This window comes from Magallana gigas, chromosome 1, assembly GCF_963853765.1.
Source record: "Magallana gigas chromosome 1, xbMagGiga1.1, whole genome shotgun sequence".
Taxonomy (NCBI): Eukaryota; Metazoa; Mollusca; class Bivalvia; order Ostreida; family Ostreidae; genus Magallana; species Magallana gigas.
In genome coordinates, this window is record NC_088853.1 from 18,047,824 (window position 1) to 18,119,912 (window position 72,089).

The following is a 72,089-nucleotide window of genomic DNA, read 5'->3' on the forward strand; positions in this document are numbered from 1 at the left end:
GTTATCGTAAATATTTATTGATAAATCGGTTCATAATCGTTTTATTAATGTTAGATATTATTCACTTTTAATATAAAGCTAAATTGCCAATAAATGATTTATAAGATTCACTTTAAAATTTGATAGATTTGTTCCAAAAAATCGTACCATAATATCTTTGTACAAAGTCCTGCTTTTAAAGAAAATCCATCAATCAATATTGTGTAAAATTGCGAAGGCCATCCAGTACTCTAATATTTGAACGGAATACTAGGTAAACATACCCAGTTCATTGGGTTTTTCTTTTAGTTGCAAATCGCTCATAAAAGTTTACAGATTACAAAACTTATTTTTGATTTCAGGTGACAGTATGATCAACACTGGCTACTCTAGCGCCAATCTGTACGGTACGTCATTCAGTACCGTGGACCGAGACAACAATCAGTGGAAAGATGTTCACTGCGTCGCTTTGTTTAATGGAGGATGGTGGTTCAATGACTGTCTTAACGTCTTCCTTAACGGACCCTGGCCCCCGGAAAATTGGATGGTATCCAACCATAAGAAATGCCAGCAACATAGCGGAAGTCAGAATTATGATTAAACCGACATAGATAAATGCTGAAATGAAATACTGTAAACTAACTCCTACGATTCATTTCTAACATAAGTGAAAACTGAAGTTTTTGCTCATGTTTACAAAAATTCCAATGAGATTCTTACATGTTAATTTCAGTAACTTCACGATAGCACACACTTTCTCGTGAATATTCCAAAACTGTAAAAATCATCAAGTGAAGTAAACTATTCAAGACAACAACAAAATTTAACGTTTTAAGCCAAACTATACATGTACCTTTATTTTGTATTATTTAGCAGTCATTGTCAGAAAGATACACAAATAATTTCTCAAAAAAATTGACAGCAAATTTGTTCTCTTAGATTTTCCTTCATCACATCAACCACACATTGTAGTTGGGACGTCATGTTTTTGATTTCTACTACACCACATTGATTATATAATTATTAGTGTAATCACTATGTAACAGTTAATTCTTTATATTTTCAGTTTTCTGTCCTGTGTAAGAGAATTTTTGTGTTTTTCATATGTTTTTCCTCTTAGAATTATTAAGTCAATCGAGATCATCGCTAAGGAAAGGAAAGCTCGTAAGTGAAATGTAAAGTGAAACCAGCTGCGGATGCGTTCGTGAAAAGCACTAACAATTTCTCATGAGATTCTTAATTTAAAGTTTTACGTAAAATTTCATGACTTTTTTCCAAAAAAGGCTGTGAAATAAAGTCGTCGTTTACAGAACATTATAAAAAAATTTCTATGTAATTTTAGTTTAGGTTATAGTCTAACAATTCATAGTTAACTGAATTCTTGAATACCACCCTCACGTAAAGTATGTCCCAAGTTATTGTTTCTATTACTTTTTGGTGATTTTTGATAAAAATACACATACCCGTGAAAGAAGTAAAGTTGAAATAAATGAAACGAAAATTATCCAAGATATCTTCATTGACAAATAATCCCTCTTTACTCATAAAAGTTTACAAGAACAAAAACATATTTCGATTTATAATGGGAAATGTTTTCATCTTCTTTCTCTTCAGAAGTTCTCGGGACACCTCGCACAATTTTTCAACTTTATTTTCAAGGTTTATAATGGCTGATGAAATGCAACATCACCGTAGACTTCCTATTTTGAGATGTGTATTGGAACCTGAAGCGGTAGAAGGGGCGTTTCAAAACAGATAATCTGGACTTTATTTATATAAGTGTATTTATTCATATTCGCTATTTGAGCACAAAGGTATTTTTTATAATCGAAATATCAAGCGTAAAGTGGTGGAAGCAAAAACTCGGGACAGAGTATAGTCACTATTATAAAGCACTAGGCTAATCACTTAATAGTCGTGTAAACAACATCTTATACAGATTTTACCGCGCTTGTATTTTGTATTGTTGTATTTTCAATTTTAAATACTTTTATTAGAATCCTTCGAGAAAAGAATGTTTGATAATGGAGTTATAAAATGTAAAGTACAAACTATTATTTATGGAAGAAAAATAACATCAAGATTAGCTTAATTTTGAGAGTTTTTCCTTTATCTTCGTACCGAGTTCAACCTAAGTAACACGGATCAATTTTATGCTAATTCATCGTTTTTGTTTTGTTTTTGTTGTTTTGTTTGTAAATCAAATTAACAAATCTTGAAATGAGAGATACCATGGAGTTTGAGTTATCTGTTTTATATTTAGATAAATAACTGAAAAAGATATTAATGGTAACTTTACAACAAATCTTTATGAAAAACGCGACGATTTCAATGATTCTAACATCAGCTCTTCTTACTTCTATAGCCATATATCTACAGCACCTGCATTTGGAGTTTTGTCTCACGGTTGATTCGATACGCAAGGACATGATCTACGTTTGATCAATTTCTAAAACGAGGCAAGCTACCTCAAAAGCAAATTAATTAACCAAGACCATAAACAGTCTCGATTACACTCATCAGTTCTTAGGTTATGTGGTCGATACATCGGTAATCTCAGCAAATACAATCGTTTGCTTGGTCAATGCTAACTGACATTTTTCATACTTTTTGTTAGAGTATTATTATTCACCTATTCGTCCGTTTTTTACCGATTACGACAAAGATCGCACGGTTGGTGTGTCAGGTCAGCAGATGCTGTTCACTTCTCCGTGGCACCGGATCTTCTGTATTTTTATAGAGGTCCGTGTTTGCTCTGCCCCTCTTTTGTTTTTGTTTATTTGTTTTGTTTTGTTTTTTTTTGGTTTTTTTTTTCTTTGTACTTTTTATTTTGAACACTGTTTATTAAAAAAGTGTGAGAGTTGTCTTTAATATTTTCCCCTTAATACCCCCCTTCCCATTCTCATTGTTTAATGCCAAGATGTATTAATTGTATGTTACTGATTTAGTACTGCTGTAAATAAAATTTTGAGATGACTACATGTATTGAGGTTTTTTAGGATAAATTTGCCGTGCAAGATACAACTGTATACATTTTAGTAAGTCTTGTAAACCTACTTGTATTCCTATGAAATTGCAATATACGTGTATTATGCTACAAGTACGACCTTTCCTTTGAAGTGTCTTCAAGGCAACATGTATCGTACTGAGTATCATTGAGGCAGGCACGTACATGTAGTGACGTTTTTAAAAGTACGAAGCCTAAGGGAATGTGACAGACTAATCTCCGAAATCTTGAAAAGTAGAGCGGAGGGTGGAGTGCACAAGTACCTAAATTTAAAAAAAAAATAATCTATTGTCAATTTAGTTCATTTCCGTAATCTAAGTTTACCTTTTTACATTGGTCCAAAAATAGGGAGGAAGCACCTCTTTAACAATAAGTTTCAATATATGCAAGGAAATTTAGAGACAATGTAGATACAGCAACCAAACTAACGCACCAAAGGGTGTTCATTTGTTTTCTCCAACATAACCTTTTTTTCGGTCAGTACTATAAATATAATGTTATTTATACCCTTGTGTCATTTGCAACAAAGCTGCAATTAGAAAGGAATAGCAACAGTTGTTAACTTATTTCTAAAGTTTAAAAGCTATTTGGTTATCACTGTTTTAACGATCCAAACTACATGTAGTTGTAAATTATAACACATTTCTTACTTTATATTGTGTTTCAATGGATTCTATCAATTATTTGCTGTCCTGCATCCGGCCACGAACGACCTCACATATACAAAAACAAAGTCTAGGAAATGCAAAATCCTTTACAAGACGATGGGGAAATAGGATGGTGCAATTACCTATTTGGATTAGTCGTAAAATACAATTTCAAAATTAACATTTTTCATTAAATATATTTGATATGTTATAATACAAGTTTACAAAATGGTAATTTCTAACTATACCCAGACCAATTAACCTCCCTTCTGAGCTGCATGGTACATGCTCTTCGTATTGATAGATTCTAAGGCGATGCAAGCTATTGACAAACGAGTTGATAAAACAGGACTATCAACAGTCTCGTTTGAAGTCATTTTTCGTAAGCTCTATGGTCGATACAACGACCTTGTCAGCAAATACAATCTTCCATATAGTTGCATGCTGATTGACGTTTTTACTTATTGTTAGACCATAATCATTCATCTAATTGTCTATGGAAATGTCCGTTTTCCCCCGATTAAGACAAAGAGCACACGGCGGGTGTGACCGGTCAGCAGAGGATGCTAACACTTCCAAGGCACCTGATCCTATCTAAATTGGAACCTCTACTAGTCAGTTTTTTGTACATGTAATACTCGATCAAAGATGGGTAGAAATTTAAAATTTGATTGAGGAAATTCGGACTAAACTATGAACTTGAAACGATTCATTAAAATATCGAAAATGAAAGCTGTCTGTATTTGTTTATTTTCCAACCACCAAATTGTGTAATGATTTCTGATCATTTTTAAAAAACCTTGGTATGAAACAATTTTGACAATTTTTGAGTAAACATTTAGAGGTTACTAGCATAAAAAGTAGGTCGTTGACCTAGTTATTTGAAAGTAAAAAAAACCAGCATCACTTACACTTAACCAGGGCTCCATTGCATAATAAAAAGTGTTTGCTACTATTAGTGGAATTGTTTTGCAACCGAGTACTAAGAACCATTCTGATTTTAAAGAAAGACTAATCGAAGTGTCAAGGAGTAGCTGATATGTTATATGCTGGGCTACATTTGGGAACAATTAAGAACTCCAAGGCCTTTTGTAGAAATGACGCTTTGGATATTCATTGTTGTATTTGTGTATCAAATAAATCTTTCCACAAGACTTAGTACAGCTAGGTGATTTATAATCATATACAATTATAATATTTCTAACACACCCTCATTCTCTACATTCACTCATCAAATTTATCTGTAATTAAATGATATTTAAATTACATATATTCAATTAAAATGACTTACTAAGTATAACAGCAAAATGAACTAATATGATAGTCGGGTTGAAAAGCTTTTACATGTAGATATTAAATCCAAATTCGTGCTAAAATTATATTACACAAGCGGAAATGCGCACTGACTCACTCAAACCCGAAAAATACACCCATTCATTCACTGATCAACCCGCCAAACAAAACCACGTGACCTCTCGTTCTACTTTCATACTATGAATGATTGTATGAATGAATGAAGCGGCGTGAATGTAAAAAAATGAACTATGGAAATGAAAACATGAAATGTTGAAATAAATGAACGCAAATATTACTAATTAACTAAAATAATTAATCCTGTGACAGAAGTCATAATCATGCATTTTCAATTTTTTAATAAAAAAAAATTTTTTTAATAAACAATCCCCATCTCTCTCTCTCTCTCTCTCTCTCTCTCTCTCTCTCTCTCTCTCTCTTTTATCATATATCATTAAAATATATACTGTAAAACTTAAACGAATAATAAGGAAACAATGAGCAACGTTTCGAATCCTTTACGTTTTTACGTTAACACTTAATGTATGTAATTATACTCAGTTCATACAATCATGTTTGTACTCAATTTTCAATTAATTTCATCTACCTTTAGATTTGGCATAGTAAGGATTTTGATCATTTTTATTCTCTATTTTTTATTTTTTTTTACAATGCTTCAGGAAAGCATTCCAAATGATCAAATGAAATTTGAGAGTCAGTCATGGTTATAAGCGAGATATATAGTTTACATTTCTTAATCATGGTTCATGCTTAGTTTTTTTTTCCATAGGTTCTCTATACCAGTAACGAATTGATTTCAAGCTAATTTTTCTATCTTCCTATTATTTTTAAGGCTATAGTAAGTAAACAGTTCTTAACGTTTGAACCATTCATTTTAGGTCTAAAACTGGAATTTACACTAACAGATTTTAAATGTCAACAAGGGATTTGTTTACATTGCAAAGAATTGTAGACTATGGAACTCGCATATAATTCAAAGAAAGACTCTCAAACTTTGATTGCCTATTAAAAATGCCTTGTTAACATTGAATTCGGAAATTATATATTTTAAGCAAAAATCATTATATTTTAGGAGATACATAGCGTTCATTGCTTTGGTGTTTAAATGGTCCCGATAGGTATAAAATCTTTATTTCTGAAAGATAAACACTCTTTTAAAAGTGTTAGTAATTGCCTTTCAGCGACCATCCGTTGTATATCGATTCTTATCTATCGTTTTATATGTCATTAACGTTTCCTTAAAAAACAAAATTAAATGTGAGTTTCATTTTAGAGGATTGTTTACTTTTATTTCCCTTTGATGAGGCTGAGGTTCAAAAAACTAACCGTTACATTTTTCTAAAATTCTAATTTATGATTGGTTTACCCATAAACTATCGAAACTTCTTAAGACTATAAAAAAACAGCTTAAATATAAATGAAAATAGTTTGGCATTGCATGCTACAAGCAAGCAGCGTTCCGACTTTTCGTGCTCTTGTTGATTGCATTTTAAACTAAAACAGCAACTGGTTTCAACATATTTTTTTATTTAAAATAGACAAGTCTAAACTGCAAAGACTTTCAGTAAAAATTATTGTTACTGTAACCAAAACACTTTTTTGAAACGCTTTACCTACGCTGTAGAAATGTTTGTCTACTTTGTCGTTTTTGCCCTTCTTTGGATGCCAGTAACTCTACAATTGGTTACGATGCGGTCTTTCTTAGCGACGCCAAGCTGTGACGATAGAATTTCCAACATACAGTTTGTAGCAGAACATCAGGCTCGATCGCACCGTTCATGCGCTGCTATGTGAAACATTAACTGTGGATGTTTTGGGTTCAACTCACTAGTGAATAAATGTCGGATCCATCGGTCATGTGACCTCGTGAACATGACCTCAACTGAAGATGGCTGGAAATATTACCAAATTAACCGTAAGTACTTCTTCAATTAAAGGTCAAACTTAAAACAATCTTTAGCTTGGAGATTGAAAGCTGATTTTGTTTTAAATAAATGCGTCCGAAAACCGTACCTTTGGCGGCCTAAAATTAGATTGATAAAATGAAATCAAACATGTATGTCCTGGCACAGATTGAAATTTTTAAACAGTATACTAGATCAGAGAGAAGGAAATCTATTTGATGATAGATTTAGAACTGGAACAACAACACCTTTCTCACTTTACTCTAAAATTGGTCTATTTCGTAAGGTAACCGGTAACTGTCGCCTTAAATAAAACAGTAATGTAAAGCATATAAATTTAGATACTGTATAACTTAGATAAAGAAGTCGATTGATGGAAAACTTTTGATTTACACGCAATTTCACTTTAAAGATGTAACAGATATTTCTGGTTACTAGAACTTATTTTCTTAAGTAATCCCACACCTCAATGATTTTAATTAAGAATTTTTTGAGAAGTATATCGTTGCAATATTCAGACAAAACATACTAAAATTGAGGGGGGGGGGGGGTTCATTCCTCTGATCATGAGTGATGGTTAATTTAATTTGAACTTTCAGCACTTCTTTATCAAAGTTATACAGTATCTGAATCATATGCTGTACATTAATGTTACATTTAAGGCGACAGTTGCCGTTTACCTTACAAAATAACATAATTTTAGAGTACATTGAGAAAAGTGTTTTGTTACAGTACTAAATCTATCATCACCTTCCAGCACCTAAAATGCAATTTCAGCCTGAATAGGATATGTTTTCAGCAATTTTGACTAAGCAAACTTTTTTCTTGCTTTAAAGTATGCACAATGGTCATGAATTTTATCAGATTAACCCAGTTTGCCTAAATATGTATTTAGTTTTTCTTTGACATAAGTAAACATAAGGGGGTTAAGAATATCAAATTTTATATGTTTGGCTTGAAAGACAAAAATTCTAACAATATTTAGCTATACAAAATTAAACAATTTCTATGCATGATTTTATGATTTATGTCTTTAACTCTCTCAAGATTTGGTTATGTACATGTCACACAGAAACTATATAATATGTTACAAACCTATCAAATTAAAAAAACATGAACAATGAATAAAGTATAATAAAAAGAAAAGTACATTGAAAATTCATAAAATGTCTTGTTCCTGTCATTTTTATGTTGTCCAAAAAACTTTCCGTATGAAAATATAGGTATTCCAAAAAATCTTTTTTGTTCGATAGTTTCTTAATTCAAAAGAATTTCCAATATGAATGTTGTGTGGTAATGAAATAATCTTTTTGAGATGATAAAATAAATAAAATCATATTCATTTAAATATAATGATCATCTGCGCAAAGAAATCAGCACGTCAGTATTGATATACCTTGAGAAAATGGTATAGGTAAGAATAAAATGTAAATATTCATTTTGTTGAAACCGAGGAAGTTAAAATACGTTTTTTATTTAATTTTATGATTTGTTTTTCATTAATTTCTTGTTTATTATTTCTTATGACATGAAGAGATATTGAATTCATTTCTATTATAATAATTCAAAAATTAAAGCGCCACCAGACTGTCAGGGTATCATGGAGTCCGGAGAGACCACTTCAGGATTATACGTCATTGATCCTTTTGGAGGTCGACAGCGGCTGGTAACTGTCTACTGTGATATGGAAATAGACAATGGGGGCTTGACGGTAAAATCTATCTATCTATCTATATATCTATCTATCTATCTATCTATCTATCTATCTATCTATCTATCTATCTATCTATCTATCTATCTATCTATCTATCTATCTATGTCGACTTTTTTTTATCATTTTCAAACCTGTAATCTCTTGCTGATACTTTGAAAAGAAAATCGATAAAATTATTGCTTTTACTGCTCATTGCAGATAAAGAAGAGTCATTGTTAAAACAAATTAAATTCAATGAATAAAGAGTTACCATTCAGAGCAAACATAATATTGATTCAGTTGTGTATTATGATATCTGTATTTCCTACAGGCCATTCAGCGCCGCTTGAGTGGTACCATGAACTTTAACAAAACTTGGACGGAATTCAAGAACGGCTTTGGAGTTCCTCAGACCGCTTACTGGATTGGTCAGTGATATTATCATTTTATTTCTTCTCAGTGAATAAAAAATCCAATTATTTTATTACTTCATTAATCACATATTCATATTTAAAAAGTTGTTTGATTATACATAAGGACACGCTCGGAAGCACGGTGACACTCAAAGTCTCGCATACAATACATGTATCTTACTTTCATCCAACATAACTTTCGTCACCTCCATGAACATTCATCATTCTTAATTTTCAAACAAAAAAAGACACACTAAGAAAAAGACAGAAATTATGCGCTAGTGTTAATCCAACTAAACAGATTTCTTAAGAAAAAGTGTGAAAAACCCAATTTGATGCTTCGTGATATAACCATGGGAACTATTCAAAGTTAACTAGTTAATGTCAACCCCAAACGTACAGTAATCGATTGGTTCAGATGGCTAGATACAATTTTCAGATAACTGTAAATACATGGCGGATTAGATAAGTGAAAATTAAGGGCGAAATAATATGGTTCACTTATATGAGAATTCAAGGTAGCTTGTACTTAATTCATTATGAAGTAAACTTTGCTTTTCAAACCTAAATAGATATGTAAAATGTATAAGATATAGATAAGCGATATCCTTATACACCAATTCTATCTTTACATTAAAAACTTGTGAGTTATTCATAGTTTTGATATTTTTATTTTTTAAAAAGAGACAAAAATGAACATGATATAAAAAAGACAACATTAATATTGAGTTTGTAGAGTATTTTTTTTTTTCATAATGACCGTGTCAAAAACTGATATTTTGTTGTTTCTTCTTTTTTTTAACAAATAGGGAATGACGTCATTCATCATCTAACAAACCGACAGCCGCATTCCATGTATGTGATTTTCAAATTGAACAATGGGAACATATTATACCAGAAATACGAAGGATTTTTCATTGGTGACGAATTTACTAGCTACCAGCTCAATTTGGCTGGGTCAAACACCGGAAACCTAGGTACATTTTTAAAATTGCTCATCCAAACCCCTTATTTCGCATCAAATTCAAATCAAAATTGTAAATTGTAAGGAGATCTGCTGAGTTCCCACACGTTGAAAACCGCGGGCAATAGATTTTTGTTTGCATAGAACATTTTAATCAATGTATATTGTTATCATACTCTTAAATTTGGACTGCATACATTAAGAAAATGAAGCAAGTTTGCGTCAATGTAAACATTTCTTGATGAATCGGTTTATAATCGTTAATACACATTCTATATTTGTGAAAGAATACTTACTGAAGGAGACCCGAAAGCCAATAAATGACTCGTTATATTTACTTTAAAAATTCTAAGACGATTTTATTGTCATACATTCATCGCATAAAAGTATAAAAAAGTGAAAAATAATTCATTAATTATTTTTTTTAAGGAAATCAATAATTTTATATTGCCTAAAGTGGCCATGATCACCTAGTCCCTTTATATTTGAATTATAAATAAAGTCAAAGTTACCAAATTGATTGCTTTTTAATTCTAACTTTAATTGTAAGAGTTGGAATACAGCTCATTTTCCCGTAGGTTACATTTTTATTTTAAAAATGGTTACGTTTTTCCATTTGTATCAAAATTGCGACGACTGAAACCTAACCGTTATTCATTTTGAGTTTTTATATTTATGTACAATTGTATGACATGTTCATGGCATGCAACACATGTGTCTGTCAATTATTACACAGGGAGAGTGCTATAAAGGTATAGATAGTGTGGCCTATCTCATTGAAATTAATAATACAATAAAACCAACAAAACCAGGAGAGTATATGCATATATAGTAAATGCATATTATTTATAATTTCAGGAGACAGTATGATCAACGCGGGGTACTATGGCGCCAATCTGAACGGTATGCCATTCAGTACTGTAGACCGAGACAACGATCAGTGGAAAGGTGGTCACTGTGCCGCTGATTATAAAGGAGGATGGTGGTTCAACAACTGTCATGACGCCTTCCTTAACGGACCGTGGCCCCCGGAGTATTGGCACGACCCTTGGGAACCGACCATATCAAGTGTCAGCAACATTGCGGAAGTCAGAATGATGATTAAACCCACATAGATGCATGTTGAATTCATGTGCTGTAAAACTGAATTTTATTTACGTACGAGATATATTTTCGCGAGAATTGCCAGAGCCTCGTCGGCGAGAAATAAGATATAAAATGATGGCGAAAAAAGTTGTTTTACCGTATATCATAGACTGTACGTGATAGCAATTTTAGTTTTAGTTTTAGTCCTAAGATTGATATTAAATGAAATTATCTGGATGAAGCTACCTACCTTGTCTTTGTTGCTCCCGGAGGCAAATAAAGTTAGGACAAGGGATTTCCATTCTTCTTTGTTCTTGGATATATTTTCCGTTTCTCCCCACGTAAAGTTTATGTCAACTTCTTTTTTGGACAGTTCGCCTCCATTTTGTTCTTTGTTGGCCTCTCATTTTCCTTCTAGTGTCCATCTTAGCGCCATTCTTGTGATGTCGTTTGTTGCCTTTTTTAATACACGACCTATCAATCTCCATATATATTTTTTAAGTACTGTCCTAACATCTGTTGTTTTGTTATTTTGTGTAGACTTTTGTTGGAAACTTTTGCTCGCCAAAATATCAAGGTCTTTCTGAGGCAGCCATTATAGAAATTTGATAGTGTGCTTATGTCCATGTTGTCACCATCCAGCAATCAGCACAATACATAAGGACAGATAGTAAACAGCTTTTATATATCTTTACCATAGTCTGTCTGCTTATGTTATTCTTCTATACTATTACGTATGCGTATTTACTATAAAAAAAAAGCACATGCAGAGCTCGTGACAAGCCAAAGAACCTTATAGACGGACTAGTTATCAAATGTTTTGGACGATGCATACACATTTTAAACCATAACACATTTCTTACTTTATATTTTATTTCAAGTGATTCTGACATCTGCTTGCTGTCCTGCATCCAGCCATTAACAACCTCATAATTACAAACAAAGAGTCTAGAAAAAAACAAAATAGTTATCAGTGCTTAACAACTTTGTTTGAATCAATACTGTTTTTGCTGAACCTGTAATGTAATCAATGCATACCAATTAGAGAATTATCGCATGCACAGAAAAAAACGTTATGTATTTTTTTTTAACCGTGCAAGCACGTTTTGTCTTGTTTGAATGATGGTGGCGGTAACACATTTATGGGTAAATGAAAATTACCTTTGTTCCACTAGAGACGCTTCATAGACAGCAACTAGAATATTAAGTTAATTGATTTTGAAGCTGACGCCACATGAACTGAGGCTTCTACCCTTTTTGTATTAATATCTAATATTTATCTGGACGTCATTATTTCACATGGGATAAGTTATTCCTGATGTTGCGACATTATTTTTTGCTGAAAGTCAACAGTATGACTTGTTTCTCTTAACTTTGTCATGTATTTTATCTTTGCCGAACACAGACAGAAGTGCGTGAGTTATATATATTGTACTTTAGACAATCATAGTCTGTCATTAAATTTTATCATATGTTTGAGTTTTTTATTTACCTGAGACAGTCCAATTTAAGACAGGTGAATTGTTGCTTCTCGCGCCGATCGGGAAGAGCTTGAAAATAAAACGAGTTGTCAAAATAAAGTTAAAGCATACATCTTCGGGCAAAGAAAGTGTACAACTTGTGAGTCTGAATTATTTACTATTTTGACAAACGAGGTTTCTCTACATTAAACTAATTTCAACGATGTAGTATGAAAGAACCCCTTGTGTAACGTACATAGAAAGCTTGATTTGAACATATTCCATAGCATTATGTTAAACAATGGGATTAGGCTCAAGTCAAAAAAAAATAATTTTCCCTCTCTCTACATGTTAAAAAACAAATACAATATTATTGAAAATATAGAAAGCTCATTTTAATTACCCTTTTCTTTGGTTCAAATTTGACAAGTCAATCGACTTTAAGTAATTGGTTACACAAGGTAGTATTTAAAACGACTCTCTCGTGTTTATTCCAATACAACCTGGCATGGTTATCTTTCTTCAACTTCATACACATCGTCCTATTGACCTTGATTTTTTAAACTGACTAATTTACAACCATTTGTAAGAAAAAAGTAAAAATAAATGGTTCTTTTATTTCTGCATGGAAAAAGGTTTTGCAGATCTCACATTTACAAACGTTTGATACTTAAAAATTGTCCCCTGGGCCCACAACAAGGCTGCCCAGACCCCTTGACCGAAACTGGCGCCCTATCTTACTTTAAATCCTGGATCCGCCCTGATCTTAATTTCAATATGAATGTAACGTACTTTGAAACAAATGTAGTTTCGTCAGTCATGCCTTGGATTATATTGAGTTGGGATTCGCTTTAAGTCTGTTGCAAATGGATTGTTTACAAGCAATTATACATATACTCGTATACATCTGCAATGCTTATCGCATATTTTTCTATACTTTTTTTATTGTCTTTAAACAGTGTCTAACAACATGTTTTATATAGTGTATTTGTCTATTCAAATTAAGAAATCATTGTACATTATTCTGTATAAGGTGATTTCTTGCTTAAAACTCCTCAGTATAAATATTTTGCGATCTTCGTTTGAACTGTCAGAATCACTTGATGATTCCTCATTACTGTCAGAATATGTACCTGATGAACTTGGTGCTCTCTGTCTCTTAGAGTCAGATCCTCTCTGTTGTCTCTTCCTCCTCGTCTCGCCTCTTTTGTTCTCACTGGACAGGGCTTGCAGCACCTGTTCAGTCACCGCTGCAACCAACTGCGGCTGTATAGGTAAAACATCACTAGGCTGACGAGCATTTTGGGAGCTACCACCTGCCTCCTCATGCATCATCGCCTCCATCTGTGTTGCAGATCCAGCAGCTGCGGGAGGTCTAGTCCTTGTTTGTCTCCTACCTCTCCCACTGGAATTCATCTGAAAATATTTCATAAATGTTATTTCAACAAACTTAAACTTTGCTTAAAAAATGGGATATCTTTTAACAGAAACCCAGACCATGAAGAAGCATATTAAAAAGCGGGTATTTGCATATAATTTAACCCTAACCATATAGGCCGACGAAGGGTACAGTATACATGAAGAAACAAACACCATAACCAAATGGGTCAATTCAGATTTATTTGCACATATATGGCAAAAATCTAATTAACCGCGACCATATAGGGGTATATATTGAAAACCCAATGGGACATAACTGAATTGCGTATGTGTGTATTAATAGGACAATAACCCCGACAATATAGGGGTTTAAAAAATATTCACACAATGGGTTGTTTCTTCAGCATGCATATATACATATGATGCATTTAACCCCGACCATATAGGGGTATGGATGGAAAAATCCATTGAAAAAATATGCGAATAGGAATACGCAATTTAATTCAGAAAACCCCGACCATATAGGGGTATGTAAAATAGAATCTTACATTCAACATGGAATATCAATGCAAGTAAAAAAAACCCTTCAGTGCTAACCTCAACCATATAGGGGTGTTACACTAACAAGTATCTATAATACATTAAACCATTGATACATTTTATTAACTAAGTGAATAGTCTTCACTACTATATGCATTGATAATTAGCCCCTGCTTTATGAGGTTAAACATCTAATCATAGCAATTAACTTTATCCACCATTGTGCAGATATTTGAGGGTTGAAACAACCACAGCTCTGATGTTATTTAATACTTTATGTGCCCTTGTTTGTTTAGATGCACTTCATCATCAAGGTAGACATTAGACCGAGTTGAGGGATTTCAGAATCCTGACAGGCGAAAGAAAGTTACACCTTCCACTTCTTTAATGTATTCTGAAATTCTTCTGTTACATGTAAGTTCATCAACCCTGCTGTTGAACCATGGTAGATCAACTTGGTATCGTGTGGGCTTTAACGGGGCAATTCTGTGCAAAGTTTGTAAAATTAGCACTGATTTTCAGATTCTCCATAGCGTAATGCGACCACAAATTCAATTAAACGTTTAAAAATCAAGTCCACAGTCTTTTCTGGTTTGTACAAATCATTTGACACAGCTTGAATAACAACAACATCCGGGTGCTGTTCTCTTACGTAAGACGTGCCAAGCGCGCGAATCCTCTCCAGAGAAGGCCCACCGTGTCCATTATAACTAATCTGTACTTCGTCATAGTTCAAATTTAGGTTTTTAGTCACACGTACGTCTAAACTGTTTAAAACAAATTGTTCGAATCTCCGCACAAAGGAATGGCCAAGGATAAGAACTTTTTTAGTCATGGCATGGAAGGGTTGAAAGAGTAGACATAGCAAAGGCCAGTACAGTTTCACTTGTTGACGAAATTCACTCCGTACTTACATTGTTTGAGCTGCTTAAGTCTCACAGGGAAATGAATGCCGTGTCAATCAAAATGATCCATATAAAACGACGACAATACACCAAAAAATCCAAAAAACTTATCAAAATCTTCTTCCTTTTAAAGTTGTGGTAAGCAAAAATCTCGTGATCAAAATAATAGAGTCTGTAATATTAGAATCTTAAACAGTACACAAGCCTAACCCGGAAATTGACAAATATAACAATTTATAATGGAGATGGTATAAATTACTTTATGTTTCACATAAATACAATTATGTAATAAAAGTTATTACAGTGTAGTGACAGTTTATACCATTCCTTCTCTTAATTCTAACTTGCATATTGGCCGAATTCAAAATCAACGCCTTTTAATTATTTGTGTATGACTCAATTATGTCAACTCCCGTTCATCCTTTAGCCTATTGTCGTATTTATAGGCAGTAGATGCAGATTGGGGGATTATTTCTATCCCTTTGACAAGTATAATGACCGTTTTGGTTGAATTGGTTGTTAGCTAAGATGTTGAAGAACCGATCGGAAGACGGAGAGGATTGCAAAATAATTTTCTCAATATATTTTGATCAATAATTTCACCTGATGTGACAGTTTGAAATAAATCCAAGATGGCAGCGATTGGTACTTTGTGTTTAATTAGGTATAGGTAATTACTTTTATAATGACAACAAATCATAACGTCATGTGCGTGGGATTCCATGGAACTATACGCAAAAAGAAATGTTTATACTCAATTTTCAATTCCTTCAATATTCTTTTGAATGTACATCGCTTTACATGTAAATGTTGTAACGTTTAAATGGCACAGTAAGTAAATTCATATTTTTTTAAAGATAAACAATCGTTTGAAATTGTTAATTACTACCTTTAAGTGAGTGTCCATAGGAAATCAATACTTATCTTTTAATTTTTTTTTCATATTCCATTAGCGATTCCTTCAAACAAAAAGTTTAAATGTGGGTTAATGTTTTATTTCAAAGACCACTTATTGTTATCTCCCTTTAAGGAGGCTAGATGGTCAAACAATAAAGCATTATATCCATCTTAAATCTTACATTATGATTGGTTTAGCTCTACATCATCGAGACCTTTTAAGTACAACAAAAAATGACAGCTTAGATGTATCTAAAAAAAGTTTGGTACCGAATTGCTACCAGCGTGCAGCGTTCCGTATTTTTAGGATCTTGTGGATTGCATTTTAAAAAAAAAAGACAGCAACTGGTTTTAAAACAATTTCGAAATTACAAAACTAAGTTATAACTTTTATAAGCCTAAAATATTGTGACTGTATCACGTTTTTTGTTAAAAACGCGTTACCTTTGGTGAAGAAATGTTTGTCCACTTTGTCGTTTTAGCCATTTTTTGGATGCCAGTAACTCTACAATTCGTTAAAATGCGGTCTTTCTTAGCGACACCGAGCTGTGACGATAGAATCTCCAACATAGAGTTTGTAGCAGAACATCAGGCTAGATCGGACATTTCATGCGCTGCTATGTGTGATGTGAATTGTGGATGTTTTGGGTTCAACTCACAAATGAAAAAGTGTCGGATCCATCAGACATGTGACCTCGTGAACATGACCTCAACTGAAGGTGGATGGAGATATTACCAGTTTGACCGTAAGTATTTTAGCAAAAATAAACCAAATGTGTATCAATATTTGATACAAAGATTAAAGGGTTATAGTTGGTATAGTAGGTTGACAAAGAGTTATTAAGAAATTCATAAAATTATGTTGAAATTGAACTAGTTATAATTAGACGGCCTATTTTTAATTTCATGATTCGATACCAGTACAGGGAAATATTCTCTCAACCCCCCCCCCCCCCCCCCTCCTCCGGTATTTTGCGCATATCGCTCTTGTTGTCTGCGGGCGAATTTAAGACTTGGCGAATTCCAGTGGATCACATTTTATCTCTTTTAACACTTTATCTGAACAAATTCAAGGATGGGCAAAGCTGCAAGAAAAGAAGGGCGTAAATAACAGGGGTCGAAAATTAACCATGTATACAGTATTTTTTTTAATAAACTTTTTTTTCATTTCATGTCTATTATTTAGTATTATATCTTTTGTATTTAACTAATATGTCTTATTAAACTTATTCATATAGAGATCATTTTATTGATACATACATGCTGTATTAGTATTTTATATTTTGAAATTTTACGATCTTTTAAACACCATATCGCAGTTTTTTTTAATTTCTTCTTAACAGAGATATTGCTTGTTTGACATATAGAGACGTTGAATTCATTTCTATTATTTCAAACTTTCAAATAAGCACCCCCAAATTGTAAGGCTGTCATGGAGTCCAAAGAGAGCACTTCAGGATTATACGTCATCGACCCTTTTGGAGATCGACAGAGACTGGTCACTGTCTATTGTGATATAAAAACAGACGGTGGAGGCTGGACGGTATAATATCTTTCTTTCTCTATTTTCTCTCTCTCACACACATACTTTCTTTCTTTCTGTTTGTCAATGCATTAGCTTCACATGTTTGAATCAATCACTCAAACATTGTCTTTTTATCATGTTCAAACCTGTAGTAATTGCTAATATCTTGAATAAAAAACTGATGGCATGTTTGTTTGAACTGCTTGCTGCAGACTCATTTCTTTAAATATATTCTAAATTCATTTAATAAATGATAATCTTCACAGCAGAGATAATTGATTCATTGGTGAATTGTCATTAAAAAGAATTTCAGTACATTCAACAAATATTCATCAAATTGGGAAAAAAAAGAACAATTTTTAATAGCATAGCTATGACAAATGACAAAAATGAGCATTTTTTTCATTATTTCAAAATGAAAAAATATCAAATTTTCGAACAGAACGAGTTTATTTTTCCAACCTGCTTAATATTATGTTTACAATTTACCTTAAAGTAGTCTCAAAAGTGTTTGAGTTTAATTGTCGAAATTCGGTCTAGATAATTAATATTCAGTTTGATTTCCTACAGGCTATTCAGCGTCGCTTGAGCGGTACAATGAACTTTGACAAAACTTGGAAGGAGTTCAAGAACGGGTTTGGAGTTCCTCAAAACGCTTACTGGATTGGTCAGTGATGTCATCTAATTCATTTTTATTTCAATAAATAATAAAACAATCATTTAATTACTGCATTGACCACATATTCATATGTCAAAAAGTTAATTTATTGATTATACGAGGGTTGTTAGAACAGTTTGCAGACAAGCTTGATTGCTAGCGGACTATTTGCATGATATCAGCAAAGCCTTTCAGATTTAAACGACGTATTTTTAAGAAATATGTAAAGATGTGCATGTTTTAAATGCACCATTATATAAATAGTGCCTTTTGGGGAGGGTAACTGTTGAAATTGACACCCCTAGAAATTCATTGTCAACCGACGTGAAGGGGTGTCAATTTTAACAGTTACCCTCCCAAACAGGCACTATTTATTTTACTATACTGGATGTCTTAATTTTAAAAAAAATGTTACTGCTCTTATTTAGAAATGAAGTGAATTATACGGCGAAGCGTACGCGCATAATTTACGCGCATGTAACAATTCGTTGTGTTACTCGTTGCCAAGTATGTTGCTATTACCAACTGCGTCTAAACCAATCAGATTTCAGTATTTAACATGAAAGTATAATGGAAAAAAAATACACAGCATAATTATTTGATAAGATATGCTTGACGGAGCATGTCAGACTGTTGATTTTTCATATTTTGTACGAATTTGTCCTTATTAAGAAAATGTATATGACATCACAATGACTTATGAGGGTCATTTTGTGAAAGTTTCAATTAAAATAAAGAATTTTTGATCATTTTATCGCCGAATTTGGAAGAAAACGCTCGAAAAATGAGTCAAAAACGTTGACGTCAATAGACATCTTGGGGCACCGGGCCTTCATCTAAGTTTGTGTGCTCGCAGGAAATTCTCCAATGGAGACCAAAAGGTCCTAAGATGCTGCTATTTTTTTTTTAGAACAAAGGTTGACACTAAGAAACACAGACGTTTAAAGATGGAAGAACTGATATTTTTGCTATTGCAGCAGACCAACCCCCTTTACATGTACATCCCGGATGTTGCATCTAAGGATTTTGCGTGGGCAGAGATTTTTAAACATAAATGATCTACGATATGCCACAAAAGACATTTTGGAAAACCTGACAAAAATGATTTGAGCATGCATTTTATAAATGGGCTAACAGGTTTGACTACAAAGTAAACAGAAATTTTGCCGTAAAACACTTTGTCAGCAAACTTTTCTAATAACCCCCGTACAAAGAGACATATTCGGAAACACGATGACACGCAAAGTCTCGCATACAGTACGTTACTTTGGTCCAAACTAACTTTCACCACCCCCATGAACATTCATCATTCTTAATTTCTAAACGAAAAATAGAAATATTAATTTTATTTTGCATTACTATGCTTTTCTATGCACGTTCATTTGTAAATTTAAAATCCTGATGAATTGAATAACTGAAATTGTATTTGATTAAAAATTGTTTTAAAGAAGAAAAATAATTCTTGAGATAAAAATCATTTCAGTTTTATGATTAAGCATTTAAAAAATAAAAAAAATAAAAATCCATTCTGAAATTGTCAATATAACTGGCTATATCAACACAATTTCACCACATTTTAAGAGTGTTGTGAAATTGAATTGAAGAATTTAAAATCTTGAGAAATGTACTCCAACTAGTTGTTCATTCAATGAATTCTTTATTGTGAAGAATGTGTCAACAACACAAAATGTCCCAAGGATAATCTAAGTATCAAAAAATCTATTGTTTTAAAAGGTGCTAAACACCCCAATCACCACCCTTTCATTGGTTGTGTCCATTAAAATAGAAAACAGACATACACCCTTTAAAGCAAAAATGAATGCACCAAAAAAAATGCACTGTCCAACCATGATCTCTTGAAGCTTAAAAATTACTTTCAGTATTATAACCAATTTGAAAAAAATCTCTCTCTCTCTCTCTTTTTCTCTCTCTCTCTCTCTCTTTCTCTCTCTCTCTCTCTCTTTGTTGTATACATGTATTAAGTACAATAGTTTGGACTGATAGAAAACACATTAGATTCATGTATTGTAGTCTTATATATCTTAAATGTTCACACCCGACAGGATGCAGTCAAAAGATAAAACCTGTGAAACTTTGATGATCATAAAGTGCAACAGCAATATTGTATAAGTCTTCAAATTTGAACCTGATAGTGAACATGAACCTGTTAAAGCATGTTTTATTTATAAAACATATACAAATACTCTTTATTTAGCTTTTAATTTACTTTTTTAAAACTTATTAACTTTTCACAAAGTAATAGTAATGCATTACTTTACTCATATAATGGTAATGTAATGCATAATTTCAAGAAAATTAAGTAATGGTAATTTAATGCCCTAATTCATGAATTAATGGTAATGTAATGTATTACTTTACAATGTAATTCGCCCCAAGCCTGGTGTTTACCTTCTTGAAAAGATTTGTAAAGGGAAGTTTGAATAAACCTAATTTGATGCTTCGTGTTATAATCGTGGGAACAAATCGGAAAATTAGGAGTTAACGTCACCCACAGCGGTCATTAATCGATAGGTTAAGACAATTTCATATCTGCACTTTTCAGATATTTTGTAAATAGATCCCCTCAAATAATTGTATATAGACGGCGCCACATCCGTTAAGGAACTGTTTATATATGGCGCTACACCTTTCAGATAATTGTAAATTGATGGCGCCACATCTAATGATTAACAAAGATGAGTCAATTCGAAGTACCGTGTATTTTCTTATAAAGTAAACTGTGCGCTTTTTAAAAATCACAATGAATATGACAAAATGTACATTACTTAGATAAGCAGATTCGTAGATTTAAAAACCTTTGAATTACATGTATTGATAGTTTTAAATATTTCTTAATGAAAGAAAAAAAAATAACATAATGTAAAGAAACGACGTTAAGATAAAGTTCGTAGATTATCAATTTTGTTTTATTTCATAACATGTCAGAAATTAAGATTATGTACTTTTTTCATTTACCAAATAGGGAACGGCGTCATTCATCATCTAACAAATCGACAGCAGCATTCCTTGTATGTGATTTTCAAACAAAACAATGGAGTCATATTTTATCAGAAATATGAAGACTTTTCCATTGGTGACGAATCTACAAACTACCAACTCAATTTGGCTGGGCTAAACACCGGAAATCTAGGTAGGTATTTAAATTTGCGTATTCATTTCCATATTTTGCATCAAATTCAAATTTAACATTTATTTTTTTGCAAATACTTGATACCTTTGAAATTCTTACAATGTTTGCCATCGCTTGCATTGTGATTTCTTTTTATGCACACTATTTATCTTTCATTTTATTTATTTTAAAAAGTGCATATTAAAAGTAAAGTCTTTGGTCTTCTTGGCCCTACTAGCGAAAAAAGTTCGAAAGTCACGACATTGTAAATATTTCTTGTTGGATATGTTAATAAACACTTAAACAAATTTTGTAATTATTAGAGATTTTTTACTTATAGAGGCTGAATTGTCAACAAATGACTAATTTGATTGACCTCAAAAATTCAAAAATGATTGTTTTCTCATATACCGCTATAAAGTATGGAAAAAACATCGTGTCTAATATTTTGGATTTGAGGGGAAAAAATCCTATTGCTTTGTCCAACGTTCTCCTCGGAATGGAGATCAATAATTCGATATTGTTTAAAATGACATTGACCATCCAATTTCTTTATATTTGGATGAAGAAGTTATTTAACATTCAAATCACAATTTACTTCCAATTTGCTTATTAAAGTTGGATTACAGTACATGTAAAGGAACATTTCAGGTGACAGTATGATCAACGCTGGCTACTCTAGCGCCAATCTGAACGGTATGGCGTTTAGTACCATGGACCGAGACAACGATCAGTATAGTGGTCACTGCGCCACTAAGTATGGTGGGGGATGGTGGTTCAACAACTGTCATGACGCCTTCCTGAACGGACCCTGGCCCCCGGAGTATTGGCACGACCCATGGAGACCGACCATATCAAGTGTCAGCAACATAGCGGAAATCAGACTGATGATTAAACCGACATAGATGCATGCTGAATTGAAATGAAATACTGTATATTTTTTACATGCAAAAAAATTGTTCGATGGGTTGTGAGAGCATCGTTGTCACGAATATTTCTTGCTGATAATCATCTTTCCCCCAGTAAATCTCAAAATAAAATAGTCGCGAATGAAAGTCCATTAAACATACATTGGATAAAGACTCTATTTGATAACAGTTTTAGTTATACATGTAGTCTAAAGATTCATAGTAAATCAGATTATCTAGATGTGCAGTATGTCATTTTTTTATTTGACATTTTTTTGTATAACTGCTTTTTAATTAATTTTCTAAAGAAAGGTCATTATATGATATTGTTCTCTAAATTGCCGTGGTATACTGTCACATACGTTTACAAAAGTGTTTGATATTTTGATATCTGAGTAAAACAATAAATAAATGGAAAATGAATTAGACTACTTCTATCATTATTGAAGCAGTTTTGTGTTGTCTTTATTTTATGTTGATTTTTGGGTTTTTTCAATCATTAGGCAAGAACAAATTTACAACTTTGTTTTTTTTTTTTTACTTTTATCGAATAACAGAACACGTTTACAACTTGCGTCGGAACATCCTGCTGCCTCGCTCTGTTCTTTGTTCCATATCTTGAAGGTGTTTGTTTTTGGTGTCATTCACAAGTGAACAAAGCGAATCCATTAATGTTTTTACTTATATAATATAGCCTCGACTGATGATGGTTTGAGATTTTACCAAATTGACCTTAAGTACTACCAATATTTTGAACTATAAATGATAATGGCTTAAATGACCATCAAAATGATTTTGTTTTGCGTACAATGCATATGACAGAATGATATCCCTTTCAAGCGCGGGAATAAACACTTTTCTCGTTAATATGATGTAAATATATATACGTTAAACCATATTTTTTCCATTGTGGTATATTATGTGTCCATTTTTTCCCTTAAATGCTTGCATAACCTATTTTTAGAAATAAAAGTTAAAAACTAACCGAATGGCTGGATATGAAGAAGAGCGGAAACAGGTGAAAAATCTTAACTGAAAATGATTTTATATACACCTACGTGGCCTTAATTCTTTTGGTTACGGTTGAAACAAAGATTTTAAAAAATTAATTTTAAACCAATGAATAGGTACTTAGTGCAACGTATATCAAAACTTTGTTCTTTAAGGTATCCCACTCCTCAATGTTCTTGTATCAAGAATTTCTTGAGAAGTATATCATTGAAATATGTAGACGAAACATACTTAAGAATACAAAGATAACGGGAGGTCAGTTTTCATCCCTCTGAGTTATGGCCATTTAATTTGACCTGTTTGTACCTAAAAAGCGGCTTCAGCCTAATTAGTATTTGTCGTCAGTATTTTTGATCAAGCAAACTCTTTCATTAAAATCTTGTTTTTAGTTATGCACAATGGTTACACTAAATAGAGGGATTACAACAAATTGTGTACGAAGATGCATAAAGGACTATGTGCGGTATTATGCATTTCTTGCCCCCAAAATTCAAGTTTTATTACAAGCTTTAAAAATAAGATGGAAGATAGTTAAAATCGTAATGAAAATAAGGGTGTTAAAGTTTATCACCAAAGTGACGTCATAATGTAGAATTGACGTCATGAAGATTGTCTTATTTTGATAAATTAATGTTTTGTAGCAAAATGTGGGTGTTTTCCGATGGTTTTTTCACTGGGAAACATCGACAGTGCCTGCTCAAGTACCATTTTTTTAGTATAACGTATATAATTATCTGAAGAAAAACATATGTTAAAATTGTACTTGAGCAGACCTGCGCTCTATATTTCCGAATGCAAAATATAAAGCAAAAATGAGAATATTTTTGTTTGTTTGCACATTTGCGAGAATTAGGTCATTTGGATGACATCATAGATAAATAGCGAATAAGCAATGGCAACTAAAATGAAGATTAAAGTGATAGGCGTCCGCTGTACAATGATTTTTGAAGTTTTGGTTTTTATAATTTGCTATTTAGATATTGGTTAAAATTGGGGCAGATATTAGACCAAACCGCACATAGTCCTTTGTATATGACCTTTTTGCACTCAAAATCGACAATATTGTAATAGTTTTATTTGAAATAAAAACATTTTGAATATCAAAAATTTTATAAGATTGATCCAGTTTACCTATATATGTATTCAATATCATTTTGACATAATAAAACATGGGGGTCAGAAATGTCAAAATTTAGATATGTGGCTTCAGAGGATCAAATGTTCACAAAATGTGGCTTGAAAATTCAGACATTTTCTATATATTTGCATGAATTTATGTTAAACGTCTATCATTCTCTCAAAATTTAGTTTTGTACAAGTCACAACATGACCAAAAGAACATGTTACAAACCTATCAAATGTAAAAAATGTGTATAATGAATAAAGTATAATAAAACGAAAAGGGTATTAAAAATTCATAAAATTGCTTGTTTCTGTCATCTTCGTCTAGAAAACCTACCGAAAGAGAAAATAGTTCCCAAAAAACTTGTTTGTTTCTTTAATTCAAATGGATTTCCTTCATGAATGTTGTATAATTATAAAAATGATGATCATTGTGTGAGGATTAAATTGATAAATTCATTTTTATTAAAAATATAATGAACATCTGCGTGAGATACCTTGAGTAAAATTACATTATATTTTTTATCGCTGTCCCAAATTAAAGTTTTAGATAAAATATTCTTTAATAGGATGGGGGTATCACATCCTTACTCAACTACTCCGTTTTATGCATAACGCATTATTTCATTGTTTATAAAAAAAAAAGTCAAATTTTTACTACCAATCTCACGTGATATTAATATATATATATATATATATATATATATATATATATATATATATATATATATATATATATATATATATATATATATATATAAATATATATATATATATATATATATATATATATATATATACACAATGTCTGCGTATTTTTTCTATACTTTAAACCAAAAGTTGTCAAATCAAAAGTATCTACCTGATGGTCCGCCTTTCTGTTAATTAGTCAAACTGCGTTCTTGGTTACCCCGTTCTGAAAATGTTTTTTCCATAATGCAAAACTGTCTTTAAATCATTCCATCTTATTTATTAGATTTTTTGTAATAATCAGCGATGCCCGACCTAAGGCATCTGTCCGCAACGCATGATGAACTCGTACCACACTTTCTGCCTTGACGTTAATTAGTTTAGTTTTGATAGAAGGAACTTTTCAGAACGGGTGCCGAGGAACGCGATTAGACTAATTAACAACACGGCGGAATGTTAGGGGCGAGTGAAACATTGGACAGATACTTTATACTTGATAACTTTGTTTTAAAATATGCAAAACAATATTCATCCACAAGCGTTTTATTTTTTTTATTTCATACATTTTTAAGCATGATAGATTGGTATTAAACATTGTACAATAAATTGTTAACAATGCACAGATAAAAGACTGTTTTTTTGAAAGAAAAAAAGAAGATTGCCCTCCCCCAATTCAACTTCCCCGTTTTATGAACACATGTATACATCATTCATTATTATAGATCGACGTAGTATAAATGATAGTGAATTTTGACCTAAAGAACAACATTTTGATATACAACGCGCTAAATACCAACACACTGGTTTGACATTAAATGAAAAAAGTTTGCTTTTTTTCCCTGTCAGATGCAAAAAAATGAATTAAACCCACATACATGTATGTAGCATCCATTTCAGATAATAATTTTCATTCCTGTCCGTTCCTTTAAATATCCAGCCATGCTGGGTTTTTTTTTATTTCAAATCTAAAAAAATATGTTATAAAAGCAAATAAGAAAAAAAATTAATTAGTATATATAAAAAAGAAAAGAAAAAAAAATCTACCTATTAAGCATTGTATCATTTGAATTTGTTAAGTGCTAATTCCTGCACTTCAGTGAGATATCATCTAATGTACAGTTATTTCATCATTTTCATTTTGTTCTAAATGCTGTCAATTCAGATAACATAGGACAACAGGAAATAACCATTTACCGCAGTTTTTCATTAAAAAAGATTTTAGTTCAGTGGATACAAATTATTTAGAGTTATAATTGCAGGCTAAATTTCAAATCATCTTAAAACTATGAATGTGGGCTTGATCAAATAGAAAATAATTACATATCTTCGCCTAAAAGGTTTTGGGTACCTTTTTGAGAAGAAAAAAAACGCTAGCGGACAATGTTCTTTAAGCAAAAATCCTAGTTCTTTGATTAATGACGTAGAATTAAAACCTTATGGTTTCATAATTTTTCTTTAACAATAAAATTAGGTGTTTACTTTATCCTACCCCGAGCCATGGCTTTACGAAAGCTTTGATATATGTAACAAACAAACAAAAATATATGAAACAATGAACTGCAACTATCTTACTTTGGCTCTGAAAACACATGAAATATAATTGTAAAGGTTTTCTTCAATTGAACTCCAAACAAATTAACCCGTTATTATTGACACGCTAATTGATCTCCTGACGTTGTCTAATGAAAAAAAAATCAAACAACAAAATAATATTGCTTCTATCAGATATACATTATTTGTTTAATCTGAATACATTTTTGTCTCGATAAATCACGTCATTAGAATATGAAATGTCACGTTGTAAATTTTAAAATTTACCGAGTGGTAGAAAATACTAGATTTACAAGTTGTCGTATAATTTTATATTAACTGCCATCCAGTAAATTTAAAATGTTTGAGTCTGGAAAAGAATTTATCGGGATTATCAGGATTATGAATCATTGATCCTTTTGAAGATCGACTGCGACCTGCCTCTGTCTACTGTAATATTGAAACATAGGGCGGGGGCTGGGCGGTAAAGATTTATCTATCTATCTATCTATCTATCTATCTATCTATCTATCTATCTATCTATCTCTCTTTCTCTCTCTCTCTCTCTCTCTCTCTCTCTCTCTCTCTCACTCACTACCTATCTATCTACATGTATCTATCACATCATTCAGTCGTTTATTTTATATACTATAAATATCCATATATATCATTTTATTCCATTTATTCAGCTTTCTTTTTTCCAACCTTCTATCTTAATGTTATTCCGTTTAACCGCATGTCTGTAAAACCATATGGTTGTTAGAGTGTTATTAATACAATATGATTTTATTACGTTTAAACAAACAAAATTAAACAGGAAACTGTCTACTGATGTTTAACAATAGATAATTTTTTTCTTTTGCATTTCAATTTCTTCCATAAAAACTAGAATACAATCTGAATTTGAAATTGTTGGTGTTTTTTCTTTTCTTTTCTTTTTTGGTTATGCCATTTAGAGAAGCCTTAGCTGTAGCGCAACATTTCACAGAACTTGGACAGATTTTAAGAAGGGGTTTGGCATGCAACACCTACTGAATCAGTCAGTAATGTTATACCATTAAAATTTAAAAAGAATCAGGCATAAATTAGCACAACCCATACAATCGCACATGATATCACTGTTATACACATTATTCAACGAATTAAATCGCAAAATTAATAGGAGGGGTTCTGCACGACGACAGAATACATTTAAGGATGTACTTTAAGTTAACCTTTTTGTTTATGAAAATATATAGAAATATGTCAAATATTTTAACATTGTTTCATGATAAAACCTAATGACAGGTTGATAATTTCTATTTCATTTTTTAACGGTAATGAGATAGTATTAACAAAAAGTAACACAATTTTTGCGTTTGTTGTTTAATCATTCTATTTCATACTTATGCTGAAGTTGTGAAAATGATTCTCTTTAAATAATAATATCGTTTTATTTTGTGGGATTTGTGGGTTCTACTCATCCAAATATTTTCCTCCTTTTTTATTATATGTGCAAGCGTATCCACGATATTGTTGCATTCCTTCAAACCTTTTTCAATTCACAAAAAGGTGAACCATATACCTATATTTTAAATAAGTGTTTGCCATTTTAGGGGACATTATGCTTGATCCACAAACACAGAACTTATATAGTATGTTGTTTAGTACGATTGGTCGAGACAACGACTTTTAAAGTGGTAAATGTGCCACAAAGAACAGGTTTTGGATCCGGTGGTTCTACCACTGCCATGACAGATACCTAAACGAAATCTTTAAAACGTGAAATCAATGTTCATGAAATCTAAACGAAAGATTGCAACCATTTCAGTACTTATTTTGCTATATTTTTTTAAATTGAACTTTCACAAATTCTCATATCAGAATATAAGCAAAGCGCATATGGTTGTAATATATACATAAACAAATCTTATAAGAGTATTTGTTTGCCTGTGAATTTGATAATTAAATATAATGTAAATGTACATATTGGTATACATATTACTCCCTGAAAAAAAATTGCATGGTAATTTAAGTAAGTGGTTGTATACATTTTTTTTAGATGGAGAGAAAAAGAAATATTGGACAGGGACATTAGGGGGAAGAACACAGATGGCAATGAATGTTCCAAACGTTGAAACATAACTTTCCAAAAAGTATCAAACACTGGCAGATGTTTAATACAGTTTTTAGATGCATTTTTTTTAGATGCAATAATAGATAATTATTTTTTTCGCCTATGAATAAACCTATTGTGATACTTTCCAAAAAGGATTAATTATTTATCAAAATTTGATAGTTTGCTTTAGTTTATTTTCAAATCTTCCTGTCTGTTTTTTGTTAAAAAATTGAATTTGCAAAACATCGATCTGTTAATGACGATGGCCGGTTCTTTGTTTTATCAATAATGTATATACAGTGTCATATTTTTATGATGGATTGCGAAACACAATCTGAATAAATATCATTAAAAGATAATCAGTTTGAGAAAACTGTTGATAAGTCATGACATGCGCATCCGTTGTTAGTCAACGCTTATCTATTAATCATTTCAAATCCCTTTATATTTTTCGAAACAGAAGACGTTTATGTGTAGCTAAGGTTTTATTTTGGAAAATGATTGTTGTATCCTCTTTTTAAAAAACAAAGAAAACAATTGGCTTCCAATGACATGTAATGTCGCTTTGAATATGGACTAGAAAAAAAATGCAATTTCCAAAAGCATAAAACATTGTGATTGTAACCCATTAACTCTTTGCTGATAGACCCGTGCTGGAGGAATGTTTCTCTATTTTGTTGTTTTCGCCATTCTTTGGATGCCAGTAACTCTACAATCGGTTAAGAAGCGATCTTTTTTAGTGACACCGAGCTGTGACGATAGAATTTCAAACATAGAGTTTGTAGCAGAACATCAGGCTCCATCGCGCATTTCGTGCGCTGCTATGTGTGACATTAACTGTGGATGTTTTGGGTTCAACTCTCTGGTAGAAAAGTGTCGGGTCCATCGGTCATGTGGCGTCGTGAACATGACCTCAACTGAAGATGGCTGGAAATATTACCAAATTTACCGTAAGTACTTTTTCAATTAAAGGCCCAACTTTTAACAATCTTAAGCTTGGAGATTGTAAGCTGATGTTTTTAGACGGGGTCACGTGACCCCGTCTATTGGTTCACTGTCAGCCGAAGTCTCAAACCGGATGGCACGCGTAGAACACATGAATTGAGTCTATGCGAAAGAAAATTGTGCAGTCCTCTATGTGTAAACCGAATTCTATAAAGAAAATAAACAAATAGATTTATTGATCAAAATATTCTTGCTCGGGTTCAATAGTTGTAGTGTTTTATGGAAAGGAGTTACGTAACTGAATCTACAACGCCATCAAAGATTCAGTTGGTGGACGAGCTCATAAAACCAATAGAAGAGGTTGAAGGTTGAATCGAAAGTAAAGTTCCCAAACGCAATGTGCCATTTTTGAAAAGTTGTGAATTTGAATACCGAACTTCATGCGCGAGCCGAGGTTAAAATACACAGATGTCCTACACATTAAATAGGTGTTTCATTGGCTTCCAGTCAACACGCGTTATGACTGCTGTTCATCTCTAAAAAAAAATCTGTATATAGAAAATAAAAACAAGTCTGAATTTGCCTTTTCGTTCATTGACTCTTTAGTTAATTAAACTGAATTTAAATTTTGAACAATACATTGTAAGCAAAATCTATATAGATTATACATTTTGGGTGACCAAAAGATTAATTGATATAAACAATCTTATCGATTGAAGAACAAAGTTAAGGTCATACGACACGTTCTTCGAGAATCTTTTTTGTATCTCCTCGTAATAAAGAGTTCCAATAAAAAAGTTAATTTTATAAGTACTTTAAAAATGATCAAAATTTACTTGAATTTGGGTATATGTGTACATGGTCGAGTGGTTAGAACCGTGGCCACTCACTGCCAGAAGCGTATAGGTTCTAAAGGTCGTGAGTTCAAATCCCCGCCCCGGCGGAGATATACTTCTAATTTATATAGTGAATTTCCCTGTGCTGTAGATGTATTTATTTTTATATCAGCAATTCAAGTGTATTTTCAAGAAGATTATATAGGAAATTGCATACTGTAGTATTTTGCAGAAATGCATGCTAAGGTATCCTAATTTTTTGCAAGAAAGCTTGTCAAAGTAGTAGTAAATCATTAATGAAGTCCTGGAAAAAGTTATCTAAAATTGAGAAACGTGTCGTCTGACCTTAAATGTTAATGTTCATGTTGTCCGGCTTAGTTGGAATATACAATCATGTAATTTGTTTTGATTTTATGAGGCATTTTCTATACTTTATAACGGGCAAAACCAGTCATATTCATGATTTAAAAGAATTCTTTATCAATATCTTAATGCCTCTCATCAGAAATTCAGCTGATCTTTCTCCCATTGATAAATATCTCGCACCAATATTAGACCTATGAATTCAGAGATAACGCATGGTTGTTATGTTTTAAATTTTTAATTTATCGTGTGGTAGTACATGTAAATGAATAGGACTTATTTCAATTTTAAGAAGATGAAAAGTAAGTTTTTATCGTAGTTTTAAAATCTGATTTACAAATCCTTTATTGTAGCTTAAAATTAAATCGCTTTCGAAATTAAGTTCATTTTTCCAAGACACGCATTGAATTGTGCGTTTAATAAACGAGAGTGTATTGAAAGGACAAAGATCCCTGAAATGACAATGTCCTACAACATTTGTTAATTCTACTGTTAAAAGCGTTAACTTTGCATATTTTAGAAATTTTAAAATAAATAAAATCTGAATTAATAGCTAAAATTAACAATTTACAATTATCATATATAACAGCCAATCAGGAAAGGTCTACCCCAAAATACGACGTGATTCATTCACTTTTGGTCTCCATTTTCTGGTTTTATCTTTTTGAAAAGCAGATGACTGAATTCGGAGTATGATTTTGAATGATATTTCAGAAACGGTTGTATCGTGATTCGTGTAAATGATGCAAGAGTTTACACAAAAAAAGTAGTAAGTGGCGAACGAATTTAATTTTTACCTATTAATTTTATATGAATCGCTGCAAGAAAATCATGACAGGTAAGAAGGTCTAAAAAATCAAAATGGCTACCGCGACAAACTTTTTTTATTGTTATAGTACTTGGAATAATTTTATTATAAAACAAATATTTTTAATGTCAGATGCCTGTGTTTGTTATCGGTATACAAATGTTTGGTTATTCAACAGTTTGATAGTTTTCGGAGTTTTCATAAACCTTGTATAACAGATACCGTCCGACTTATAGATTTTCCCTTTGATCACAAAATAAATAAATATAACGATTTCAATTATATACCTTAATATAGTTGTTTTGATTTTCCCGGTTAGTTGTAGTTTTTTTAGAATTTTTCTTGGGGTCTTATTTTACATAATATACCGTTGTGTCAATTTTCTACAATTATGTATACCAGTCCCGGTCGGGATTTAGCAAAATTATGACAAAGTATCAGGCAATTGCAAAAAGCCGAACTTTAGCATACTACATGTAGATTGAAATAACTAATTCAAACTCATAATTTTGTTAACATAATGGAGGAAAACGTGAACATTTACAAATTCAAACTTTCAAGACCCTGCCTTTCAGTACTCTCAGTACTTTGATTATTTTTAGATAATGTGTCCGACAACCGTATTTTTTGCGACCTAAAATTAGGTAGATAAAATGCAATTTTAGTCAAACATGTATGTCTTGGCACAGATTGAAATTTTTAAACAGTATACTATGTCAGAGAGAAGGAAATCCACTTGATGATAGATGTAGAACTGTAACAAAACACCTTTCTCACTGTACTCTAAAATTGGGTTATTTTGTAATGTAAACAGTAAACAGTAACTGTCGCCTTAAATATAACAGTATTGTACAGCGTATGATTTAGATATTGTATAACTGATATAAAGAAGAAGTCGAGTGATAAAAAGTGAATTTGCACGCAATTTCACTTCATAGATCTAACAGCTATTTCTGGTTACTAGAACTTATTTTCTTAAGTAATCACACACCTCAATGTTTTTAATCAAGAGTTTTTTGAGAAGTATATCGTTGCAATATTCAGACAAAACATACTAAAATTAAAGATAAAGGGAGGGGGGGGGGCACTTTTCATTCCTCTGATCATAGGTGATGGCCAATTTAGTTTGAACTTCCAAAACTTGAAATGCAATTTCAGCCTAAATAGGATTTTATTTCAGCATTTTTGACTAAGCAAACTTATTTCTTGTTTTAAAGTATGCACAATGGTCATACCGAAAAAACGGATTTGGTGAAAAAAAATGTACGAAGCTGCATACATTTTTTACGTTTTTGCACTGAAAATTGACAATTTCTACAATAGTTACAAGTTTATTAAAAGATAAAAAACCTTTTTAATATCACAAATTTTATCATGTTAATCCAGTTTGTCTAAGAAGGTATTTAGATTTTGTTTGACATAAGTAAACATAGGGGGTTAGTGATATCAAATTTGATATGTTTGGCTTCAAAGGTTTAATTCTAACAAAATTTAGCTATAAAAAAATTAGACAATTTCTATATATTTGCATGATTTTATGCTTAACGTCTTTAACTCTCTCAAGATTTGATGATGTACATGTCACACATAAACTAAGAAATATGTTACAAACCTATTAAATTCAAAAAAATGAACAATAAATAAAGTATAATAAAAAGAAAAGTACGTTGAAAATTCATATTTTTTTTTGTTTCTGTCTTTTTAATTTTGTCCAAAAAACCTTCCAGATTAAAATATATATATTCCAAAAATCTTTCTTAATTCAAAAGAATGTTCATTATGAATGTTGTGTAGTAATGAAATAATAATTTTTTGAGATGATTAAATAAATAAAATCACACTCATTAAAGTATAATGATCATCTGCGCAAGGAAATCAGTACGTCAGTAGTGAGATACCTTGAGAGAACGATGTAAGTAAACATAGGATGTAAATATTCATTTTGTTGAAACCGAGGAAGTTAAAATACTTTTTTTTCATTTTATGATTATTCTTTTTTTCTTAAACTTATTATTTTCTTGTTTATTATTTCTTATGACATGTTAAAATATTAAATTCATGTCTATAATTTAAAACTTTAAGCACCCCCAGACTGTAAGGGTGTCATGGAGTCCGGAGAGAGCACTTCAGGATTATACGTAATTGACCCTTTTGGAGGTCGACAGCGGCTGGTCACTGTCTATTGTGATATGGATACAGACAATGGAGGCTGGACGGTAAAAGTTATCTACCTATCTATCTATCTATCTATCTATCTATCTATCTATCTATCAATCTATCTATCTTTCTATCTATCTAACTATCTATCTATCTTTTTTTATTATTTTAAAACATGTAATCTCTTGCTGATACTTTGAAAAGAAAATCGATAAAATTATTGCTTTTACTGCTCATTGCAGATAAAGAAGAATCATTGTTAAAAAAAATTCCATTCAATGAATAAATGATTACCATTCAGAGCAAACATTATATTGATTCAGTTGTGTATTATGATATCTTCATTTTCCTACAGGCCATTCAGCGCCGCCTGAGTGGTACCATGAACTTTAACAAAACTTGGACGGAATTCAAGAACGGCTTTGGCGTTCCCCCAAACGCTTACTGGATTGGTCAGTAATATTACCCAATTGAATTTAGTGAATTATTTTTATCAATGGGTAAATAAAACGTCAATTAATATAGGACTTAGTTTGATACTAGTATGTCAAAGAGTACATACAATTATTACACGTCCGTAAAAGTGGTTATTTATGCGGGAGGTTGGGTGATTAAAGGTGGTTTCTCGGTAAGCCTAAACACACGCGTTCTAAAAATTGAAAACATTTGTGTGTTTAAAATACATCCGCTTTTTTGATACCCAGGCGTATTGTTAGACCAAAGAAAACCACCAGCGTAAATAGCATATTTTTTCAGTATGTCTGTGGTCGTATTCAAAACGCTTACTTAATTTGGTCGCACACAGTGGACGTTTGTTATCCCAGTGATCGTTCTTTATTCTTAATTACCGATCCTAATTAGATATACAACGCCTGTGTTAGTACGTTAGTGAGAAAGCAATTGATTTTTTTTATTCACGACCTTTTGTGCACGCGAAAGTATAAGAACCTTTTACTGCGTAATATAATCGTGGGAAGAATTCAAAAGTTAATACGTTACTGCACCTTTCCTCATCTGTAAGTAATACTTGACATGGGTTTCAGATTCTTGTGAATAGATGACGCCAAAGCTTTTAAATAACTTTTAATAGATAATGAATTATCTAATGATTTATTTAAAAGATGCAACAATTAAAAGCAGCTTGTAGTTTTTTTGATAAAGTAAACTTTTTGTTATATGTTGAAAATGTATACATTGTATAAAGTAAATAAACATGTTTGTCACATACCTATTTTATTTCTGATTTTAAAAAAGAATGATCATTTTTTATGAAGAGAATAAACATAATGTAAACAACGTTTAGAATAAGTCAGTAGATTAATTAATTTATTTCATGATGCCTATGTTAGAAATGAAAATATTTTTTTCTCATTCTACAAATAGGAAACGACGTCATTCATTATTTAACAAAGCGACTGCCGCATTTCTTGTATGTGATTTTCAAATTGAACAATGGAAGCATATTTCACCAGAAATACGAAGACTTTTCCATTGGTGACGAATCTACAAACTACACGCTCCACCTGGGAGGACCAAACACCGGAAATCTAGGTACAAAATTAAAATTGCTTATTCAAACTACTTATTTCGCTTTTTTGAATAAATGTATAGTGTATATATTTTTCGTATAATTACATTTTTTTATTCTAATTTGATGCAAAAAACTAACTTCGCATCAAATTAGAATCGAAAATATAAATCTTTGCTGGCCCTACAGACCCTTAAGTGTTCTCACAACGTTTGCCATCTCAAGCATTAGTTTTCTTTTTCCATGCAATATTTATTTAAATCAATGTATATTGTTGATTTTCTATTTTGGTTTAATTGCCGATAATGAAAAAAAGCGAAGTTCACGTTATCCTAAATAGTTTTGATAAAATGGTTCATAATCGTTGAAAATCATTTTTTTTATTATTGTTAAATATTATTCACTTAAAACGTAAGGCTTAATTAACAATAAATAGCTTATTGGATTCACTTTTAAAATTTGATAGATTAGTTCTTTTAACAAAAAATTTCCGTGATATCTTTGTACAAAGTCCAGTTTTTTAAAGGGAATCCATAAATCAATATTGTCTAAAATGGCCAAGACCATCCAGTATTCTTATATCTGAACGGAATAGTGGGTAAACATGCCCAATTCATTGGGCTTTTCTTTTAGTTGCAATTCGCTCATAAAAGTTTACATATTACACATATATATACATATTACAGTATTTATTTTTTATTTCAGGAGACAGTATGATCAAAGCTAGCCACTCTAGCGCCAATCTGTACGGTACGTCGTTCAGTACCATGGACCGAGACAACGATCAGTGGAACATTGTTAACTGTGCCGTACAATATAAGGGAGGATGGTGGTTCAATAGATCTCATGACGCCTTCCTTAACGGACCGTGGCCCCCGGAAGATTGGTACGAACCATGGGTCCCAACCATAAGAAATGGCAGCAACATAGCAGAAGTCAGAATGATGATAAAACCGACATAGATGCATGCTGAAATGGAATTCTGTAAACTGACGTTTATTTACTTGCTGGTAATTTTCGCAAGGTTCCCGAGAGCCCCGTCAGCGCAAACTTTTGTTTTCATCTCTAACTAGACCTTAAATGTTTTCCATGTAATTTACATCCTGATCACAAAAATCAGTCCCCATTACATAAGATATAAAGTTGTTGCGATAAAAGGTTGGTTTTTCATACATCCCAACAGATCTGGGATTTTTAACCGTTATTTTGCAAAGAAAGTCGTTGGTTTGCAGTACATCAGATTGAAACTCTACGTTATTACAGTTTTAGTTATAGTCTAAAGATTCATATAAAATGGAATTGATGAATATGCAGTAGTGTGTTTGTGTTGTTGTTTTTTTTTATCCTTTTTATTTGGTATTTCCTATTTTCATATCATCATTTTTAAAAAGAAAACAAAGTTGTCCATGTCACTAAATTGTTGTGTTAAAATGTCTCATACATTTCTTTTGTTTTTCTGTTATTTAAAAAAAAATAAATTAATAAAAAGATTGCATTTTCAGATGACTCCATGCATGGTCGTGTATTAACCTTCTAAGACAGTTGTTACCTCGCTTAGCTCTATTTTCCATTTAAGTTGAATATCCCTCTGATAAGAGAGATAACCTCTGTAGAAAATAATCTCACTTGGTTTCTGTTAACTCACAATTATTAAGACATGTAGCAACAAGGGAGGCGATGATGGGTCGCACTTTATGTTGGAAGGTGACATTTATTTATATTTGAATATAGAAAAGAAAATTTGAACAGAACGAACTGAACATCAACATCTAGCAGGGGAAAATAGTAAAGAAGACTTTTACAAAACACTGCAAGAAGCAAATCAAATTGATCAAATTTGTATGAGGCAAAATCTGCATGAATATCCCTCCCCATTTCCCTAACGGATTTTTTTTTTTTAAATAAAACTGAATTGTATGTACTAGTTTCAAACATAACATTTCAAATGTTTAAAATTGAATTACGGTTTTCTATTCTGATAGAGAAGATATGGGACAACAAAAATTGAAGAGAAGTAGAGACGAGCTCGTTGCAAGCAGCGATTAGATCTTCCGTCGTAGCTGCGTCATACTTATGACGTAATACAAAAATTATCTGACCATGGTACAATATTAGATGTATAAACACTGAGTAAAAAAAAGTACTATACTACATGTATATAAGCAAATAAAGATGTTTTAAAGTTGTCTATAGTTTGATACGCCGCATGTTGTTTTTTGCATGTGCATTTTATTTTGAGAAACTTATTTAATCATCATAATTGACTCAATATAGACAGAATATGGACGACGATTATATTTACACAGTCGGTATGCCCGGTATAAAGGTGAATAGACTGAACATTTTACACGCATTTTTTATCGAACGCAAGCGCCAATGAATCTTTTAGTATATATGCGGAGAACCTGGAAATTTCACAGGGGGTTTTGAAGAGTAATTTTGTTTTCTGAGGAGGGGGGGGGGATGCGCGGATCAGAATTTGAGGGTCTGACGGTTATTTGAGTTTGCCAGGGGATGTCCGAGACATATTTTTGGCAATTTTCTAATGTACATGTAATTGAAAGAAATTTTGAGGGGGTGGGGGTGGGGTCTGGAACCCTTCCCCTTCCTTTCTAGATCCCCGCATGGGGAAGACCGACGACGGTAATTTTACGGTAATTTTAACCATTTTTTTTTAAAAAAAATAATCATTTTCAAATTATTGGAATGCCAATATGACCTCAGTTAAAACTTAAAATGTGGACCATTTAGTTTTGGTCAGTATTCGATCAACATGCGTCCGCGTACGGAAGAAATGTCAATATTCAAGAAATTCGGATGGACGATCTGGGTCCTAGATTGTCCATCCGATCTTTTTCAGACTAAGATCTACAGACCTGCAGTTAGAGATTGTCAAAATCTTATTGATTATGGCAATTTATTTTGTCTGAAAGAATCAGTTTTTTTATCAATAAAGTTTTACCTTAAAAAACAAAAAGATATCGGGCACAATTTTCAATGTTAGCATTTTACAATTTAAAAGTCTGATTAAATTTTGTATGAAGTTCAAGATACTACTCTCCAATGCTCTATCCAATATATTGCATGTAAAAAAAGATTTACATCGCAATTTTTTTATCATCAAAATAAATTCAAGAAAAAATTAAAATATTTTTTTCTTTATATGAATTAATGAAAACGTTGATCAGCAAGGGGTTCTATGTCGTGCAAAGCACCTACTTAATAAATTGTTACACGGGTCTACAAATATGACAAATATCGAAAAGGCAATATTGAGGGTGAAGGATGTAGTTTGTTTTTGAGGTTTATTTTTTGATAATTATATTTATCTGGATCAATTTTGTTTGTTGGTTTGTTTTGTTTATTGAAAAGGGGAATTAAAAAATTAGTAATTTCCGATATAAAGTCAAGCATATATTTTCATTTTATCATTGACTTAAAGCATGTTGGAAAAAAGAAATATTGTATTAAGCAGTTATTTTTTTTGTGCAGATCATGCATTCCTTTATAGTTTTCACAATTACATGTATCAGTTACTACACGTACTTACTTACGGAGAAATACATTTCCAAAGAAATGATATCGGTAACATATAGTTAACAGTTCAGTTCCAGTTTATCTTCTGCGCATGCAAACACGTGTTTAATCCTGATTTAAAAATAGGTATCAAGGCTGGGGGGGGGGGGTGTGGTCATCACAACAAGATTGTGTACTAGCTTACTAGAGTGTACATTGTTACTTAACAGTTGCTGTTGAAATATTATTATCAAACAAAATCATAAATTTATAATAACATGCAGTCTGGAAAGTTAACTAGATAACTAAAATGCCAGGACATTTTGTTTTCTCTATCTGCTGGACTGACAATTTCATTCGTCTTAAATCAATAGGGTGTAAGGATGCCCGCCTGATAAATACATATGCTCACTCACGCGTCAACCGATCAAAAATGACGGTAATGTGGATTAATAAATCGTTCTAAAACATTCCATCTGATATATAGTTGTTAAGAATTCAAAATTTTGAACTATTAAATTGGTTTTTATACCTACCCCAACCCTCACGAAATAATCCATTCTGACCAATGGAAATTTCATTTACAAGACTCCGCGCAAGAATATCTCATTCATTAATTTTTTCGCAGTTATAGCGGATGAGTCCAAAATAAGAACTTTTGAGACGCATCGTACAATGTGAACATGTACCGTGAATGCAGTTTACTTTGAGTCTATTTTCTTATTTTGAGAGTCTTTTTTATCATGGTTTGAAAATGACGGAGAGGCCTTGAATATTGTTATCTCAATATCATATAACACGTGAAACTGTTTTCATTCCACCCACAAGCTTGAAATAATAATATAATATTATTGAAAACAATATGAATAGACGTCATAAATCCTATATCATATTACCACTTCAATCTGCCCGTCTTTTTAATAAATTTATGAAGAGCGGCCAATTCTAAAAATGTATTTTGAAAGGTATTGTTAGCTGCAAGTCTGTAGCCCTTGTATGAAAAATGTCGGATGGTGGTCAATTTTTCCAGACCGAGAGCTGCATATATGCAGATAAAGTAAAAAGTAATGCTTCAGATGAAATACTTTGCTTAGTAGTGCAAGCTTTTAAGAAAACAATACTTATTTGTTTAAAAAAGTAACACCCCAACACTTCGTCTTACATTCGCTATTTGTAGAACAAGCACAACCAGTATCAGTCCGACCCTCACCGTATACATTGTTAGAATTTAATAGCCTTAGCATTGCATTGCTTTGCATGTACACAATATCATTCAAAAATTCAACACTAAAAGTGTTTATCTATATGGCTATTAATCTATATGTACACATCGCGTACACTTGTAAATCAAAATACCCCAAACGGAAAACGGTAAAGAATTCAGTTATTGAGTCTACATTTAATAAAATTTGTAAAAAAAAAATACATTGCGTGTCTATTGTTTGGTAATGTGTCAATCTATCAATAAACAGTTTCTTAATTATTTTCGATTGCTAAGGCTACAGAGTATTTGATGAATATTAAACAACATATTTTCCTGCATTGTTTTCCACGGAAGATAGCGGGTACAATTATAAAGCACAATTTATTTATTTATCTCTTTAAAATCGTGTATGTAATAAATGATTTATAAATTGCTGCTGAAGGTTGTTTGATATTTACGTTTGTAGATGTTTTGCAAATAAAAAACGTGAAACGCGGGGCAAGTCATAATTAACATCCCTAATAACCGTAAGTTAAAATAAGCGGCTTTTGATTCAAATATTATCGAATACGAATATTAAGTTCACTTTTTAAAATCATCTCCACGATGATAATATTATCTTCATCGTAAATCAGTATTTTGTTTTGCTTGAAAAGAAATGTTCTACGGAAGGCAATCCCGTGTTCGTTTAAATTTCCAGCGTACATTTGCTATGTCAGTAATGCATATTATGCTTTATATGACGGCCGTGTATTGTAGAAAAGTGGAGTTTGATTACCATGCATTGGAACCATTTTATTAATACATCTCCTAGTACTGAAACAATTCAAGATGTTTTCGTTACATGTACAGTAAAAAAGTGCAGCGTAACACATTGTACGTCAAGCTCTACAAGCACATGCACTGTCGTCTGCGCGACGGCCGGAATACAGCTAGCGACTCTGCTATCGATGGGTTACCTGAGTCTTGTAATGCATCTAAATATAGAAGGGGCACAGTTTTTAAGCAAACAACAAAAAAAAGGTCAAATTGCTTTATCTTTATGACCTGATAATGTATATATGAATAAAGTGCAGTACAAGAAGCCGTTTCATAACTTCCTAAACGTGCACACTCCAACATTAATGGACGAAAGTAACAAAAATTGTTTCTGCAAATACTGACTATAAATTCCTAAACCATTTAATTGAATACTAAGGAAGGATTCGGAATAAATTTTTTTACAACTTTGTTTCAAAAATGCATCAGAAATTCCTATTCCTTTAGAAGTTATTGACAAAAAACTGTTGACGCCACTAACTCTCTAATTATAGGGGCCAGCCCCTTTTCTGTATACCGAATGAAAGGTCTGGGTTAGACCAAAAACTTTTTAAACACATCTTAAAACATATTATCAAGTAGAAAACTATAACGGTAAATACGTGAACATTTTTGCATTTTTTAACTTTTGTTTCAGTACCTACAATGTATATAACTCCTTTTATTTGCTTTTATTTACATTTTCCAGTGCCTTTGCCTGTGATAACAGCAGCAAGGGGGGTACTTGACACTCACTTTACTCATGAACTTGACCTACTTTCATGTCAAGGTCGTGACCTTGACCTACTTTCTAGCAATTCAAGGTCACATCCTTGACCTACTTTCGGTTTAAAATCAGGGCCATATCCTTGACCTACTTTCGGTTTAAAATCAGGGCCAAGTCCTTGACCTACTGTCAGGTCAAATTTAATGGTCATGTCTCAATTTGACCCAGGTCATGTCCCGAGTTTGACCTGGAGGTCAAGGTTATATTTGAATATAAAACTGATTGTGACTACCCATACCTTCAATAATTTCCTTTTTCAAGATTGTCATCGGACATATGGATAGATACCTTAAACATCATAAAAACCCAACAAATAATAACAAAAGAAACGTATTGATATTTTCAAACTATATCTTAATATTTTTATTTGTTAAATTTAAAAACTACATTATTGTAGTTAATGTTTGTATTGTTTGAACCAGAATTTCCAGCATTTTCTGCTGATGAGACCAATAATTAAATACATAGGCTCGGAATGCGTAGAGTCTTAGAAAATGTTATATCAAACCTGGATTTCCAATATTTAATATTACATGAAATTTAATAACATCCCTTTTTGAAAAATCAATCTTATACGAAATAAGTATTGTTAATGAAAATCTTGAGAGTGATCAATTTAATCAACATTAAAAAAATAACCAAAAAAAAAACCCAACTCAAACGTTTCAACTTTTTACGTGTTTAATATCAAATAATCAATTACAGAGATTACACAAATATTAACCCATTCCATAATAAAAATATATTTTATAATAAGTTGTTATAATAGCAATATGTAGTTATTTGTTATAATAGCAATATGTAGTTATACAGCTATACGTTTCTACACGGATACAAGTTTACGTTTTACACGGAAACAAAATTCACCCTCCGTACTCTGAAATAGTCCTCAAGGTAGTTAATTAGAGTGTCCATCTGTTGGATATTGACACTCATAGCCTCCTTTAGTTCTCTCAGAGACTGCAGTTCTTGGTGGAGAGGGTAAGGGTGCACAGCAGGCATTTTTTGCACCATTCTTCTTTTTAGTTTCTAACGTCTTCTATAAAAGAATAAAATTGTATTAGTTACGTTTATCTCTCAAAAAGAAAAAAAAATTATAGATGATATGTTTTACAGAAGTTAATTAGAACCGTATATTTTTCCTTATAATTATATATAATATTTGAATTTAAAAGACTAGTTGTCCAAATATTGTATGTAAATTAATTGATCTAGAAAATAGTATTGCGCGCTCACCTTAGTTCGGTTAAGATTGAATCCTCCACGCCTGCAAACGCCCCGCTTTCCATTTGTGGGGGGGGGGGGGGGACTGACATGGAGAGAGGGGAGAAAAGGCAGAGTTGTGTGATGCGGTGATACCCTCTGATTCTTTTGGTGTTGTTGTTATAGGGATAAAACCTGAGTAGGTAGAACTATTTGTTGACTTGTCTGGTTTTCTGGAACTGCAGGGTGCAGAGTTTCCTTTCTTGAGAATAATCGTTGTTGATGGGATAGTCTTTGATGATGGGATGGTCTTTGTTGATGGGATCGTCTTTGTAGATGGGATGGTCTTTGCTGATGAATCCAGACATGGCGTGGCCTTGTTGTCAGATATCAGGTACTTCTGAAAAGTACACTTTGGTCGTCCAGGTCCGCAATGTCAAGGGTTGAGAATTGTTCTTCTTGGGGAGAGTTGCTAAAATATATATGTAAATACAGCAGGAGAGCTTATTTTCTCTGATTTATCGGATTATATACATTGAGAAAATATTGATAATATATAATTTTGTAATATTTACGAAATATAATCCAGGATTTGATTATTTCTGTTTGTCGTGACTTAATTTACTATTTCACTCATAGCTTAAAAAAGTTACTCGCCCAGAATCAAAGTTTTTCAAATCTAACTCGAGCTGGAGATTGTTCCATAGAGATTGGAATTCCGAGAAATTCTTTGGAGACGGCGTGTTTTGTTGTTGTTGTTGTTGTTGTGAGGGATCCTGCTGTTCCTGTGTACACGTAGTTTTTGGTGGTTGTTGAAGTAATTCCCGAAGTACGGGGTTTTTACTTCTCTCTTCATTTTTCCTTGCAACATTCCTATTATTAAAGAAAGAATATTTCATTTTTTAAACTTTATACACATATAAAATTTATCACACAAAAGTGAACTCAGCTAGAGGGTTTTTTGAAAATACAACACGGTTCCTAAGATTCTATTGTAAAATTGTCTAATTTTTTATTTTTTTTATTTTTAATAGAAACAATTCTTTTTTAGAAACTTAAAATGTAAAAAAAAAAAGAAAAAAAAAATATATTTCCTTACATGTACGATAACTGAGCCTCGGCCATTTCGGAAACTATATCTGTAGGTCTTGGGGGATATTAGGTTTTGTAGTCAAAACGAACGTGTTAAGAAACTATAATGAAAACAAATATTTTCTCCTCATATATATATATGTAGATTGTGACCTGTATTAAATATTTAAATGACCTTTGACCTTAATATGTGAACTTGAAATTCTTAATTAGATCTTAATGTATTATATAGGTCTACATCTGTAGGTTATTAGAGGTGTACCACTGAAAGATATGCGCGCGGTGAAAAAACGCGGCAATTGCTCACTTTAATCAGTCCCATTGACCCTGCAATGAGAGTTTAATAATTTCTCTCTTTTCGCGCTCAAATGTTGGCGCTCGAGTCCCATATATACGGAACATGACCTTGAAATAGATATTATATTGTGGTTGATTTTTCGCTTAAAGTTTTTACTCTAATATTTTAAATATTGAAGTATACAATATTTGTTGTTTGGTATACTTTTAATAACTTGATATTATAAAAACTATTTTCACCAATTATAATGTAATAAAAAGAAAGAAATATAAAAACCATAAGATTTTTTTTAATCATGGTGACATACATTAGCATAACTATTATGTACATTTTTTTTTTACACAGAACCTATAATACATTTTAATCAATTTACGCGCTTTTATATATGATGTATAAAATGCAGCTGACGTAAAATAACTGATTTGAAATAACATCCATGTTGTAGAATCTCTCTCTCTCTCTCTCTCTCTCTTTCTCTCTCTCTCTCTCTCTCTCTCTCTAAAATATGTATTTAAATAAAAAATATGAATTTAATTTTTGAAATACACTTTTAATTTTTGAAATAAATTTATAATATATAATTTACAAATGAAAGAACAAATAATCGATATCGTAATGCTTCTCGTAAAGTTACGGATATAACCGAATATTCTCGAATACAATCATTGATACTGAAAACGAGGTCAGTTTAGAAGAGCGGGTAGCGGCCATGATGGTGAAGATGTTAAGTCTAACAGTACTGATTTTGCTATTAGTCATAGTGCAAGTTGAGGGTCGGGGAATCAATCCTAGATTTAAGCCTAGATGTGCAAAATGTGTTAACGTGGCTTCGTTTGCAAAATGTATTAAACCCGCGTTATGTTACGAGGTATTTGGAGCACCTAAACACGTTGTGATGGCGAGGTGCGAGCGATCCCGCTCCATCTACTTTTACCCAGCGAGTTCACGGCACCACGCTGTGATCAAAACAGTTGATGGAGAAACATGCAGTAAGTTTTTAATTTCATGACTAATTGGATGATTTTTTCTTAGCTAGACGGGGGTTTGAATAAAGGAATATTTGACGCAGTTCAATTTGGCGCTTTTTTTTCATGTCATGTCAGGTTAGGTCAAGGTTAAGATGTAGAGAAGTTAATGAATGTAATCAATTAAGTGGGCCAGACTGATGATTGAGATTTAGGTTTCTTTTGCTACAATAAGGTTGTCAACATACGCAATCCAGAGAGAGAGAGAGAGAGAAAAAAAAGATATTTGTGGCATTAGGGTCAATAGTGAATATTAAGATTAGTGGTAAATTTTTATGTCATGAGACAAAATTAAGAAAATTGTAATAACACTTTAGTGAGGTTTTATAGTGTTTATAATTTCGGTTATTCTAATATCACTCGATCTGTTCTTATTAGTAGTTTATGCACAATCTCTTGATCTCTAAATCTATCAAGTGTTATGATTTAGTATACACTCAACAAAACTTCTTAGTGTTCACCTTATAGGCTAAAATAGAATAATTTTGAAATTAGGAAATAAAATGATGTGAAATTTTCAACATTTCGTAAATGATATGTCTTCTTATCAATAGCACAGATAAAATAAAACAACACCGATCGAAATCATTTACCCACGACGAAAAGTCAAAATATAAAATAGGTATTTTTCTGCGCATGCTCAATATGATTGTCATTATTTTGTGATTAATTTTAGTATTTGGTGTTAGTTTAAGAAGAAAACTACTTAACATGACCAAAAAAACCTCTGCAAACACAGTCTTCACGACCTTCGGGCATGTGGAACCATCATTTTAACCCAGCCCATTCAAATTTTTACATGCCCAACTCAAAATTCTTGTATTTACCAGTACATGTATAGTGCAACCAAAATAAATAAAGGTTTTATATCAATTTTATTGTATTAGGGACAATGTTTCAAATTCTTTCCAGCTCCCTCTCAATTTCAAGCTCTGTCGTCTCCATATCGCTTTCTTCACTTTCTGTTTCACTTTCCTCTAAATCTGTCTCTACATCTGCTCATATATACAATAGGTTTAACTAAACACTTCAATGATTACGATTGATGCTTATTTGACAAGTCGTACCGAAATGTAGACTTCACAAAGCAGTAACGCGAATAACTTGGGTACGATGGAACAAATGGTAAATAAACATATTGTACGTTGACAGAAAATTTACACATGCCCCGCCTGCAAATTTACCAGGCCCCGGGCATCGGACTCCCGGGTTATTTCGAAGACTTGAAACACAGCCAAAGTCGTTAGAATATTGGTGCCTACAATGTTTCCACAACAGATCGTATTCACTTTAAATTTGCATTTTGTTATGATCTCGACATTGTTTTAAATAATAAGCAATCAGAAGAAAACGCTATTTTGAGATAATTTTTCTATTTCGTAAGCGTTATATCATATTCATCGTCAACTTAAAACAACCCAAAGCTCAAAAACCGGAAGTGCTAGCGATATTTAGCAAAAGTCAACATCTCGGGTCGCAACCTGAGGTCAATGTCAATGCATCGTTTTTAAAAATTTAAAAGTTAAGTGGAAATCAGTCACCCAGACGTCAAGACAAATAAATGTGCTTGTTTCATATATGAAATACATTATGCTGGGTGAACACTTATAAGTTGTGTTGAGTGTATACAAATATAGCTGGATTTATCATTTATACTATTAAAAATATCTTGATTTGGCTATTTTTCAGCACCAAAACCAACAACACCGATGTTCACACCAAGACAAACAATGCCTGCAACAAGAAGACAAATGACATCAGTACCTACATGGCTAACACAGACATCAACATCTGAATGGAGAACGTCCAAACAAACAGCAACTGGTCTAACAACACCAACAACGGAACCTCAATTAATTACATCTGGTTAAAAATATTTACATAGTTCTTTGTATTTGTCTATATAATTTACATAGTTCTTTGTATTTGTCTATATAATTTACATAGTTCTTTGTATTTGTCTATATACTTGACCTTCTCACAAAAAAAAGGTGAATTATGAGTAAACTTATTTATTTATATTTTTTTTTGTAGAAGTTATGCTGATCTAAGAATGTATTTCACCATTTATGATCATCATCCTCATAATGTTGTGTTGAGTGTATTAAAACATCTTGATTTGGCTATTTTTCAGCACCAAAACCAACAACACCGATGTTCACACCAAGACAAACAATGCCTGCAACAAGAAGACAAATGACATCAGTACCTACATGGCTAACACAGACATCAACATCTGAATGGAGAATGTCCAAACAAACAGCAACTGGTCTAACAACACCAACAACAGAACTTAAATTAACTACACCTGGTAAAAAAAAAAAATAGATAGTTCTTTGTACCGGTATTTGTTTATATAATTTACACAGTTCTTTGTATTTGTCTATATACTTGACCTTCTCACTAAAAAAAAAGAAAGAAAAAGGTGAATCATGAGTAAACTTATTTATTTATAATTTTTTTTGTAGAAGTTATGCTGATCCTAGAGTGTATTTCACCATTTATGATCATCATCCTCATAATAATTATCATCTGTAAGAAGTGTTGCACACCATGTCTGTCTACCACTGCTACAGACACTACTACTACCACTTGTCCAACTACAACAACTACAAGAAGTGTCTCCACTACAACCACACCAACATCTCCATCAGCATCTTTCATTGAAGTAGAAGATGCCAGTATTCAAGTGACACCCTCCCGACCTTTGTGTTCTGATGTAAAAGAAGTGAGGAAGCAGCCTGACAGAAAAGTGAAGAAAACTGCAAGAAAAAGCATTCCGTGGCATTAATCTTTTTTTTTTTTCCATTTTTTTTTTGGTAAGATCTAAGAATGATACATTCCATTTTTATTGAATGTTTTTTAATAATGGATGTTAGTCTCTTTGTTTAATGCAGGACATGAGAGAGAGGTGTCTTTGGTTATATGATGTTTTTATTCATATATTGTTTTAACCACATTCCAAAGAACTGAAGAAGATGAAAATTATATACTTGATAAGGCTTTGAGATATATTTTCACATATATGTTTCTGTAATAGTGAAATGGGGAAAACTATTTTGTTAATCAATTTCAAATCAAGGGTTAATTGTTTTGAGTGATTTTTACATGAAACTGTTATATACCAAAAAAAAATGAGAAATTTTACAAATGAGTTGTTTTATCTGGTGATTTTATCATTGAATGTGATTCCATATAACGGGTTTTGAGATGTCTTTTTTTATTGCTGTTTTCAAGAGGAATAACTCTTGTATTAACCAATTCTAAATCAATGGTTAATTTTTTGCTGATTTACATTTTAACTCTAGCATGTGGTGATTTATTGTGATTCCATGTTTACAAGTTATTGTACATATTTACATTTTTAAAATTTTTTTTTCATGTTTGATGGAAATTATATACTTGATGAGGCTTAAAGATATATTTTCACATATATGTTTCCGTAATAGTGAAATGGGGAAAAACTATTTTGTTAATCAATTCCAAATCAAGGGTTGATTGTTTTGAGTGATTTTTTCATGATACTGTTATCTAAAAAAAAAATAAGAAATATTACAAATGAGTTGTTTCATCTCAGGCTGGTGATTTTATCATTGAATGTGATTCCATATAACAGGTTTTGGGATTTCTTTTTTATTGTTGTTTTCAAGAGGAATAACTCTTGTATAAGCCAATTCTAAATCGATGGTTAATTTTTTGCTGATTTATATGTGATTATTTTTATTTTACATGTGAACTCTTACATGTGGTGCTTTAATGTGATTTCGAAGTTCCTGTTTACAATTTTGATATTATTTTTACTGTTTTTCATTGCCAAGAAGGTACTGTGTTCAAGATTGATGTACTTTTTACTTGCCAAAACGAATATGTTAACCAATTTTATATCAATATATCTATTTTTTAAAATAATTTTTGAGATGTAGAGAGACTACATGAAATAAAGTTGAAACAAATATTTTGTTATGTTTTTCATTGTTTTGTAAATTTGGTATTCTTCTAAAATTCTCAGTAGATGTCCGTGTCATTTTACATTAACTATAAAAATACAATTTAGATTAAAAACCTTCTATGTGTTTTCAAACTAAGCAAAAATGTTTGATATATTTCAGAATAAAAAAAGTTCAGTTCAGTGATGAAAGAGTAGAATATCTACTGCCAGCCAATGAAGACCGAAGAGGTCCATGGATGCAGATGGCTACTGATCATGCTCATTTTCAAAGACGAATAGAAAAATTGAAACCCGTTCTTGAATCAGTTTTAGAAAATAAAATAACTTTAGTTAGAAATACTTTATCATCTTTAACACTACCCTCAAAGGAAATATGAATTACAATAGATATTAAAGGTGTAAAATGAAAAGCACAAGAAGTTCTGTACAAGAAATACTTGATTCTCTTCAAGATGAAGAGTTTGTAAATTATTTTGCAAATGTTCACGGGATAGTGGGGGATCCGGATGTGGATCATCGATTGGATGAGATACGTGGTGTCAATTACAATCCTCCTGAGGAAAATTCGCGTTTTGTTCAAATTGGGAAAGGGGTGGATGATGAACAAGATGAGAACTTCGTTAAAGCTTATTATGTCTGGAAGAAGCAGGTGAAAACTTATAAGACAACACTGGCAAAAGATACAACATACAAAGTGAAGTTTAATAATAACTGGAACGGTGAAAATTTACGAGATATCTATAAAAAATTACATGAAATGTTTGAAGATGTGTTGCATCTAGCTAGGGGACATAATGCAGACCTTGGTCGTGTGGTTCTTAATCACCCTGATTTAATAAACCCAATTGTAGTTCCACTGCAATGCTGGGAAAATATAAATGCAGACACTGTTTTGAACGAAGTAACAAAGGTATTGAACTCGAACGAAAATATTAAAGTTAATGATGGCTGACTGGTCACTGTCGGATCAATAGAAATACCGAAGGGTGGAAGTAAATTACCAATAACTTCCTTAGTAGGACCTAAGAACTCACTGGAACGAAAGCAATCAACATTTCACATTGAAAATGACAATAAAATATGTTTAGCGATTGCAATAGGATTATGTTTCTTGAAGTTGTGTGAAAAAGTGGAAACAAAAACATGGGACGAACTAACAAAAAATGACAACGGGACAATGTTTGACAAGATTATAAAGCATCAGACAGTTAAAAAAAATTCTACGAAAATATACTGATGAAAACAAGAAAAACATTGCAAAATAAACTTGGAACGTATCTCTGTCGAAAATGTGGCGTTTCAACAAATCGTTTCTTAGGACTCAATGACATTCCACCTTTTGAAAAATTTCTGAATGTAAATACTTTAGTGATATCGTCTCGTACTGGGGATAAATTTGTCAGAGTAGTAGAAGAAAATGAAAAACCAAATATCTACCTGTATCTTGCAGAAATAGGGAAAGAAAAACACTGGCATGGAATCGCAAAAATTCAAGGATTTTTAAGGCTAATTTTTGTACAAAGTGTTTAAAGACATATAAACATAAATATAAGCATGCGTGTGAAACTTCATGTAATGTCTGTCTACGAGATAACTGTAAAAATAAAGGTGTTTCATTGAGCTGTCGATCTTGTGGACGACTGTGTAGGTCTCGAGAATGTTTTGAAAAACACAAAAGTGAGAAAAGGGTCCGAGGAAAGGTATATCCAAGTCAATGTGATTCAGTATACCAGTGCAGAACATGTAGAAAAGTAATTAAGTATTGCGAGCGGCCACCCAATGAACACAAATGTGGAGAATGGAAATGTACCAATTGTTCCCAATTTCAATTAGGAAAACATTTATGCTATCAAAGAAAAGCGAGCGTCGATATTAAGAAAAGGAACACAAAATTTATCTTTTATGATTTCGAAACTCGTCAGGACGAAACAATGGAATGCAAGAGCAGTTATCGCCCTTCTCCCATGCGTTGTAAAAAATGTGTAGGAAAGGAAACTCAATGTATTGAATGCCGCCTGTGTAAAAACTGTATGAAACCATCATGTGGAATGAAACAACATAAAGTCAATCTTGCTGTTTTACATAGATCTTGTCATATTTGTGAAGATATTCAATTGACATCTGAGTCAAAATGTAATAACTGTGGAACACGATGTAAAATATGTGGAAAAAAGGAGAAAACCGAATATGTTTTACCACCGTGCTCAGATTCGTGTGGCTATAGAGAACTTATTTTTGATGGGGATGATGCTGTATTGAAGTTTTGTTCATATATTTTACAAGAACAAAACGCAAATTCTATACTTGTGGCACACAACGCTAAAAGTTTTGACTTGTACCCAATTCTTGAAGTCTTGATTGATCATTACTCTATAAGACCAGATAAAATAATATACAATGGTTCAAAAATCATGTACATGCATATAGGAAGAAAGTTAAATTTAACATTTCTAGATTCCCTAAATTTTCTTCCGATGAAATTAGCAAAAATACCATCAGCTTTTGGTTTGGAAGAATTAAGCAAAGGATATTTCCCGCATTTGTTTAACACGCGTGAAAATCAAACTTATGTGGGTAGATATCCTGATCCTCAATATTATGGTATTGATTATATGTCAAGTGATGAACGAAAGAAATTTTTGGAATGGTACAAAACAAAAGAAAACGAAATATTTAACTTCAAAAAAGAAATACAAAAGTATTGTAAATCTGATGTTGATATATTAAGACGTGGCAGTCTAGCATTTAGAAATCTTCTAATAAAATCCACAACAATGAAAAAGGAAGAGAGACAAAAGAATGGGATTCTTAAAACTGTAACCACACTAGGAGTCGACCCATTTGATCACGTGACAATAGCCAGTGTGTGCATGGCTATTTATAAAACACTCTTTCTTAAGGAAGAAATTGAAATTGAAATAAAAAATTCAGAGTTAGATTGTCCATCTTTGTGGCACACGGTCAAATTTGACGAACAAAATTTAGAATTTGTAAACATGAACGGGGTCAATGTCTACATTCATGATTTACTGAAGGATCCTAAAATTGTTGTTGGTGAAAACAGATTTGTCAAAAGTCCTATAGCAGTCGTACCATCCACTGGTTACTCCTCAAATGATAACTACAGTAAAATATCAATTCAGTGGTCGGAATGGATTATGGAACAAAAACGTCGACAAGGTACTCCTATTCTCATTCAACATGCATTAAACGGAGGAGAGATACTCATACCAACTACCAACTACAGATGTGACGGATTCTTGAATGAAAACGGAACACAGACAATATATGAGTTTTATCGTAATTGTTTCTGACCTACATTCCTTTTTAGGTAGCTGATAATTATTTATCATAGCGACTTTTACCTATTACATTTATTCTTTTTAATAGGATGTTTATTCCATGGATGCCCTACCTGCTTTCCTAATGACAGAACTATAACGAGACACTCAATGACCAGTCAGTCTATGGAAGAGCTCTACACCATTACGAAAAAGAGAGAACAAGAATTAAAGCGTTTAGGATATAAATTAGTAATAGTTTGGGAACATGAGTTTATGAAGCAGATAACAAGGAGTGAACCTTTGCAGATTTATTTATCAAGACTTGATATCCAAGAAAGATTAAATCCTAGAGAGAGTTTCTTTGGAGGTCGTACAAATGCTGTCAAACTTCATTGTAAGGTTGAGAATAGCGAAAAGATTCATTATTATGATTTTACCAGTCTTTACCCATGGACAAACAAATATTGTAAATATCCCATAGGCCATCCAACAATTATCACCGAAAAGTTTGGACCACTTACTGAATATTTTGGAATAGCAAAGGTTAAAGTTTTACCCCCAAAGGGATTGTATCATCCTGTATTAGCTTATACATCTAATGGGAAGTTAAAGTTTCCACTTTGCAGAAAGTGTGCAGATGATGAGAACCAAAACAACTGTAATTGTTCCATAAATGATAGGTGTCTAATTGGAACATGGTGTACGCCCGAATTAGAAGTGGCAGTTGCAAAAGGATATGAAGTGATAAAAATATATGAAATATATCACTTTGAAGAGACGACACAATACGACTCTGAAAATGGTGATGGCGGACTTTTCACAGACTATGTAAACATGTTCCTAAAACTGAAACAGGAAGCATCAGACTTCCCTGAGGAATGTAAAACCGAGGAACAGAAACGGAAATGCATTTGCCAGTATAAGAAAAAGGAAGGCATACAGCTTGAATAAGAAAAAATTGATAAGAATCCTGGTCTACGTTGTTTGGCAAAATTGTGCTTGAACAGTTTTTGGGGGAAATTTGGACAACGTTTATCAATGCGACAATCAAATTTCTTTTATGACTCCGAGACAGATAAGTTTTTTACAACACTCACAGATGTTACAAAGATCGTTAATAATTTTCATATAATTTCAGAAGACACGATTCAGTTGGAATGGATTGATCATCCACTTTTCCCAACAGTTGACTATAGGACGAATATCTTCTTAGCGTCATTTACTACTATGTGGGCACGTTTGAAGTTATATAGTGTTTTAGACATTTTAGGAGAAGACGTATTGTATTTTGATACCGACAGTGTTATTTTTAAGGTATCGTCGTCTGATTTACTTTCCAAACTTCCTATAGGCAACTATTTAGGAGAACTGACAAATGAAATGAAGATTACTTCATCACAGAATTCGTTTCTTGAGGTCCTAAAAATTACGCATATATGACGGTATCAGGAAAAGAAGAATGTAAAGTTCGAGGATTCACATTGAACTGGAAAAACTCTAAACTTATTAACTTCGAAGCTATACGAGATATGATTTGTACATCAAGAAAATCTGTAGTTACTGTTTCAAACCCGAATAAAATATGTAGAGACAGCAGAAAACGAAAACTGTACAACCAATGTGAAGATAAAAAATACCAAATTGTTTACACGAAGCGAAGAATTTTGTCAAATTTGGATACCGTTCCATATGGATATTAAATAGGAAAGTGAATAATAATGTGTTTAACAGAGTTTTATTAACATTTCAAAATTAAACATAAAACGTTTACATATGATTGAATGAATAATTATGTATGTTTAAACACAATAAATTTAAAATTCATTGATTTGTCTTTCTATTATTGATCATAGTTTGACTAGTATTTAATCCACTGAAGAGTCTTCTTCCTTTTGACAGTGGGAATTCCAGGTGGACCTCTACTGCTTTTTGTTTTCTTTATTTTGAAAACATTAATGACCCCAGATCCTGTTTGCAAGATTGTGTCTTCGTTGTCATTTGAATTTTTGGTAGATCCATTGCAAATATCTAACTGACTTTTCATTTCAAAACTTTGATCACAAGGCAACTTTTCAGAATTGCTGTTTATAGGTATTTCACTATCCATCCTTTTGAGTAATTTTTCGTATTTAAATTTGGGAATAAGAATCAATTCCTTTGCCATTTTCTCCCTTCCTTTTTAATTTATCAAAGTGTTTGATGATAGGTTGAATTAGTAAAAGCAAGAGTTTGGGATGACGTGAAAGAATGACGCGTTTTCGATTGGACGTAACTTCTCTGGAACTAAGAAGGCGAATGCTCGAAGCAAATGGTTTCAAACTATTTAAATATCTCACACGAACTGGAAAAGTACCTGTGTAAATGTTCAAAGATATTTCGCTAATCGCATTCAATTGTTTTTCTGACATAGTTTTTATCAAAGCTTTTTGTTGTTTGATATCCGCCTTGATAATGAAGTTAAAGAAAACCAATTGCTTCTTAATGTGTGCAGTCCTTTTCTAAAAATGAGAAACTTTTAAACTAGCACTGGATGAAATATCTCGTTTCAGCGCTGCGGAAACCCTTTGGAAACTCTGCGGAAACTTAAGGTTACTTTAAGTTTCCGACAGGTTTCAGCACGGAAACTTCAAGTTTCATTAAGTTTCCGCAGTGCTGAAACTTAGGCTGTCCATGAATCCAAATGGTTTCCGCAACGGAAACTTACTGAAACTTGATGTTTCTGCATAGTTTCAATCTCCATATACTTTTGGGATACATATTGTTTACAAATGGTTTCCGCGACGGAAACTTACTGAAACTTGAAGTTTCTGCATAGTTTCAACCTCCATATACAATTGGGAAACATATTGTTTACAAAGGGTTTCCGCAACTGAAATTTACTGAAACTTTTTATATTTTTGCTTTCACAAAAGCTGAGCAAGGTTTCTACTTTATGTAAAAACAAAACAATTTCAAACAGTTCCAAATTTATTTTGTTCAAAAATCTGAAATTGTTTCCAATAATAAATAAAATACAGCCAAGATACAATAATGGAGAAACATCCATATGGCAATTCCCTTATTAGGGACTTTTATTTAAAAAAATGATAAAATTGCACAAGAAAAAAAACTCCCATAGAAATCTTTACATTTGTATTTTTTTTCATCTCGATTAAATGCCTATCAAATCTCCCTTTAAAAATGCAACAAAGATCTTACTTTTTAAAAAATATGAATGCAATTTACAAAATAACTGCACGTACATGAATAAACAAAGAAAACTTCACTGTTACATGAACATGATACACTTGTCTCAATTTGTTTTGAACTACAATGAATATGTACACCATTACATATTTTTGAAAAGTCTAAAGTATCCATCTTTAAAACAAAAATACACTACAAGATAGTAGTTGACTATAGAGGTTTGACCCAGTTTTGATTTGAATATGTCAATAAATTCCAAAATGAGGTCAAAGTGACCCACTTACAAGTTGGGATAAACCTTTTCTTTGTTAGTAATATAATCTAATGTTTTACAATAGAACAGGATTTGATATCATTTTTTTGATAATCCATTAAGTCCAAAGTGAACTTTTCATTTCCACCCATGATGTACCAACTGATCAGATTTTAATATCATAAGCCTGTCAGTATTTAATAGATGACCCAGAGGGAGATATGAAAAGCTTGTTGGCCAATAAAAAGCTAACAATGGAGCAGTCTGTCAAATCATGTGCAAAAATATGATGTACACATTTAATTAATTATGCTGATTGCAACACACTTCATTCCTGATGAATATTCTTCTTTACACACGGTTTACCTTCCTACATTTCACTACTTTACCTACATTAATATTTTTAAATCCAAGACATGAAGTAAAATATACATTGTTTATATATGACAAGTATTACTACATGTACATGTACTTGCTTTTTGTAGCATGAATGTATGAAATACAAAGTATCACACAGATCATTCACCTTACAATTTTCATCAATACCAGCATTTTACTTATGATATAAAAGCTAATTCCAATTATATATTAGTTACATAACACAGTTTAAAATAAAACCCACATGGAAACAACTTTCCATCCAAGTAATTTTGTTATATAAAAATTGTAATACATGGGGTATATGTTGTCTTTATATATTTTCATATACGACATAATTGAATATTGTTTGGTGTATTTTATCATTTCTATGACCCATGCATTCATCTCCTAATGCAGTGTTTTTACATTTAAGATTGGTTTCTTAATTTTTCATATATTGCTGCAAATAAAATTCAAGTTATCAAGAAATGTTTAAACAAAGAAAATGGAAAAAAAAATAGTTAACACTTATCAACTTGGAGGTGTGAGGATATATGTTACATGGAGTCTAATATTTTATGCAATATTTGCAAATATAACAAATTATTTAAGAAAATGAAAGTTAATATCTGCAAGGTCTAATCAATCATTTAATAAGTCAAAACCATGTGATTTTCTAAGATTCTAGCTTACAGACAGACATTGTAATATACTGGTATTTGATCATATAAGAAAAGTACTTTTATAGTTTATAGGTTTTTTGAAATGAGAATACTTTACAGTTAAAAAGTCTTGTTCTGCAGAGGTTTAGTCGGGTCGTAGAGATGTGTCCATTCGAATCAATAAGGAGTGTCCTTGGCTGTTGTTGATGTAACCCGAGTCGTAGTTTATGGAAATAGGCCTTTTTGGGGGACTTTCGAGCATTGTCCAGACCGGTGAAGCACTCATATGATCACATCATGGCTACAGCAGACTTAGTAGTTCTGGACAGTGGTAGCATTAAAATTCTTCTTCTTGCGATGAACTTGTTCCTCTCACTGGGCTGTACTTTATGTCTGTTCTATTTATCTTAAACATGAATAATAAAGTTTCATTTAGATTTGTAAACAATAAATATAAGTCATTCAGCCTAACATGTAATAAAAGCATTCTGAATAAAATTCTGAATAAAGAAGCTACTATGCAGTTGCCAGTTGCTGTTTAAACTATGTCATATAATGACTACAGTAGTATCTGGTCTAAAATATTTCATTTTATGTTTGAAGCTATGTTATTTTCATTTTGATTCAATTATTGTCTGTTGAACAATGGAAAAACTTATCAACAATAAGTGTGTTTCACCCCCCCCCCCCCCAATCAACCTCCTTTTCAAGAACTTAGACCTGGATTTCCCAAAAATTACTACAGTAAATTATAAACATCCAACACATGTATAAGTTAATGGTGAAAATAATCAATTTCAAAGCAATACCTTGCGTTCACATCGTCCAGCTGGTCAAAACATTCAACCGAATCACCGAACAGAGGATGCAACTAATCACCGGAAACATTGACTTTGTATGCTGTCAATACTGGAAAAGATAAACGTGAAAGATTTCATTTACCGGATTTAATTAATAAATTTTTTTCGTTACATTTAGAGTTTGTAAATCGTAAAATGTGCGAAAGATTCATTGTTCGTCTTGTTTACCAACCAAGCATTCATATATTAGGGACGTTTATATAATTATATATGTGTATACCCTGGATAATCTTGATCATCATGCATATAAAGTTGGTTAATGGTCAACTTGGTCAAAACGTATATTTAAAAGAGATACGGTAATAAAAATTAAAACGCCGAACCAAGTTTGAAAAAATGACGCCATCTTGATTTGATGGCGCGAGATCTCGTTTACAAATGAGAGATGAATTAGAGCCTTGAAAATGTTATTGGGAGTATCTATGTTGTGAATTAAGTTACCTTGACATGAGTTCTTCGTTCCTGCATTATCTCCTTGTTGTAGAGGCTATTAATGCTTCTCAATTCTCCATTTAACAACAGCACCTTCTTGTCCATTTTAACCTTCGCTCGGAATCATAAAGTGCGCCAATACTGACCAATCAGAACCCGCTAAATCTTGGAAAAGTGCATCTTTGGATAGTTTAAAATGAATAATGTTTAACATGTTTAATCAAAATTATCATTTTTTACCGAATAGTATACTTTTTACATGTATATTTATTTTAAATAAGAACTGTCGGAGTCAGTATTTCCTGGTTAAATACGACAAAGTATTGGCGTGTGTTTGTATTTGTAACACGTGATTAACGAAAAAAAAAATGGCCGACCGTTTGTTTACAAATGTCTAATGAAATTAAACAAGTTTTAATGAGACATATGTATCAGATTTTGTCTTTAACTATATTAAATTATTTACATGTACTGATGATTTTGCCAAACTAAATATGATAGAGCCATATATAGTTGACTGACAAGTTAGTCTTGACTTGTCCAATTTTCACCGCGATTCTAAGCACGGTCATATTCTTATTCAAAATATAGAGGTGTGAAAAATATTATGTTTATCACAGAGCAGGTTCTGCATGAACACACATAAATCACAAATATAATTAGATGCCGATCAATTAACGGGGTCTGGTTAACAGCGTTCACCCGTACGGTGAATTTACAACTACGATGAATTGATGGCAATTATTTTACAGTTACACATGTGCACTGATTGGTCATGCGATGAACATGATGAACAGTACGTTAAGAATACTTATGAAATTAAGATACAAACGCGTTAAACAAGCCGGGAAGTAAGACGTACACGTCGGACTGATATATAAACAAAATATAATTTTAATTATTTGGTATACTTTCTACACCAAATGTATACGAATGTATAATCAAATTTTAAAAATGGGATTAAAATCACGTGCACCACATGGCTAGTGCTGGATTTTAAACTGATTTTGTAATATAACGTATAACTTCAGTAAAATTATAAATAATGCTTATTATATCTTATAACAGAAACATGTGCATGTTTCATAAACATGTATCAATATCTGTGTTTACAGTACAGAAAGTAAATACAAAGTATAGAAATGCACGAATCACATAGGCGTCGAACCGGGGAGGGGGGGGGGGTTAGTGCAAAGTTAGACTTAACCAATAGGCATATAGCCCCCCCCCCCCCACTTTTTTTCGCCGGAAATGTAATTGTTCCTAAATTTACCTTGAAAGATTGAGAAGTTGGAGTAATAGGCATACTAGCCTCAGGTTCATTCAAATGATAACTAAATGATTTAAGAAGGAGTGTTACAAAATAGGTATATTAATTTATTTTACTAAATAATTATAATTTACTTATCAGTTTTACTAACTCAGGTACACACAAATTGAAAAAAAATTCCCGCCGGGCTCCAGTTATAAACTCGCGCTTCGTACTGTGTATATGTTATGTAACAGTCTTTTGTTCACTCCTGACAGAAAAAACCCTGCAATCCACACAGAATATACAGGAAAAGCACAGAGGAGGTCACCTGGACAAAAAATGTATACACACGTATACACGTGCCCGAGTACCTAAGATTAATGATTTCATCATATGCATTAAACAAGATCAGACATCAGTTTTTCTTTTCAAATTCAATTAATTACTTAGTAAGGTTCTTAATTGCCTTATTTGCCACATTTGAAGATAGTTACATGTTTACATATAGTTTCAGTCACGCTGAAACCTTACTATACATTTTAGTATGTACGGATTCATTATCATTAGGCTAGAATTAAACTTAAACCTGTTGAAAATAAATGATATCACTATTAAACTCAAATCAATTTTAGTAATAGTTTCAGCAATGCGTAAACCATTTGGAATCTTAACTTAAAGTTTCAGCATACTGAAACCTAGCGGAAATGTTCTGAAACTGATTGATATTTCCATAATAATTTACACAACTTTTCACATGATTCAATTTTAGTTTCCGCATTGCGGAAACCATCAGGAATCTTAACTTAAAGTTTCAGCATACTGAAACCTAGCGGAAATGTTCTGAAACTGATTGATATTTCCATAATAATTTACACAACTATTCACACGATTCAAATTTAGTTTCCGCATTGCGGAAACCATCAGGAATCTTAGACTAAAGTTTCTGCTGACTGAAACCTAACGGATACTTGCTGAATCGATATAATGGTTTCCGCATTGCGGAAACTATACATGAAACTTCAACTTCAAGTTTCAGCAAGGTTTCCATATAGTTTCAGTTTTGCTGAAACTTGATTTTTCATCCAGTGTAGACATCTATATTTATAGAGGTTGATAAATAATCATATCCTCATTAGGAAGTATATGAGTTCTCAGTTGATATGATTTATTCTGTGTGGGCTTTAAACACACATGTAAATATCCATAATTTTCACGAGTTGCCAACTCATAAGCAGACTTAAAGAATGAAGATTTTCCGGGAACTATCTGAGAACCAAAAGTAATGACCTGACGCGAATCTCTGTAATTTTTAAACAAGATTACATTTAAACAGTTTAATGAAATTGTTCTTGAATACTTCCCCGGCGGATAAAGATTCTGTGTCAAAAATATAAGACTAACGTTCCGATGGTGACTAGTTACGGTGAATAAATGTACACAGTCTTCTGACTGTACAATTTTTAACATTAAATCATCAAGAACCAATACTGTATGATCTATATCTTCCGTATATTGATCAATGTCTTCCTTAGAAGGCAGTCCTTGGTGAAATATTATTCCTGGATTAGTAGTTTTCATGTCATCAAATATATTTTGATACTCCGAATAGGCGTATATTATTTTTTGCACTGGTTTTGTAAACATCCCTTTTGCATTTTGCAGTAATAATTTGGTAAAATATGTTTTACCACTCTGAGTACCACCACATATAAGGATAGTAGTTGGCGTTGAAAATGGAAGTAATGTTACTGTTTCCCACCAGTTTGTATCATTTGTGTCATTATCCATCTGGACTCTTGAGTAAAATGTCTGAAACTAACCTTTCTTCAACAAAACAAAATTTATATATCAGATTTACACCAATTTATTTCAGAAAATTTTGTACAAACTTGTAAACAAATGTTTCATTCATAAGAACATCATCAGTGAAATATTTAAATACATCGAAAAAGACAATTTTACAACAAAGTCTTAAATATAAAAAACACAATACATATAATCCACAAAGATCGGACTCGTCAGACTGTATCTTTTTGCGCGAAAAGTTAACATGACGACCATACCGTTGAAGGAACAAAGAAATGTCATTATTTTTCGCTGGTGATTGACCGAGGCTATCGAAATAATCAATTTGCGAAGAACTATGCATAACTATAGCTACCCAATGTTTACCAGGCTTTGGTATTGGGTCAGTATTCACTATGAAAGCACTCGGAAAGTTCGTCACATTTTCAGGAAGAGTGTTGCATGCATAAACACCTTTAACATACTTTTTTAAGCAGTCATTTTTTAATATAATATTCTCTAGTTGAATGTTATTCATGGTTGAACATAGTTTATTTCTCGGGTTTTACTAATTTCCAACAAAGCAGAATATGTCGAAAACACTAAAGCATTCAACGCCTCAGTTGTTGCAGATTTGAATTTAAGTTCTAATCTTGTATTTCCACGACGAATCAAATTTATATATTCTTCTCCAAACCCGCAGGGGTCTACAGAAAATACATAAAATGCGTAGCCGTTTTTAAAATCTTCTCTATCAATATATAACCCTCTATCTTTGTTCCACTTTCCACACGGTTCAAACAATCGTACATATGCTGATATGTAGCTACCATCATCATAATTTAATTTAAGTGGTCGACCAGGAACACTCTCGCCGTTTACATAAATTCCAATATCAGTCGCACTATAATTTGCAAAATTAAAAGGGTTAGCAGTATAATCCCCATTAACAGCTTTTTGAGATAACACACCAACTATTATACGATCTGGCACAGCTTGTGGGAAAATATTGTCCCAGTAGAATTCCGTAGATCCTTTTGGTATAGTATTCATCTTCACTTCATTTCTTGGTAGTATGTATTTAACGGGGGTACGTTCTATCTGCTTACTGTGATTAATTAACACTCCCGGATCTACGCGTACTTTTGCAACTTTATATACAACATCTAAAAGTTCTAGTTTGTAAGCTGGAGTACTTTCGTCCGACATTATTGTGAAAGACGCATTTGAACGGAATAGTTTAATGTATATATCAACACCATTAATCAAGTATTTGTCCAAATCAAAGATGTCTTCCATCAGATTTCCTTCTAATTCAAATAGCGCACTTCTCTTGGTAAAAGCATATCGTTGGACTAGACCTGAGTTTCCTCCATTATATGCATTAGAATCAGCTAAATCGCCATCCTCTTTAAAAAATAATTGCGACTGCTTCTGTGACAATAGTTCATCCCTTCCACTGAATAAAATTGTCTTTATGTACGCTTTCCAAGGAAAATTGTTAGTATTAAGTGACACTAACTTATTATTTAAATAAACATCCATTTGAGAAAACATACTTTGCAAAGGTAGATTGATAATTCCAGTTTTTTCATTTTCATCTAAAATTGAACCGTCAGCTTTAAGAATTCTAGCCTTTACATATAATTTACATTTCTTGAGATCTATGTATTCTGCCCCGGCACCCGACACAACAATCTCAATAGGGGTGTCCGTAGAAGAAATATTAGATATAGGTCTTGCTTCTGTGTAATATAACTTTTCAACAGCAACTTGATTTGACGGAGATGCAAAAAAGGAAAGTTCCATTGGTTGAGCAATGTCTTTACTATCGTAGCTTAGAAATGACATTTTGTACTACTTGAAAATATTTTTTAAGCTGTCAATTTTAAAAAATTTCTTTGGTTTCCTTTCCACCCTTTTTCTTTTCAGAATGTCACCTTTTGATAATTTGTTTCCTTTTGGTTTTCTTAATGTTTTTTTCGGTCTTACTCTGGATTTTCCTTTCTTTCTGACTTGTAATGAGGAAGGAGGTGACAATGTAGTTTTCTTGAACTTCTCTGTTCTAATGAGCTGTATTTGAGAACGTTGTTTTTTTATACCACGTCTGACTTTGACAAGTGGAATTCCTTCTTGAACATCCCTGCTGTGCTCTGATATTGCCCTTTCTTCAACAGCAGCGACTGGCGTAACAAGATTTAGTGATTTAATGTTTTCAATCTGAGCATGTGGTCTTACAGGGATTGCATACGATTTTCCTTTGTAAAATCCTCTCCCATACTGTTTTGGTTTATAAGTGTATGGATTAAACTTTTTTTCAGCCATATTTTTATAAAATGTTTCCCAAATCGTGGGATCACTAACATACGTTTGGCTATTCATTCCAAAACAAACGGAAATTTTTTGAAATGCAGTGTTACTGTCACTCTACCGTCTAAAAACGAAATGAGATTGCCATCCCTATCCGTTAAATATATATTGATTTGATGAATATTTCTAGTTTTGAGAGGTATATAGTAAGGGTTTGTATATATTAAATTATCCTCTTTCTTGTCACTAAGAAATACTCTCCTCAGTAATGATATCTCTTTTCCACCAATAAACATTTCTTGACAAATGTCACAACACACATAAATCTCCGACTGCTTCCTGGAATGAATCCAACTGTGTGTTGTAAATTCAGTTAATCCTACCATCCAATAACCATCAAGCTGGATTTGTTTACTAAGCTGAATTCTAAAAAATTCAGGTTTGTTATCAAAATATTCACTACTGTCTGTGGAGGCTAGCACCATTCGGAGACTCATTGTGAATGATACAAAATACCAAGTATTATGATACTTATTTGTAATTTTGAATCGAATTATTTGGTATCCAGGAGTTAAACTTTTTGGGCCATCCCTCCCATTTTACCAAAACTTCTGCCCTTTGTCCTTTTCGTTTTCTCTTTTTAATAACTTGTTCAATGCGGTAGAGAACGTCCTCTGTCGCTTTTATTTTCTGCAACTCGAAGTGATAACATGTACCCTGAATGGGTTCATTCATTAAATCCTTTAGTTTATATACTGCTACATTTCCTCTTAAGTAACGCTTGTCAACTTTGAAATATTCTGATGACCATTTTTGCTGATAATCTCTTTGAAATGGATGTTTAAGTTGTGATATTCTAACGTCATCTCCAAATTTGAACTTGTATACTTTTTTATTTTTCTTGTTAGAATGTTTTGTGTTATTATTGTATGACTTTTTGTTACGTTTGCGATCCGACAAATAAGTAAAATATCTTGTTTCGTCGGCGTTGTCTTCATTAACAGAACCAGGACTAAGTCCTCCGAGAGATCTATGGGGTCTATTATTATAACTTTCAACAAGTTTTTGCAGTATTTCGACATAACGATAAGTTCTGTTTTCCATAAAGTATCTGTACATAAGATTTTTTATCGTGCGTATCACTCTCTCAGCATAGTTAGCTTTTGTTTCATTTTGAGGGTATATAACGTTTACTTTTTGTTTCACAAGCCATGATTTTAGAAATTTATTCTTAAATTCACTTCCTTTATCTGTTCTCAGAACACGGGGTTTCCGTCGATAAGTAGTAAAGACACGATTAAGTCCTTCAATAATATCCTGATTTTTTTTTCGTTTTTAATGGAACAATAAAAAGGAATCTACTGAAAATATCAATCAAAACTAACAAGAATCCAAAGCCATCATTTTGTGTCGCAATGTTGTTGACATCGGCTAAATCCCCATCCCACATAGAATCAATTGTGTCGACAACAACTTTCGAACGTGGAAATGTTCTTCTTATTGGTTTGTACAGACTGTAGGCATCCTCATTATTCAGAAATTGCTTAATCTTTCCTAGGCCGATTTTGAATTTCCCCTCCTTCTTAACGATTTCATACAATTTACTTGGTCCTGCAAACGCTGCAGGATTACCTGGAGAATAATAGATTTTCTTCAAGTAGTCTCAGTTTATAGTTTGCCATTCTTCTTTTAAAAGACAACAGTGTCATGTTCTCAAACTTTTATACCTTTGTATAAAACTGATAAAACACAACAAAACTAGGATGTAAGGTATTTATTTTGTATCAAAGTAACATTTCTACAATACTTTTATTTTCGTATACAAAACTAGTATACATTTTCTATTATATTAACAAATAATTATAATATAATCATAAAGGTACATTTGTTTAAATCATTTCTCCAAAAATTTACAATGTACAATGTTTATATTTAATGATTTCATATACATACATGTACTATTAATAAACATAAATATACATTCGTATGCATGAAATATTTAGAAGTCATAATCTATATTTCCGTTATATTAGTCTCAAAATGTTTAGTGATAGTAACATTAATTTTTAACAGCTCTTTAAACTGATAAAGGTTAAGATCTATTTCATTCACTCTATGTTTATCACTAACAATATCACGAATTTCAAGTCTTTTTTCACCGTGTAAATCACAAACTGTCGCAGTCACGTTATTCATCAAGTGGTAACGTTTTAAAGGTCGACATGCGCTTATTTTCAGGTACATCGTTCGTGGAATTCCGAATTGCATTTCATTTGTACTTGTTAAATCTTTTCTTAAAACTTGTGAAAAATCTAACATAGCTACATTAAACAATAACATACATATAAATATGACAATCCCCAAAACTTTGATGATGTGAGGATTGTTCAGTCGAACTCTGTCTCTCATTGTGTCCTTTAACATATTCAAGTGTTGGTCACCATTAATATCCATTGTAATTTTGTCTTTCTTCTTCTTCTTCTTCTTCTTCTTCTTCTTCTTCTTCTTCTTCTTCTTCTTCTTCTTCTTCTCTTTCACGTTCATCATTGTTATTCTTTTGTGAGTCGCTGGCAATACACTCCACTGATCGCGATTCGTTTTTGAACGGAGTGCATTCCGGGCATGAAAGCATTCCTTCTTGATTTTTGTGAGATTCACTAAACATACATAGCTCGACATCACTCAATTCAGGGACACGGTCATGTAGCTCGGATAAAGCGGCTTTCAATCTATTAAACTTGATCCTATCAAGACATACACCTTTCTTCGTATGTAAGGGTTTATCAGCACCAGGAGGTACCCAGTAATGTCTTACGTCAACGGTAGAATATTTCGGTGTGAGAGAAACAAATACACCTCCTCCTACATGCCACTGAATTTCTGCTGATTGTTTCCAATAAGTTTCAAGAAACTCCCCGATTTCTTCAATGAGAGATTCAAATCTTACCCAACGTCCAAGGTTAAACACGACACCTCGCTTTGTTGGTATGCTCTGTCCATTTTGTTCAATGAAATGGCGCAAGTGGATATTGACATTTCCATTGTAAACTGAAGCTGTCAGGAAAACGTCATTTTTGTCATCCAAAGCAAATTTACATCTTGTCTCTGATCCATGTTTTGGTGTGTTAGTACCGCTTTTTATGTCAATAACTAAGGATCTTGCAGCTGCTAAGGTTTTCTCATAATCTGTCAGTGTACTTTTGTCATCGTCTTTTAAAAGAAGCCTTGATAAATCATGATGTCCAGACTTTAACAACGCCTTCCGAAAACCTATAAAGGCTTTGGAACCCCTCCTCAATATAAAACTGATTAATTTTCTGCTTTGTTCAAATCCAGTCTTTTGCGTTATAATGTTTTCTTTCATTTCTTCTGTGATTATTCCATCTTCAAAAAGTCTTTCTGCAACCCATGTTGCGGTCATTTTTTTAACGAGGACCGAATAATTTCTTTTAATGATGTCTTGATGTTTCTGTTCCATTTTGATGATAATCAAATCAAAATTGTTTTTAAAAAAAAATTATGATAAAGTTGACGGTAGAGAGCAATAACCGAATAGTGAGGAAACGTGAATCGACAAGAATTTATAACTAGGGCATGAATGAAATATGACCTACATAGGTTATAGATAAATTGGGTCATGACCTGGGTAGAAATTGACACTTAACATCCTGACATTGACATAAAATAGGTCAAGAACATGACCCTAAACCGAAAGTAGGTCAAGGACATGGCCCTGATTTTAAATCGAAAGTAGGTCAAGGATGTGACCTTGAATTGCCAGAAAGTAGGTCAAGGTCACGACCTTGACATGAAAGTAGGTCAAGGTCATGAGTGAAGTGAGTGTCAAGTACCCCCCTTGCTGCTGATAACACTACGTAACTATCCATTTTGTACTGCATGACCCATAATACAAATGTCGCCAAATTGAGGTGCCAGCGGGCTTGCTTATTTATATTTAAATATTTAATCGTACGATGGCTTAAAATTATACAAATATAAGTAAAAAGGAATCATTCTTTGAATATTATGAGGTGATAATTTCGGTCAAGGCGTGATCAAATCTATCATAAAGCCCTTGGGGATTTATTGGATTTGATCACGCCCAGACAAAAATTATCACCTCATAATACTCAAAGAATGATTCATTATTCCTTATTTAAATAACAAACGAAATGTGAAATGTGTCTTGCACCAATTCAATGTATCAGCTTCTAAACCAGTCAATCTTTGAGACTCATTTATTTTCATCAAGTTAAATATGAAACGACAACATCGCTTGGCATGTTATCAGACATGAAAATTTCAAATCAATCGGTGAACAAACGAGCAATATATCAAGGATCGAAGATTGCGTGTAGCAAACAAAATAATAAGAAATCTTATTTTTTTTTTCAAAATAATAACCTTAAAAATCAATATCGCATTTTCTTCAAGACAATATTTCCCTATATTGAGAACATATCATTGACTAGAAAAATATTTGTAGCGTTTTTAAAACCTATGGATACTTTTACTATTATCTTATCCAAATTTAAAAACAAAAAACCTTTTCTGAAAAATTAGAAACTGTTGCAATTTATTTTATTATACTTTCATGTTAAATACTGAAATCTGATTGGTTAAGACACAGTTGATAATCCGTTCTACTACCCTCAGCGTTAGCTACACACTTAGAAACGGGTATCACAACGAATTGTTACATGCGCGTAAATTATGCGCGTACGGTTCGCCGTAGAATTCACGTCATTTCTATATAAAAGCAGTAAAACATTTTCTAATATTAAGACATTCAGTATAATAAAACAAATAGTGCCTGTTTTGGAGGATAACAGTTGAAATAGACACCCCTCGAAAACCATTGTCAACCTTCCTCGGGGTGTCAATTTCAACTGTTACCCTCCCCAACAGGCACTATTTATATAATATACTGTACTTAAAACATGTAGGTAAAACCTTCAATAGTCTATGATAAAGAAAAATATCTCTTGCTGATCGAAGCAATTTTTATTACAAACCTAAACAACGTAATGTAAATAGCTATATATTATTTTCATATACAACTATTTTTTTTAATTGTATGCTGCAATGGTAAAATTTTGCTTTTTCTAATCGCTATGTCCAGTTTTCTTCATATCATGATAAGACACATTATCAATTTTTGAAAAATATCTAGCAGCGCTTCATCACTTAAACTTTGTTTCATTTGAATCTATTTATATTGACTTTGATGAAAATCAATACTTTTTTTTAAAATATATGTTAAAATTAAAAAGTATATTGTTCTTTGTAATATTTCATGCCACAATCTCTTAAGGGAGGAATTAAAAAAAGAATGAATGTGTTGGTACTTAACATTACAGATATGTACCTAAACACTACTCTAAAATGAAAAATAAACAGGATAATAATCCTTCAGAAGATAATTGTTTCTTTTTCTTAATCATGGTTCAGGTTTTCTTTTTAATTTAAAATTGTGTGGACAGCTTAGCTTAATAATTTGACATTAAGTCTTTAAAGCAGTAAAGAAGGCCGATTTGAGTTTTTGTTGTTTTTTTGTTGTTTTTTTTTTTTTGGGGGGGGGGGGGGTTGACGGAAAAACTACAATAGTTAAACTCGTTATTGTTCGATCATATGTCATTTATATCAAATCTAGCTTATTTCCGAAGTGTCAAGAAAATTGACCGTTTGGTTCTTTTTAGGGACCATCTCAAAATATAAGTACATTTACTATAAAAATAAATTAGTTGTTTTCCGCACTTCCTATCAGATCAAAAATACTACAAGTGGGTTTTTTTTCTTCTTTAAATTTGTATAGGTGATTATAAATAACATTGTCTACGTTATATGTAAAACTTGATAAAATTGTATCGTCCGTTTCTTTTGTAAAAGCGAGAGCAGTGAGCTCTAAGTACCAATGTGCGCGGGAAAAAGAACGAGCTAAACCTCAGACTGTCCTACAGATTCATCAAACATAATTTTTGCCCACATCCCATAATGCTCTCTAATTTTTTTCACCCGTGGTTTGTATGCCAAAAATTGGCCGATATTTAACTCGTAATTTACGGTGTCTTGGGGTTTGAGGACACGTTTTGAGTACCTCAAAAGCTTTGTTGAGACCCTAACGGAGATGGCTAATGTGTGACTATTTCTATAAAACAAAAGTTTGCAATTGGAATTTGAAGAACTGATATTTTAAGCAACCCCCTTTTCCCTTCCCATACCACCCAGGTGTAGCACCTGTCGATTTCGCTTTGTTTTCTTATCTAAAGTCAAAACTGCCTGAACAGAGATTGTTTGACCTAAATGATGTACAATATGCCACAAACGACATTATACAAAAACTTGACATATACATGTAACTGTATACAGATGCAGTTAATGATGGGTTAAATGACAAGAAAAGTGTTTGGAACTAAAAGGTGTTCACTTTGAAACAGAGTGACATGTCCGCCTTTTAGTTGCTTGACGTCACCTTACGTCGTGGAAATATGAAATGGTGCTCTGTAAATCTATTTCATGTAAAGTAAAAATCGCTGTATATATATAAAAAGAATTAATGCCAGTCGCCGTGTTTGTTTACTTATTTTTTTATACAAATGTTAACGTTGTGCAATAAGTCGGCAGTTGGAGAGCGACAGTTCTACTAGGTTACATTAATATTTGATGCATTTATACTTTATTAGCATTGTAGTGCCCCTGACCATTCGAAAAATGTAATAGCTAAAACAAAAGATTTATAAAAGGCCTTAAATTAGTACAGCAATTTTATAGCATTTTATTCTTGTTTTGGAATGATTTGAAAATAAAAGGAAGATTTTTTTAGTGGGTTTGAGCAGAGCATTGCTTTAGATCCTCAAAGTAAATATGATGCGTAGTAAATGTCATCAAAGTTATACGTTTTTAAACTGAATCTGAATTTCAAAGTTTAACATAATGTAAAAGTAGGGCTGTTTAACTATAAATATGAAATATAATGGGTAAGGTAGGGATCTCTAAGGGTTGCAAATATATTTGTTTCTCGCAAATATATTGATTTTCTATACATCTTCAGTAGACAGTAATGCTTATTGCCTAATTGTCTATTGACCATGAATCCGAAGTTCTTTCTGACGCGCTTGCTTTTTAATAATTACCAATTTTTGGTGGATGTTTTGAGGTTGAACTTAATATTTATTTTGGTTAAGAATATAACTTTTTGTCAATCCAAACAAGAAATTATTTTAAAAAAAATAAACATCTCACATCAACAAAAATATGTAACTCTTCGCTTGTATAGCGAGAAGCAAACACTGGTTCATTATTGTGTTTCAACAGTTTCATAAAAAAAAAATACATAAATAATAATAATTTATTAATAAATTCTTCATAGCATTGAAATCTCATAGCAACTCATAAAAATCGCGTACCATAGCATAACATAAAACTGTAAAAGATATGCATGAAATGACTGTTCGCTATATGGGAACGATTCCTCTTTTCAGTAATAAGAACAGTCCTGCAAATGATTGTTTTCTAGATATATTTCAAATAAATCAAAAATCCAACTTAATGAAAGAAAATCCCTATAGGAAATTCAATGTGATGCAAATTTACTTTAAAACTCTTCTGCAAACGAAAATTAGACGATTTTAACTCGTGGAAATCGTACCTCTTTAATTGCTTTTTAATTGCAATTCGCTAAAGATTACAGTACCTGTATATGATAATACTTTTTTTTTAATTTCAGGAGACAGTGTCATCAGTTTCAGTTTCAGTTTATTTCACTCAACACCATATAATGGTACAAGAGGTACATAAGAAGACCAAACATATTAATGACATTTACATATATACAATATAGTTGTAAAGTTCAAGAAAGTAAGTGGGGTGAACGAACAGTATGATTAATTTTTGAGATAAAGAAACACAATTTTCTTAATGTGATATAATCGACTGAAGACATAATTTCATAGAACATTTTAGTGTTAGAAGAAGAACAGTAATATGAATTTAAAAACTGACTTCGTAATTTACCTAATGCCTTACATTCTAATATAACATGAAATTCATCACCAATTTTGATACAATTACACAAATTACAATAACGGTTACTTCTTTCAACAAAATCCAACCTTCCTATTTCAACAGGAAGATGATGATTTGTAGTTCTTAACTTAACTTATATTTTTCTTTATTCACTGGGTAACAAGAGTAAGTAGCGTTCACATTCAAAATTTGTTTTATAAATTCTATATATAACACCCTTAGTCGATTCCTGAATATCGTTATGCCATTTTTGTAAAAAAATTATCTCTTAACCTTTGGTTAATGGTTATCTTATTCCAACTGGAGTTAT

General features: G+C 32.2%; 1 protein-coding gene and 1 long non-coding RNA gene across 4 annotated transcripts; one reads left to right on the plus strand and one right to left on the minus strand.

Moving 5' to 3' along the window:
• Nucleotides 1–6,794: 6,794 nt before the first annotated feature.
• On the plus strand, nt 6,795–37,394 carry LOC136275440 (ryncolin-1-like). Of its 3 annotated transcripts, none has more exons than XM_066084675.1 (5): nt 6,795–6,862; nt 33,896–34,029; nt 34,326–34,422; nt 35,354–35,521; nt 36,204–37,394. In XM_066084675.1, the coding sequence occupies exons 1-5, from the start codon at nt 6,820–6,822 to the stop codon at nt 36,458–36,460; spliced, it is 699 nt and encodes a 232-aa protein (XP_065940747.1). In that variant the 5' UTR covers nt 6,795–6,819; the 3' UTR covers nt 36,461–37,394. The 3 variants fall into 3 exon arrangements, with proteins under 3 accessions (XP_065940747.1, XP_065940739.1, XP_065940751.1); XM_066084667.1 differs by lacking the exon at nt 6,795–6,862 and adding an exon at nt 29,239–29,811; XM_066084679.1 differs by lacking the exon at nt 6,795–6,862 and adding an exon at nt 30,998–31,307.
• An 18,862-nt stretch (nt 37,395–56,256) lies between these two features.
• Nucleotides 56,257–59,065, minus strand: LOC136275439 (uncharacterized). Its single transcript, XR_010713999.1, has 3 exons — nt 58,417–59,065; nt 57,925–58,024; nt 56,257–57,521 (listed from the first exon to the last, which is right to left on the minus strand). It is a non-coding gene; the product is annotated as an uncharacterized lncRNA (long non-coding RNA).
• Nucleotides 59,066–72,089: the final 13,024 nt, after the last annotated feature.

Excerpts from the sequence above, each read along its gene's own strand:
- LOC136275440 (XM_066084667.1), top strand. The coding sequence starts at position 29,523 with ATGTTTCTCTATTTTGTTGTTTTCGCCATTCTTTGGATGCCAGTAACT. Across the intron at positions 29,812-33,895 it reads GAAATATTACCAAATTTACC|CACCCCCAGACTGTAAGGGT; the intron begins GTAAGTACTTTT and ends TAAAACTTTAAG. Across the intron at positions 34,423-35,353 it reads CCCAAACGCTTACTGGATTG|GAAACGACGTCATTCATTAT; the intron begins GTCAGTAATATT and ends TTCTACAAATAG.